The sequence below is a fragment of the Nelumbo lutea genome, chromosome 4 (assembly GCF_056320005.1).
Source record: "Nelumbo lutea isolate HS-2025 chromosome 4, American lotus-T2T, whole genome shotgun sequence".
Taxonomy (NCBI): Eukaryota; Viridiplantae; Streptophyta; class Magnoliopsida; order Proteales; family Nelumbonaceae; genus Nelumbo; species Nelumbo lutea.
Window position 1 is genome coordinate 42584958 of NC_142687.1, and position 57484 is coordinate 42642441.

The 57484-nt window shown below is 37.8% G+C and overlaps 1 protein-coding gene and 3 long non-coding RNA genes across 6 annotated transcripts; 3 read left to right on the forward strand and 1 right to left on the reverse strand.

The window, feature by feature from the left end:
• Positions 1-6532: 6532 nt before the first annotated feature.
• Positions 6533-22074, reverse strand: LOC148855442 (uncharacterized). 3 transcript variants are annotated; one of them, XR_016112337.1, is made up of 3 exons: positions 21936-22064; positions 10992-11167; positions 6533-6988 (listed from the first exon to the last, which is right to left on the reverse strand). It is a non-coding gene; the product is annotated as an uncharacterized LOC148855442 (long non-coding RNA). The 3 variants fall into 3 exon arrangements; XR_016112339.1 differs by having other exon boundaries at positions 10992-11134; positions 21936-22063; XR_016112338.1 differs by lacking the exon at positions 10992-11167 and having other exon boundaries at positions 21936-22074.
• Positions 22075-22085: 11 nt separating this feature from the next.
• LOC148855443 (uncharacterized) lies at positions 22086-23354 on the forward strand. Its single transcript, XR_016112340.1, has 2 exons — positions 22086-22220; positions 22361-23354. It is a non-coding gene; the product is annotated as an uncharacterized LOC148855443 (long non-coding RNA).
• A 17171-nt stretch (positions 23355-40525) lies between these two features.
• HSP101 (heat shock protein 101) lies at positions 40526-44505 on the forward strand. Its single transcript, XM_088985960.1, has 7 exons — positions 40526-40742; positions 41040-42227; positions 42357-42538; positions 42642-43264; positions 43359-43638; positions 43741-43938; positions 44028-44505. Exons 2-7 carry the CDS (start codon positions 41075-41077, stop codon positions 44322-44324), a joined length of 2733 nt encoding a protein of 910 aa, XP_088842086.1. The 5' UTR covers positions 40526-40742; positions 41040-41074; the 3' UTR covers positions 44325-44505.
• Positions 44506-51395: 6890 nt separating this feature from the next.
• On the forward strand, positions 51396-52184 carry LOC148855445 (uncharacterized). Its single transcript, XR_016112226.1, has 2 exons — positions 51396-51727; positions 51862-52184. It is a non-coding gene; the product is annotated as an uncharacterized LOC148855445 (long non-coding RNA).
• The last annotated feature ends 5300 nt before the right edge of the window (positions 52185-57484 follow it).

A 57484-nucleotide genomic window follows, 5' to 3' on the forward strand; every position in this document is an offset into this window, starting at 1 on the left:
ATATATTTCATTTACATTATATAAAAAAAATTTACTTATGAGACTTAATTTTTGTTTGTCTAATATCATTTGACCCAAACCACTAACCCACCACTCAAAAAGAAAAATAGTTTGATTTCTAGGTTGACATTAAATTTTGTATTACATTTCCATCATTGAAAGAATTTTTTCTTATGTACAATACTTATTTTTGTTCAATATAATGAATGCACAATATTAGATGTACCCAATATTTTATTTTTTATAAATATAACATTAGATATGTGCCCAAAAATTTCTTTATCTTTTTTTATTTTTATGATTCTTTATATTTTCTATTTTTAAAAAAATTATCATTTGGCTATGACATCATTTCATTTCTAAGTAGATTTTAAATTTGGCATTCCATTTTCATCATTAATAAAAATACTTCTTACATTTCATACTTATTTATTTCAAAATTTTTATTATTTAATTATGGAATTATTTATTAATCCATTCGACCCCAAGGCTCTGTTTGGTTTGTGGGAAGATTTGGGTGGGATGGAAAAAGATGGGATGGGATGGGATGAGAAAGTGTAAAAATTTAACTTTCTAGTGTTTGGTTTTATATATGGAAAAATAAAAGGAAAAGCACTGTCATGACCTGGTTCTTCGTCGGAAGAAGAAGAACAAGAAGGTAAGGGAGGAAGACGAGAAGAATAGGAAGAAAAAGGTGAGGGAGAAGAGAGAAGAGGAAGATGAAGGGAGAGACAGAGAACAGGGAATGTAGTAGATCGATGGTAACAGATTGTCGCTACCTGGTTCTCTTGCCACCACCTCTTCTGTTCGATGGTAGCAAATCGCTGCTGCCTGGTTCTCTTGCCACTACCACCTCCTTTGCTCAAACGGAAGGCAATGAACAGTGGTTCCTTGCCCCATCCCCGCCCCATTTGGGACGAATCCCCATGGGGATCGGAGAAATGGGGAAAATTGCCATCCCTAAATTAAGTGGAAAAATTATAGTAAAAATAGAAACATTGTCAATACTTCACATAGTGTTACAATAGCGCACCCTTATTTGGCTATCCCATTTACAATCCTTCTAGTTCAAGTGAAAGAAATTAACATTGAGTTCTCTTGTTGGGCTTTTAATCTCCCTAGGGAGTATCTATAAATCCAAGGAGCATTACTCCTAGTGTTTGTATAAATGAAAAGATGACATTTCAAAATGATAAAAATAGGTATGGAAAAGCATATTATCCTTTTTTTTCAATTTTGGTTGAAAAATATTAAAAAAAAACTGTAAGGCCCTGTTCGCTTTTCGGTAAGTTACTTACCCGGGTAAATGCAGTTATTTGGCTATGTTTTTCCTGGGAAACACTTACCCAAGTAAGTGCATTTACCCATGTTCTTTTATTTCTCATGTAAATAAGGCAATGACCATTTTAGCCATAAAAATCCATTATTAAAAAGGGCATTTTTGTCTCATTCAAGTGTTGGCAACTTTCCCTATAGGTGGGAAAGTTATTTACCCACCTAGGAGACGGGTATCACTTACCCGAGTAAGTGATACATAGGAAAATGAACTTTCCCTGGTCTCCACATAAATCTGAAAAAAAAAAAAAAAAACATGGGATTCTTGGTTAATGGGAACCAAAATCCCATTGACCAACTTTCCCCCCTCTCAAAATCCAAAAAAAGAACGCCCCCTAAGAATGAAAGTGACAAAATGGTTCCATATATTAAGAAAGGATGGCTTGGGTATAACAATCACAAACAATTAAATGACAATGTTTTTAGTAAGGTTTTAAAAATCAGATCTGACACAGAACCGTTTTGGGACCAATTCCCAAGTTGATTGGTCCAACCGTTTGGTTTGAATGGATGACCCATTTTGACTTAAAAAATAAAAAATAAATAACAGACAAAACCCGTTATTCGAATCAATAGGTCAACAGTTCAACTACCTGTGTCAATGGATCATTGACCAAATCAACAGTTTTTGACTAAAAAGAGGTTTTAGGCTGAAACGAACTTGGCTACCTAACCAGTTCCTGGGTCAACCGGTCCGGTCTAGTTTTCAAAACCATGATTTTTTGAAATTAACTAACGGAATAGGGCATAGCGGAATCTGAAAGTTCAGGCCATAGGGGTCATGTCGCAATGAAATTTCAGGAGGCGGCTATGTCATCACCCTGAAAGTAGTACAGGGTAATTACCAAGAATTTACCAGAAAAAAAAAAAGGACAAGTGAACAATTTGGGCGGATTGGGTTGGGCTTAGGGCCCACTCAAATAGTTGGGGGGTCCAAGTTGTGAGGGTAACCGCCCACAGAGCACAAAGTCTCTAAAGCAAGGGTTTAGGAATTAGGGCAAACTGTGATGAAGACTCGAGTCAGGCGACCGATTTGCATGCATCAACGTACTGATGTACAACTCAACGGCTAGCTCTGGACCATGGCCCATTGTTTCTAAATGTAAGTGGGTTTCTGATACAACCACTAACACGAAATGTGAGAAATATAGGTGGATTCATTATGATTTATGACTGAAACTTTGAATTTTCATTCAAAAAATTTTGGTCTGAAATTTTGGATACGATAGGTAGGGGAGGAGGTAGGTGAGACTTGGGATTAAATCCCACTATCACCAGGGTTGGGGAAAAAAACTTTAGCTGTTGGGCCTAACGACTTATGCTGTTGAGAGAATTTTTGAAAATGCCACGTTATCATGAGAATGGGTAAATTAGTAATTATTTCTTAATTTATTTTTACTAAATATCAAAGCATGGGCGTGAATTGGTGAACTGCCCAGAACGTATCCAACCCAGAAACTGTCTCAACAGCCTATTCTATTGGCCCCCAAGAGCCAAAGTTAACCCGGGTTGGGGGCTATGGATTTGAGCACTGGACTACCCCCAATATGTAACCCCATAAAAAAAACGATTCATGGGAGATAATTTGATTGGTCAAAACTCATCTGAGATGCAAGGTGTCAACCAGCTGATTGGTAAGGTCCCCTGCTAATTGTAACGGGGACTTAGGATCGAAACCCACCTGCACCTGGGTTGGGAGATGGGCTACCCCTGTTGTATAGCCCTTTAGAAGATATCAAAAAAAAAATCTCATCTGGTATCATACCTTTCATAAAGTTAGAAGTTGATAACTTGCAGGTCTAGATGCCATTCACAAAATAATTGAATCAAATATTGGTAGATACAAATTGGTTTGTTTAGATTCTATGAATCAGGTTTATATTGGATATGAATCAAATTCAGATTGCAACCAGATACAGAATATTACTAATAAAATGAATTAAAAATTATTTTGATATTATATTTGATGAACAAAATGAATTGAAAATAACTACATATGAAACTTTGACCTATGACAATGTAATAAAAGCACAACATTTCAAGTTTGTACAGTATAAATTTCAACTTCTAGTATATATGAACATACATATTTAAACCGAATAGAATCAGTTTTTTTAGAAAGGATAGAGGTGAATCCATATTTGTTCCCGTCATAAATGAATTTCCATCACCCTTAGGTTGTATTTGGTTTGAAGGAAAAAGTAGGGAAAGGAAGAGAAATGAGGAAAACCTTTACAAACCTTGTATAAGATACCCTATTTCCTTTCATTTACCCTACCTTTTCCTTCCCAAACATAGCCTTAATGGGATTGAATTCAAATTTGGACAAATAGATTCTGTTTGCAGTCCTCAAGCCCTTTGGACAACACAGACCATTGAGCATAAACAACCAATTAAACTTTTTTCTTTGAATTGAGTAGAAAATTGTTGAAATAAATATCTATAAAAGAAAAGGAATACTTCTTGAAGAAGAAGGGAAGAGAGGAGAAAGAGAAGAGAAGGGATTTGATCATTTGAGATAGGAAAGAGTGCAATCATCTAGCCACCCTCTTCAATATTATTTATAGTTTAAAATAATAAAGAGTATAAAGACCAATATTCCCTTATAGGATGACTAATAAATAAAACAACATAAAACACTTAAAATAATTGCTCAAAAAGGACCCAACAAGAGTGTTATGATCCCCACTTCCTATCTAAACAATAAATAATAAAAACTACTACTACAAACTACACAAAATTGTCTAGAACTTCAACACACCCTGTTAAACAATGTATGCCCTTAGCTCCAGTCAAATTGATGTATTAATATCTTTATTGTAAATGATTAAAAGTACATAATTGTTTTATGTTATGATTGGTGTATTTCTGTATAATTACCCTTTAAATTGGACACTTATGAGACTCGTGTTAGTTTAGAATGTTCTCAATCATTTGATACACTTGGGGAGTTTATCCTGCCAAGTCTGATACTAATGTGCTACCAAGAAGGTTGGGGCAGCTTGTCTCAGCTTTCAGGGTTGGACCCGAAGTACATGTAGTGTGCGTTTGTTTAAACATTGAACCCGGACCAATTTCCAATCATGCCCTAGACCTTGGAGGCTAATGGGCAAACCTGAAAAATTACACCTAACCTCTAGACTCGATTATGGTACTGCACTGAATGTTGGATCGACCTATCTTTGATATGCTAATCAATGAGATCCTTTAGGGGTCAAAACCTGGGTATGTTGGACTAGTTTGAGAATTCACTTGAGTGAGTGATCATAGTGAAAGGATCAACATCTTTATCAGACAAAGTGAATGATCGAGACTATACTCTCTCTGATGAAAACCAAAATTTTCGACAGTCGATTTCAACCATGTTTAAGATTTGTTTTTGAGCAAACATTTTAAGAAAAAAGGTTTGCAAAATGTTTTAATTCCCGAGACCCATCTAAGCAAAGAGTGCAACAATACACCTTGTAGCCAAAAGAGAAGTCTTTCCCTATCGGGCAGTGTTTGATCATTAAGGGCTGAGAGGTTAAGTGTAAGAGACCATTAAGGGCTATTTACCTAATGGGCTATATCTTACTTAAGTCCATTATCCTTGGGCCTTCATAGGATGGCTAGACTCAATGATCATTTAATGTAAATGTTGGACCCATTAAGACCCCATACTAATGGACTTAGGGATTCATTGTACTTGACAATGAATTCGGCTATACCTTTTCATAAAGGTTGGGCCGAACCCATGTGGGCTTATATAAGGTCATTTTTTAGGTCCCACACCATACAAAGTGAATCTAAATGGGCCACCAACTACTTAGGGACATGAACCACTTGCCTAATGGCCTGAAGCCCATGATTAATTGGATTAACCAAGTGGTCACATGACAGCTTAAGCAATCATGTGACTTGGGCAAATATGAGTTTAGATAAGGGTATGGAGCACCCATTAGGATAAGAGGATAAGAGGATAAGTCTTATCCACTTAGAGAGTCCAAATCCAAATAAAGATTTGGATTAAGAACCTCCTAATTCAAGTAGGAGTGGTGCTACTTAAGCCTTATAAAAGGAGAAATCAAATTGCTCCAATTACACACGTTGCTATCATCTCTTTCTCTCTACTCTTGCCACCCCCAAAACCCTAATTCATTCTCCATCTTTATGACTAATCTTGATCAATTTCAGCTTCTAATTTTTGTAAGAAAATATTAGAATTATTTCATGCTCACCTCCCTTTTACGATCCAATCTGTTAGATTACAGTTTCGCTGAAAACTGCGTTGTTGAACCGATTTCATCTCAAGTTACGCCATTTTCAGTAGATGCTAGTTTTGGATTCACTTTGGGCGTGAACTACCACTTTGGGAGCCACACTTGTGGAATCCGTATCATATATACTTCTCCCTTTCTTTAGGTTTCAAAATTGGTCTGATTTCGATGCAAGAACGATCATTGAAAAATGCAATTTTTCTAAAATTAGGAATACAATTCCCAGAAAGTTGCAAGAAAATTTTTAAAATTTTGCCCAACCATCTAACATGATTCGACCGTCCATATGATGGATCTAACATTCTTTCACTCTCCCTCAAGATGGGAGTAAATGTCACACATTCCCAACTTGTGTATATTATATTCAAGTATGTTCTTTGCAAATCCTTTGGTGAAGATATTAGCCAATTGTAATTCAAATGAGACATAAGGCAATCAAACCACCATGAGCCATCTATATCTATACTACCTATAAAAGTGTGAATGACCCTTTTTTCTAGAACTTTCATTAGACAGTCCAAGCATACACCAAATATAAAAAGGACATATATATCATTTACTCCCACTTCAAAAATTGCCCACTTATAACCGATTAGAAACTATCCACTTATAATAGTTGAAAATTTGTCCATGAATTATAAATAATTTTGTCTTAAAGATACTACCACGTGTATATCTATCTATCTATCTATCTATCTATATATATATATATATATATATTACATAAAAGTTTATAAAAAATTGTAGATACATTACTACTATAATTATCATCATCTAGAATTGCCACATGTACACAATTACTAATGTACATAAAAAATAAGCAATTAGTTCATGTGTGACTATATCCAAATGGCCACAGTTTGTCCAACACACCAAGGCTAGACCATCGAGGGCCATAGGCCACTCGGTCCAACAACACCTCCCTCCTAAGAGCTCGAGAACCGGGGAGGGGGGGGGGAGGGATTATACCACCACTCAACATATCCATGAAGCTTCAAGCCATATTATTTCTACTAACAAAACAGAACTAAACCTGGTATTAAAGCATTTGATTTCACCGATGATATCCCAAACAACTCCACAGAAGAATTATTATCCTCAGATTAAGCTCTAATAGAAATCAAGGGATCTGAAAGAATAACAGCATGCTCCCATCCTTGCTGAGAAGCAAAATGGGGAGTAAATAGTCATTCGAATCTTTGACCACGGAAACTTATACTTCCATCTGTTGCGGAACCTCCAAACCCCTTTGCTCATTATATGTTCTATACCACTAAACCACACCAAACCAAACTGAAATTGGCAGTTTGATCTAATTTGGCCTTAAAACGGTTTGGTTTGGTCTGAAAATCCCTCAAACTGTTTGCAGGTATCTATCATAGCCATCATGTAAACACCTACAAAACAGAAACAGGGAAATTGTGGAACAGTCAACTAATGAAGCTGTTGCTTATCAAAATAAAAATAAAAATAAAAAAGGACAGAAGATTAGAAGAATGAAGAATTCATGGAAATGAAAGAGAAAATCAATGTCTTAAAGTCCCTTATACCGTTTCCAATCAAAAAGAAAGTCCCTTACCATTAGAACAATACATTTTGAGATATTAACTGTTCCAAATCTGTAAGTCATGATTCAACAATTAAACAAGTAGGACAGACAAACAAATTAAGAAGGGGACCTAGAAATGAGCAAGAACATCAAATAAATTTCTTTGTTTCGTTTATTATGAAAGCTTAAAAGAATACAAGCAACATAATTCAGTACTTGTGATCAATCTATATAGGTATTCATCTAGGGACATACATCCCAAGGAAACGACAACTGTGAGATTGAACAGCCATTGCAAGTTGCAACTTTAGGAATTATAAGGCTAGATTGGCGTTTCTTTATATCCTATTATTGTATTCTACTTCAGTACTACTGGTCAGGACTATCATCGGGTAACGGCCCTACTTACTATGGTGTTCTCCTTTGCAGTTTGGAGGAAAATATAGACTGTCCTTTCAAAGCTAAAACTGAGAGGGACTGCTACAATTAGGATGCACGTTTACGGTTTTAGGACCAACGTACAAATGCCTTTGGAAATCTTCTATTTCTTTTCACAGAGGATATGACTGCTGAAGTGAGCCTCAAACATCTTATTGATGTCAAAAATTAAAAGTTCCAATTCAACACTTTTAACTTAAAGGAAGACGGTTTTTGTTGGCCTCCTTATAAGGATTCTATTTCCAACTTGTAACAAGAATATTCATTTATGAATTCATATTTTTAATAACAAACATCGAGGTGTTCTTTATATTTTCTAGTTAGAGAAGGAGAAAGTACTATATTGTATTCAGAATTATATTGTCAGGTACGCATAAGCAAGGGAAGTAGGAGAGAGTCAAGGGTAAGAAAGGAGAGAAAAAGTAATTAGAAATATAGTGCAGCATAAGGAGAGACAGAGAAAGATGAGTTTGAAACGGATTTAACATAGACAAAACTCTTAAACATATTTACTTGAAGTAACAGGGCAAATTCAAATATGAACTTTTCATAACAACATGGATATTCACCAGACATTCAGTCTTCAGACCATGCAATAAAATGAACCTCATTACATTGACATGATTTCAGAAATAGATCAATATGGGTTTCTTAAAAGTTACTGCATAGGTGAGCTTGTAAGGTAGCAGCAGAAATGTTTTTTCTTTTTTTTTTTTTCTGATTGTTAATAACTGGGGGTGATCATTCTCAGCTCAGCGTGGAAATTCTGGGCTTGGGCCTAGGTTTTATGTTTCAGGCCAGGGACAGGGCCCATGCAGCCATGCCCATGCCCATAAATTTCTGGGCCCAATACTTCAGGCCTTGCCTGGCCTGCACACACATGTTATTAATACATACTATATATAATATAAAATATTATATATGTATATATATATATATACATACACATATATATATATATATATATATTTAATATTTTAAAATTAAAAAGTTATAAGCCTGAAACTATGCTCAGGTTTATGTATCAGGCGTGAAACCCATGCTGGGCCAGGCCCCAGCCCAGGTTATAGCCACCCCTAACACAGATGCTAAGCCCAGACCAGCCTGGCCCATCATCGCCCCTGTTAATAACAGCATAAATGTTTTAGCAGATTGAATAATAAACTTGTGTGGACTTTTCAGATGTCATGCATAGATGGTATGATCACTGAAAAATGAGACTTGCTCCATGGTGATGGGAAGAGCGAATGAAATACTAGACAGGAGATCTTGCCTTGTAAGGTATTCTTGAACATGAACTATGAGATTGCTCAAAACCACTCCAGTCATTCAAATTCATATGTTGTTGAACAAGATAGCCATACATTTAAGTTCACAAGATGTGGTAGCTATTACCAATCCAACAAATGAACCAAAAGTCAAATACCAGGGGGGTGGGAATTTTTCATTCTTTTATAGAATAGACATAAAAGGGTCATATTGGGGATCAGGCAGACCAGGTCTACTAGGTAAAGTTGATGTGGAGAAGCTCTATGACCAAATTCCAGTTGTGTAGTTTGGGGGGTTTAAGTTTACAAAGCTACAATTTAAATATCTTTTTTTATCAGCAGCTATCATTTAAATATCTTGGATTGCAAGTTGGTGCTAAGTGCAAATTTAGTCTAATTTGGGACCTTGTAATTGAACTCTTTGAGGAAGTTGTCCTCATGGAAATCCAATTACTTATCAAAAGGAGGGAAAGTGATTAGGATAAAGAACACATTGTCAAATCTTCCTTTTTATTACCTTTCACATTTAGCTAAAAACCTAGACAAAATTCAGAGGTGATTTTTATGGAAGGATTGGAGGGTTAAACAGTTTCATTTGGTGGACTGGATAGAATATATTTCACAAAATCAGGCAGTAGTTTGGGATTTTGCAAATTTAATGAGATGAATGCGGCTCTCGGCAAAATGGCATTAGCAATAAAACAGAGAAGCAAAAAGTAGCTAGAAGCAGCCTATTGAGGTTAGAAATGGTGAATAGGACACAGGACAAAGGATTACATCCTTGATGCTCAGTGTGGAAGAAATAGAGAGCCTATAATTCATTCTCTATTGATGTGACTTATGAGATGGGAGATTAATCTTTGATGCTTGGTATGCCAACATGACCCTCATGGACATTTTCCCAAACCTCTATGCAACTACAGATGAAGAGGGGATGGAAGAACATAACTACAATTAGGTAATTAGGTGGGGACAAAATCTTTTGGACTCCAAAGTTCCAAGGAAACCTGCATGACAGAAATTCCAGAAGTTGATAACCTTTTACTTAAACTTCAAAGTTTCCACTGAAAGGCAGGTATTGTTAACCAGTATCTATGGAGGTGAAGTGGAACGGTTTAGATTCAGTTTTAGTGAAATCCTTCCATAAACACCTTGCTCCTCCAATAATAATTCATACTCCTACAAGACAATTTGGAAACTTGCGGTGTCATCTAAGACAGCATTCTTAACTTGGACTGCTGTATCGGGGAAGTGACTCACAAGAGACAAACTTTATGAAACACCCTAGTTCCAGCTGCACATTTTGTGATTGTAGGCTCAAATTGGCAGATCATCCCTTGCTTCCTTCACCAATCAGTTCACAGCCTTGTACTCATTTCCTTCACCTCAGCATCAACTGGTGTTTTCCTTAAATGTTCTCTGAAGCCTTCTGAGTTGGCAAATTAAAGGTCTATAATAAAAGGAGTATGCTAGCCACAAATTCCATTCCTTCAGCAATATTTTCGATGGTTCTTGATGGGACTCATTCCCAGGTCTCCAAAGTTGCCAAGGTATTGCCTAGGAAATCCTGATCTCCTACCCATGTGACATAACAATGTATTGGGGATTACCTCTCTTTTCATTAATAGGGAGACGTTCCCAATACACGGTGGCGGTGTTCCGTGGGTAGCAGATCCAGGGTGTGAATGGTAACATGTAAATATGGAAGATGTTCTCAATATACAGTTGTTGTGTCCTGTTGGTAGGAGTTCCGAGCTCTTGCCTAGGTGCTAGGAAAATAGGCGCCCTTGGCACCTTCTCTAAAACTTAACCCATGTTCTCATGCTTGTTAATATAAGATTTTACCATCATACAAGCAATGATCCCTTGTTTAAGATTATACAACATATGATCAGGGAATCAATTGAATTCAAGTAAAAGTAATTCCTATGAAACTATCAATTGGATTATCAAGGATGAAAGGGATGGTAGGATCCATCGTATGGATGCCAAAACTATTGCGGAGTGGGTGGGCGAATTTCAAAAAATTCCTACCTACCTTCCAACTGGGAATCACATTCCCCGATTTTAGAATCAAGATTCAAGGATCCTGCTTGAACCAGAACTGAACCTAATCTGAACCAAAAGAGAAGGGAGTGATTATACCTGATCCAGAGAAATAATATTTCCCAAAGTTGGTGTTCACGCCCAAAGAAGACACCAAGATATGCTCCTGCTGAAAATGACATAGCAACTATGGAACAGAACCAGCAGAGTGCGTCCCACATACTAAATCCTTCACAAGAATCCTTTGGAGACAATGAGCACCAAACTGAATCAGCCTATCAGCAAAGACTGATATCAAGAACTCTTTATTGATCTTTCTGTTAGACAGTCTTGTATGCCCTTAGCTTCAATCGGATTTGATGTAATTTTGTTATTTAGTGGAAATAAATTAAAGTGCATGTTTGATTCATGTTGTTTGGTATAATTCTGTGTAACACCCTAAAACTGGACTCTTATAGAAACTTGTGTTAATTTTCAATGTTCACATCCATTGGATAAGTCTGGGGAGATTTATCCTGCCAAGGCTGATACTGATGTGCCACCAAGTGTTGGGATGGCTTGTTTCGACCATCAGGGTAAGACCCAAGGCACATGAAGTATGGGATTGCTTGAACCCTTCAAACGGACCAGATTTTCAGTATTGCCCTAGACCTTGGAGACAAATGGGCAAAACTGGAAAGTTACACCAGACCCCTAGACTCGACTATGACACATCACTAGGTGTCGGATCAGGCTGTCTTTGATGTGTCAATCAGTGAGATCCTTAGTGGGGGTCAAAACCTGGACATGTTGGGGCAATCTGAGAATTCATCTGAGTGAGTGATCATAGTGACAGGATCGGCCCCTTTGTCGGACAATGGTAATGATCAAGAATGCACTCTCTCTGATGGAAACCAAACTGCCGGCAGTTGATTTCAAACATTGGAATTTTGTTTTGCAAAAATAAGATATATATATATATATATATATATATATGTATATGTACGGTTTCAAAAGATTTGCAAAAGGTTTTAATTCCCGGGATCCATGTGAGTAGAGAGTGCGGCACTGTTCCTTGCAGCCGAGAGAGAGTTCTTCTCTTGTCGAGCAGTGCTTGATCATTAAGGGCTGGGAGGTTAAGTGTAAGACCATTTAGGATAATACCTGATGGGCTAATCTTGCACCTGCCCACAGTCCCTGGGTTTTTATAAGATGGTTTGGCCCAGGGACCACTTAATGTAAGTGTTGGGCCCATAGGGTCCATGTGATGGGCTCAAGGGGGTCACTGAGTCTTTTAGTAAATTCGGCTGGGCCTTGTAATAAAGGTTGGGCCGAACCCATGTGGTTGGTGTGTATATCAATGCTTGGGTCCCACGCCATACAAAGAAGCCCAACTGGGCAGCAGGTTGGAAACTAGTTAAACACTGAACACTTAATGGGCCAAAAGCTCATTTCGAACTGGGCTGATATGATCACCAGTTCATAGAGCGAATCTGAGATTAGTGTTAGTAAAAGGATTGGGTCTTTGACCTTATCCACTCTAAGAGACCAAATTCAAATTAGATTTGAATCTGGTAACCTCCTGATAAGATCAGGAGTTAATTAACTTAATCTGCAGATAGGATTAAGATTAACCTCTATCCAAATACTGATTTGGATTGGGATAACTCCCAAAATATTGGGAGGTTTCTTAATCAAGAAGAAAGAGGAGAAAACCCTAGTAGAAACATCAGATTTCGAACTAGGGGTTTTGAGTAAGCAAGAAACACATCCTGCAATCTGAGATTTGATCTCTCACAGACTCCAGAGAGAAGAGACAGTTCTGCCCTCTTCGTCCCTGGACTTCTCCTCCTTCAGCCGCCGCCACTACCTGTTGGAAGATTGGATCTTTGCAGCAATAGGAAGTCAAGAAATCAGTTCTTGACAATAGTCTTGCAAGATAGACAAAAGGATTAGGTGTTCAAGGTTTCCAGAGGGTTCTTGTGAAGATTTGGAATTGTTCTTTATTTAATTTTGTTAAATCCAAAAATTTATTTAGAATTGTTCTTTATTTATTTTTATTTAATGGACTGTTCGAACCTGGAGATCGCAGTGCAGATTTGGCACAGATAGTCTGCGCACCCTTTTTCTTCCTTTTATTATTATTCGGTCTGTAAATAATTTTTTTTATTTTTCTAGGCTGAATGTATAGGATTTGATCAAGAATGTAATTAATTAATAGAAATAGGATTTCTGTTTTTTATTTATTTTCTTGATTAAAGAAGAAGGAAGAAGATGGCGGCACTGGAGATTTGCAGATGGAGAAATCGCATACTGCGATTTACAGTTTATGAAACTGTAACTTTTGTGATTAACCTCTGTTTTGCAGGTGGTACGAACAGTCCATATTTTTTATTTGTGATTGTCTAAAATAAAAAATTATTAATTTTAGATTTCTCATGGATTAATTTTTGAATTGAAAATCAGTTTTGGACAATTTCGGACTAGATTGGACCAAAATTGTTTGGACCAAATCTGAGATTCGAAGGGGGCTGTTTTTCAGTCCATATTTCTCACACTGATTATTCCAAATCTAATGTTCAATTACAGGGATTAATTCGGCCCACCTGTAAAGCCCAGTTTTTAAGGGTTAAAACTGCAAAAGCCCATTATTGTGAGAAAAGCTGTATGGGCCGAACTGCTAACTGCAATTCAGCCCATACACCTAGTAAACATTAATTGTTAATGCTTTAAGTTTTAAATGGGCCATTCGATGGGCTTTACAGCAATTAATTGATTGGATCAATTCTTCCTTTACATGTGATGTTTGGATGTATGATGTGCTACGACCATGGGCCATAAGCACTTGGCCCATGTTAATTTGTTAGTGGCTCTTGCGCACACCATGTTTGAATGCACATCATTGCCATGGTGTCCCTTAAGGTCATTGGATGACCCCTCTCTACTTGATGGGCCCCACAACCTTGAAAAGGGATGCGTACGGAACCCCTAGCCGATTGAGGCCCACCAGAAATCTGGCTTTATGAAAGTCAGTGGGAGCTACTTTGGTTTGACCTAAATTAGAACTAGGGCATAATTATGGTCCCTCCAAGCAAATATGAGTGCGTGTGATAGGGAGATTCATTTGATGGACTCTCTAAAGGCCTTCCGTCATTAGCGCAATGATGGGTCCATCAGTAATGAGGAAACGCACCATAAAATTGGGCTATCCATTTGCTGTTGGATCTGTTAGAGTGTTTCATTAGATGATAGGGGCATCATAGGCCGATGTGGGAGGGGCTTCACCAGAAAATGGGAACTCTCTCACGGTACCTTGGCGTAACCTGAATATGATGGGTGTGCACTCACTGGACAGAAAAGTTTACCTGAAAATGGCTCTGAACCTTGTCTGACAGAGGCCAAAGGGAAACTCATCTTATGAGTGGATATGATCCGTCACAGAAAGGTGGTGGGGTTATGCAGCTGAAACAGTTGGCTTCACGCACCCTATGTGATTTCCCACATTTCTAGAGACATTATGTCGTCTCCGTCACTGAGAAGGGAGGGAAAATCTCAAAGATGAATAAATGGGAATGGAACATAGATTAAAAGCCATATCTATGTAGGTAACATGAATCAAACTAAGGTTGTGGACTAACGTTTTTGTTGTTTTATCAGAAAATGGCAAACGATCAATTTGCAAAGCTTCTAGACGATAACAAGCTTAAGGGCCCAAACTATGCCGACTGGTACAGAAATCTTATGCTGGTCCTAACTTCTGAAAAGTTAGATAAGGTTGTGAAAAATCCTGCCTCGGAACGTCTGGGTGATAGGGCTTCTGAGGCCCGAAGGAGGGACTACCAAGATTGGGAGGATAAGAACTCCCTAGACCACTGCTTTGTCATTGGCTCGTTAGACAACTCAATACAGAGGCAGTTCGATCAGATCGAACTAGCCAATGACATATTGGACATTCTAAGAACAATGTATGAAGAGTAGAACCGTTCTACTCGACAGAAGGTCCTGAAATTGTTCATGACCGCGCAGATGTCCAAGGGACAGAAAGTTCATGACCATTGTCTTCGGATGATGGGATACATTGACGAACTCGAAGCCCTTGGATCCGGGCTAGATCTTGGCACGCAAGTGGATGCCATCCTGAATTCTTTACCCTCTTCCTTCAATGCGTTCACTATGAACTACAATATGAATAAGCTGAATGTCAACGTCCAGGAACTCAGCAATATGCTGTAGAGGGCCGAGGATCTTTTAAAGAAAGATGATCCTGTGGTTATGCTTGCTGAAGCTAATAAATCGGGCAAGAAAAAGAGAAAGGCAAAGAAGCCCTAGAAGAAAGCTACCAAACCCAAGAAGCAGAAGAAAAACAAGGCATCTGATGTCTGTCACTTCTGCAAACAGACCAGCCACTGGAAGAGGAACTATCCTGCCTACCTGGAATCTAAGAAAAGTAACATCGAAACTTGTGTCATAGAAACTAATATGTTAGTTACTTCTGTGTCCTGGTGTATTGACTCCGGGGCTTCAACTCATGCGTGTAACTCACTGTAGGGGTTCAAAGTTAGCAGAAGATTGAGTAATGGCGATGTGACACTATTCTTGGGAACAACTGCAAGTGTTGCAGCTGCGGCGATAGGAACCGTAGAATTAGTTTTTAGAAAAGGAGTCCTTGTACTTAAAGATTGTCTTTATGTACAGAACTTGAGAATAAATTTAATTTCTGTTTCTAAACTGTGTGCTGATGGATATACTGTTTATTTTAGTAACATGATTACTGTTAAACGGAATAACAAATTCATCGCATGCGGGGAACTAGAGAATGGTCTCTATGTTCTACATCCTTCTCTAAAAACTAACCTAACCGAAACTACGTCGGTCGAAAATCCCAAGAAAAGGAATCGTGATACAATTAATCCCACGTGCCTCTAGCATTACCGACTTGGCCATATCAGTATTGACCGAATCACAAGACTAGTAAAGGATGGTCCTTTGGATTTTCTAACCGTAGAAAATCTTTCCACTTGTGAACCTTGCCTTCAAGGTAAGATGACTAAGCGGCCATTTGACGGTAAGCTTGAAAGATCTAGAGACACACTTGACCTAATACATACTGATGTATGTGGTCCCCTGAGTGTTAGGACACGGAATCAACATGTGTACTTCATCACCTTTACAGATGATTTTTCACGATATGGTTACGTGTACCTAATGAGACACAAGTCTGAATCCTTTGAAATGTTCAAAGAGTTCAGACAGGAAGTCGAGAAACAGTTAGGGAGAGAAGTTAAGGCCCTTCGATCGGATCGAGGTGGCGAGTATCTCTCTAACGAATTCAGGGACTACTTAAAGGACAATGGGATAGTGTCACAACTAGCTCCTCCTGCTACACCACAACTCAACGGTGTTTCAAAGAGGAGGAATAGGACCTTGTTGGACATGGTCCAGTCACTTCTCGTACGCTTAGAATTACCCACGTCCTTTTGGGGATATGCATTAGAGACTGCTATCTACGTGCTGAATCGGGTTCCTACCAAATCAATTCCGAAAACTCCATATGAACTATGGACCGGAAGGAAGCCAAGTGTAAGACATTTGAAGATTTGGGATTGTCCTACACACGTTAAAAGAACAAGTGTGGACAAGTTGGAATCCAAAACCAGTTGTTGCCTATTTATAGGCTACCCAAAGGATTCAGTGGGTTATTTATTCTATGACCCAAGTGAGCGGAAAGTGTTCTGCAGTCAAAACGCCCAATTCTTAAAATCTGAATACATCATGGACACTCACCGTCAGGAAATAGTTCTTGATGAGGAGAGCTCACGAGCAGTGGGAGATGTCCCACAAGTTCCAAGTAGTGACCAACCTAGAAGGTCCACCCGGGTATCCAGACCACCAGTCCGATATGGTTATGACCAAGATACCTACCTGGTGGAAGCCTTGACTAGTGAAGAGGATCCCGTGACTTACGCGGAAGCTATGTTAGACATAAATTCCCAGAAGTGGGTGGAGGCCATGAGAGCTGAGATGGACTCAATGGAGACCAATGAAGTCTGGACTCTAGTAGATCCGCCCTCTGGGGTAAAAGCAATTGGTTGCAAATGGATCTACAAGAGGAAGAAGGGCCCCGATGGCAGGATTGAGACCTACAAAGCTCGCTTGGTGGCGAAAGGGCATACTCAGAAAGAAAGCATCGATTATGAGGAAACCTTTTCGCCCGTGGCCATGCTTAAATCCATTAGGATCCTGCTAGTTGTAGCAGCATACCATAACTACGAGATTTGGCAAATGGATGTCAAAATCGCGTTCCAGAATGGAGATCTTAGTGAAGATATCTAAATGCAGCAACCGCAAGGCTTTATTGCTGCTGGTCAGGAACACATGGTATGTAAACTCAACAGATCCATATATGGACTTAAGCAGGCTTCTAGGAATTGGAACATCCATTTTGATTCTGCCGTCAAAACGTTTGACTTTGAACAGAATCCGGATGAGCCCTGTGTTTACAGAAAGTCCAGTGGGGATAAGATTACTTTTTTAGTATTGTACGTGGACGATATCCTACTCATTGGGAATGATGTAGGAATGTTGACTTCGGTCAAGGTATGGCTGTCACAACAGTTCTCCATGAAAGATCTTGGAGAAGCTTCATATATACTGGGTCTTCGACTTTATAGAGATAGATCGAAGCGGATAATTGGATTATCCCAGGCTGCTTACATTGACAAAATTGTCAACATGTACAGCATGGAAAACTCCAAAAAAGGAAATGTTCCTTTCAGACATGGAGTAACTCTCTCTAAGAAGATGTCTCACAAGACTTCTGAGGAGATTGAGGGCATGAGAGACGTTCCCTATGCCTCAGCCGTAGGGAGCATCATGTATGCCATGTTGTGCACTCGCCCGGACATAGCTCAGGCGGTGAGTGTGGTAAGCAGATTCCAAGCTAACCTAGGGCAGGAGCATTGGACTGCTGTGAAGAACATACTTAAATACCCTCGAAGGACAAAAGAGTTTTGTCTGGTATTCGATGGTAGTTCACTACAAGTTCTGGGGTATACCGATGCCGATTTCCAGTCGGATCCAGATGATAGAAAGTCTACATCTGGGTATGTTTTCACGATAGGATTGTGTGTTGTTTGCTGGAAAAGCAGCAAACAGTGGTCCACTACAGACTCCACAACCGAGGCCGAGTACATTGCCGCAAGTGAAGCTGCCAAGGAAGCCGTGTGGATGAAGAAATTCATACACGAATTGAGAGTGATTCTGTCCAGCACATCACCCATCCCGTTGTTGTGTGACAACAATGGAGCGATCGCCCAGGCTAAAGAGCCTCGGGCCCACTCGAAGTCAAAGCACATCGAGAGGAAGTACCATGTACTGCGGGAGATCGTTAGTAGAGGGGATGTCCTAATTCAGAAAGTAGCATCAACGGATAATGTGGCAGACCCATTGACTAAGCCACTGACACAGAAGGTGTTTGAGAAACACGTGGAAAGTATGGGACTCCAGCTTATACCAGATTGGACCTAAGTGCAAATGGGAGCTGTTAGACAGTCTTGTATGCCCTTAGCTTCAATCGGATTTTATGTACTTTTGTTATTTAGTGAAAATAAATTAAAGTGCATGTTTGATTCATGTTGTTTGGTATAATTCTGTGTAACACCCTAAAACTGGACACTTATAGAAACTTGTGTTAGTTTAAATGTTCACAACCATTGGATAAGTCTGGGGAGATTTATCCTGCCAAGGCTGATACTGATGTGCCACCAAGTGTTGGGATGGCTTGTTTCGACCATCAAGGTAAGACCCAAGGCACATGAAGTATGGGATTGCTTGAACCCTTAATGAGATCCTTAGTGGGGGTCAAAACCTGGACATGTTGGGGCAGTCTGAGAATTCATCTGAGTGAGTGATCATAGTGACAGGATCAGCCCCTTTGTCGGACAATGATAATGATCAAGAATGCACTCTCTCTGATGGAAACCAAACTGCCGGCAGTTGATTTCAAACGTTGGAATTTTATTTTGCAAAAATAAGATATATATATATATATATATATATATATATATATATATATATATATATATATATATATATATATGTGTGTGTGTGTGTGTGTGTGTGTGTGTGTGTATGTATGTATATGTACGGTTTCAAAAGATTTGCAAAAGGTTTTAATTCCTGGGATCCATGTGAGTAGAGAGTGCGGCACTGTTCCTTGCAGCCGAGAGAGAGTTCTTCTCTTGTCGGGCAGTGCTTGATCATTAAGGGCTGGGAGGTTAAGTGTAAGACCATTTAGGATAATACCTGATGGGCTAATCTTGCACCTGCCCACAGTCCCTGGGTTTTTATAAAATGGCTTGGCCCAGGGACTACTTAATGTAAGTGTTGGACCCATAGGGTCCATGTGATGGGCTCAAGGGGGTCACTGAGTCTTTTAGTAAATTCGGCTGAGCCTTGTAATAAAAGCTGGGCCGAACCCATGTGGCTGGTGTGTATATCAATGCTTGGGTCCGACACCATACAAAGAAGCCCAACTGGGCAGCAGGTTGGAAACTAGTTAAACACTGAACACTTAATGGGCCAAAAGCCCATTTCGAACTGGGCTGATATGATCACCGGTTCATAGGGCGAATCTAAGATTAGTGTTAGTAAAAGGATTGGGTCTTTGACCTTATCCACATTAAGAGACCAAATTCAAATTAGATTTGAATCTGGTAACCTCCTGATAAGATCAGGAGTTAATTAACTTAATCTGCAGATAGGATTAAGATTAACCTCTATCCAAATACTGATTTGGATTGGGATAACTCCCAAAATATTGGGAGGTTTCTTAATCAAGAAGAAAGAGGAGAAAACCCTAGCAGAAATATCAGATTTCGAACTAGGGGTTTTGAGTAAGCAAGAAACACATCTTGCAATCTGAGATTTGATCTCTCACAGACTCCAGAGAGAAGAGACAGTTCTGCCCTCTTCGTCCCTGGACTTCTCCTCCTTCAGCCGCCGCCACTACCTGTTGGAAGATTGGATCTTTGCAGCAATAGGAAGTCAAGAAATCAGTTCTTGACAATAGTCTTGCAAGATAGACAAAAGGATTAGGTGTTCAAGGTTTCCAGAGGGTTCTTGTGAAGAATCCAATGTGTAGGACACACCCTGCTGGTTCCGTTCCATCCACAGCTGTGTCATCTTCAGCAGGAGCAAATCTTGGTTACTTCTTTGGGCGTGAACACCAACTTTGGGAGATATTATTTCTTCAGATCAGGTATAATCCTTCCTGTTTCCTTTTGGTTCAGATCTGGTTTGTTTATGGTTCAAGTAGGATCTTTGAATAATGTATTCTAAATTTAGGGAATATGATTCCCAACTGGAAAAAGGTAGGAGATTTTTTTTGAAATTCGCCCTCCATTCCGCACCTTTCTTGGCGTCCATTAGATGGATCCTACCATTCTTTCACTTTCTCTCCTAGAGAAATCGAACTGTAGTAGAGGGTGGCGGTTGCTGAAGGAGAAGGCTAGAGAAGAAGATGGCGAACTGTTTTTTCTTCTCTAGGGTTTCTGAGATCCTATCTCAAAACTACAGAGTGTTCTACGAAATCTCTAGGGTTCGAATTCTTGTAATTCGAATTAGGGTTTCCTCTAGTTGCTTAATGATTAAGAAAAACTCCTAATCATATCAGGAGTTGCCCTTATCCAAATCTGTATTTGGATTAGGACTCTTCTTAATCTTATCTGTAGATTAGATAAGCATTTTGGGTTCATCCTAATCTCAAATCTGCCCCTTATTAATGACTGGTCAAATTAGCCCAGTTCGAAATGAGCTTTAGGTCCAATAAGAATCAAGTGCTCAAAAGTCTTCCAAACTGCTGCCCAATTGGGCTTCTTTATATGGCGTGGAAGCCAAGCATTGATTTACACACCAGCCGCATGGGTTCGGCCCAACCTCTGTTACAATGCTTGGCCGAATTCACTGGAGAGCCCAGTGAACCCCTTGAGCCCATCACATGGACCCTATGGGCCCGACACTTACATTAAGTGGTCCCTGAGCCAAGCCATCTTATAAAAACCTAAGGACTGTGGACAGGTGCAAGATTAGCCCATCAGGTATTATCCCAAATGGCCTTACACTTAACCTCTCAGTCCATAATGATCAAGCACTGCCCGACAAGAGATGACCTCTCATTCGGCTGCAAGGAATAGTGTTGTACTCTCTACTCATATGGATCACGGGATTTAAAATCATTTGCAAACATTTTGAAACCGTATACATCTATATATCATATATATAAATTTTGCAAAACAAAATTCCAACGATTGAAATCAACCGTTGGTAGTTTGGTTTCCATCAGAGAGAGTGCATCCCCGATCATTACCTTTGTCCGACAAAGGGGCTGATCCCGTCACTATGATCACCCACTCAGATGAATTCTCAGACTGTTCCAACATACCCAGATTTTGACCCCCGTTAAGGATCTCACTAATTGGCATATCAAAGACATCCCAATCTGACACCTAGTGCAATACCATAATCGGGTCTAGGGGTCAGGTATAACTTTCCAGTTTTGTCCATCAATCTTCAAGGTCCAGGGCAATACTGAAAATCTGGTCCGGTTCAAGGGTTCAAGTAATCCTACTGCGTGTGCCTTGGGTCTCACCCTGACGGACGAGACAAGCCACCCCAACAGTTGGCAGCACACCAGTATCAGCCTTAGCAGGATAAATCTCCCGACTTATCCAACGACTGTGAACATTTAAAGCCAATACAAATCTCATTAAGTGTCTAGTTTTAGGGTGTAACACAGAAATATACTATACAACATGAATCAAACATGTACTTTATTTGTTTACATTAAATATAAAAGTACATCAAAACATATTGAAGCTAAGGGCATACAAAAACTGTCCAACAGCTACTACTGGTTACCTAATGACATATCATTAACTTAACTAAAAGATGTAATAGGTTAATCAAACTTAATGTTTGATGTTTAACAAAGTTATGCATTCTAATTAATTGAATCAATACTAGTATGGATAACAAGAAATTTAGAGAAAATGAAGTAGTACAAACCTGTAGAAGCCCATCTTCCAACTGGCGTGTCTCCTCCATCGAAGATTTCATTCATCGTAATTACAGTAATGCGGGATCTTCTAACTCCCTCCGTCCCCGGGGAAGGAGTGCTGCTAGCCTGAGAGTCGGGTGCTACGAGTTGAGGAAGCTTGGGGCCCAAAAAAGCAAGAATAACTGAATAAGAGTAGAGTACCGCAAGTTGACTCAGGGATGGACCCCGTGAGTGGTCATAAAGAAATCAGGCGGAACCGAACTACCGAAGCGAATTGGTTTCATTAAGCTCGGGTAGGGACCAGAGGTTTGTTTTAAAATTGCAACTCTAGCCGCTCCATGGCTGTGAGAAAAGTCTCGATATTGGGGGTGAAGTCCCCTGAAAATTCTGCCGTTCGATCTGAATGCGAGTAACTTTCCTTTTATCGTTGCAGAACGCATGGTTCCAGTAACGAGGATCTGGTCCTTCGGAGTGTTCAGAGTCTTCTTTATATCCTCTTTTCCGAAAGCATCACCTGGATTCGTTTGAGACCGCAAACTGGAAGAAGACTACAAGGAAAAGGATTATAACCCTAGTTTCTGAATGTTTTCTCTTCATCTTGAAAACCTCTCAAAGAAGAAAAGAGAGAAGAGATGAAAACGGCAGCAACATTACGGAAAATTATCTCTCTTTAACCGTTCAATTCGGCGTTGCTTGCAAGGTGTATGTGCTGTTGTCCCAGAACAAGAGAGACTCTCTTACCGGAGATGGATGCAAACAAAACTCAAACTTGGAGAATCACCGTCCGTGCCAGGGCCAAAAGCTTCGATTTCAAGTTCAGAGCCTCAAGACTTCTGCCTAGTTGTCGATTATTTGAAAGCCGATTCTCACTTCGGGTTAAGCTCCGGGGGTTTCTCTTCAAAGTCATGTCTGAAACCGCCGATTCCGAGCTGGGACATGCAGGATGGCCCTCGATGAAATCGAAATTCCTCCGCTTTGTTGGGAAATTTTGGGGCCGACGCGCCGAAAAGAAGGTAACTTCCGATCCAAAGATACCGAAATTCCGCAACCGAGAAAACAAATCTACAACGAAGCACCTAATCAATTCGTCAATCGTCGAAGACGTAGCATTCCTTTCTCGTCCAATCACTGAGAAAGACTTGAAGGAAATTCTGATTCATATCTTTACGCTCTTAATTAACCTTTCTATGCTGTTGAAGAAATTTCTAGCAGCAAGACCCAACTTCTCGGCAATCGTTGCTGCAGTGGTGGCAAGTTTAGTTGGGTTTTCTTTAAATCAACTGAACCTTGGAGGTCATATCACAAATGCAGCTTGGAAGGTGTGGAATCGTTTTGTTTATTTAAGCTATTGATTTGTCAAGATTATTTCCTGTTTATGTCTATGTTCTTTCGTGAAGATTCAAATTATGACGGGGGTTCTATTTCTAGCTCTTAGAAATTAGAAAAGTGAAAAACTCAGTTACTTTGAGCGGAGTAAAAAAAAATACAGTCCTGCAGACTATGCACGTTGAGCAACCAGGAGATAGTCTTGACTCCATGAAGGATTGAGTTGTTCATTGGAACTCAGAGCAGCTGAGTTGAGTGCTACTATTACTACTACCGGTAGTCTCTAGACATCGAAGGAGCATTCTCTCGTTTTTTCGAGATCACTTCTTCTCCCTACAACGGGGCCGCCCCACAGCACATCCTCGTATTTTCGATATCACATCTCCTCCCCACAATGGGGCCGCCCGACAACGCCAACAGCACATATCCGCCGTGTATTAAGAACATTTTCGATGATAATACTAGAATTGATGATATCATCATCAAGAGATGGTCTCAATACACGACAGAGATGTGCTGTGGAGCGGCGTCGGGGGGAGATGCAAACTCCGTTTTTTATCCCTTCCACGGATCATGAATTCATGATAATAATACATTAGGAGATGCGCTGTGGGGTGACCTCTTTGTGAAGGAGATGTGAACTCCGTTTTTTCTCCCTCCCACGCACAGCGTATGTAACATCCGCAGATTTTTAATGGAGAGCAACGCCAGCAAACAACTCTTCGGCTGCATTATAGGGCTGCAACTGCAAGCCTGCAAATCCAGTAAGGATGATCCGATTATAAGTGGATCGGATTCGTTTAATCCGTTTATCATCTTGGCATTTTTGTTCGGGTTACCTACATTGAATCTTATTTCGCCATACGGTTCTAATAATTTACGAGCCCTTAAATCATTTATTTTATTTCAACCTCTGCCCTTTTCGGTCTGCCCACAAATCAAATCACTTCTTATGATTATGATTAGGGCTGCAAATGAATTCGGATAGGGATATATTCAAATTCAATTTGATAAAAAATTCATTATACACGAATTATGTCGGCCTATTCGAATTCGATTTGATAAGGTTAATGGGTATTCCATTTGATTCAATTATGTATATATATTTTATATAAACAATGAGAAAAAGAAATACTTCATAGATCTTCCTCTAGGCTGTGTTTGGTTGCAGTGTAAATTTAATTGATGCAAAACTATGTGCAAACGATTTGGATGTAAATTCTGGTTTATTTTGTTTCAATGTTTACTTTATTTTGTTTGATTATAATACAGTATAAATGTAGTAAAATAAGACCTGAAATAAAATAAAGTAAAACTCAAAACAAAATTAAACCAAAATTTGCATTGTACTCACTTGCATTTTCATGTATTTGTACTAGTGCAAATAAAATTGCATTGCAATCAAACACAGAACAGTTAGAATAACAAATTGAGAATACTTGACTTGGACTATTGGATTAAACATGAAGAAGATTCAGTTGAATGGTTGCTTGCTCACTGGTTTTAGAGAGCAAGAGAGATCATTACTTCAGAAAAAACTTAAAGAGTAGCCATCATAGAAGATCAAGAAAAAAAAATCTCATCTAAGGTGGTGGATATACATGTACAATACATTTTCCTTTCGATATACAAAGTATCATATGAGATAGTACGAGCCAATTGTATTGGTTTTTCCATTAGATGTACGTAAATTTACAAACTTCAAATTGGTATAACCATCTACTTCATTTAACCTACTTTCCATGGCAGTTGCTTCAACAAAAACTTCTCTCCATTCCGCTTCGACTGGCTGTCATTCAATTCATGGTTCTCCTAATGCTACAATAAACAAATTGTTTTGGTCAAGAATAACAAAACCATAAGTAGCATCATACAAATTTCTATGCGATCCAACCTAGGTATGAAGTGTGGTATGTTAAACTCCAAACTCTTGTTGACACGGTACAAAACTCGTTGCAACCAGGTTTGCTTCTAATCAAAGACCACAATATTCCTTTCATCCCATAGATAGTATAGAGTTGTTATTAATTGTGTCAACAAATATTCCTTGGTTTCTTTATCTTCCTTGAACTCGTTTCCACTATGTTTGCAAAATATTCATGATTGAGTTTTCATGCATTTGGTCTGGGTGTATACACTAAATTGTTTTGGGCTTCAAAGCTCAAATTTGAACATGGGCCTTTCTTTCTATCTGGACCTTGCCTTTACAAATTCATTGACATGAGAGGAGAGTCCATGTGGAATCCACCTTGAAATGAAATTTAAATTCTAATGTCAAGTTCTAGTGGTTTGTGGAAATAAATCCAAGTCCAACCAAAGCACCTCTAACATCTAATCAATGATGAAAAAGAAAAGGGTAAAATATAAAAACCTCCCTTGAGTTTTTTGACAATCATAAAAACTTTCCCTAAGGTTTCACTTTCACAAAAACATCCCCCATATTATTGAAAAAACCTGTAGTTATCTCTCTTTTTTTATTTTCATGGATGGAAACAGTTGGCCTAATGCATTGATTTTTCAAAAGTATCCATTTTACCCTTATATCTATCAATTTAGATAGAAATTTATTAGAATACCCCCAAAATAGTTTTTCACTTTTAATTAAAAAATAATCTCTAAAATCAATTGAAAAGGATAGAGTAATTTTACTATATAAAAACATTACGTCTAGTGAAGTTTAGAAGGGCAAATTTGACATTTTGAATTATATTAAAAGATGCCCTAATAGATTGTAAAGGTAATTTGATAACTTTGAAGTCTTCATTATTAGAATAAAGACGAAAGGGGGTAATTATAGGTTTTTTGTGAACTATAAGAGAGGTTTTTATGATTATCAGAAACTTTAGGGGAGGTTTTTTATATTTTACCCAAAAGAAAATGATTAATAGAAGATCATTCTTCCCATAAATGGCAATTTTCCAATCTTGTTGTCTATAAGAGATAACTAGAACCAATCAAATCTCTAGTAAATCAAGGCATATCTTCTCATAAATGGGAATTAGTCGATGGTTAAGGAAAAAATAATTAATTAAAAATCATTCTCCCCATAAATGGAAATTTGCCAATTTCATTCTCCGAAAAAGGGTAACTAGGTTTAATCAAATCTTTACTCAATTAAAGCATATATGGGAATGGAATCTATAAAGAGAGGCTCCCATCAAGTGAGGAGGGACCTTTGGTAAAAAATTTAGTAAACAAAGAAGGTTCTTAGAGAAGAAGAAAGTGCATACATCATCTTCTCAAGGAATCCTACAACATTATTGGAGTTCTTACAAAGTCCTTTTAATCAATCTTTCAAAGCACAATTGGATGAAGCAATCTTCATCGTTCTCTAGAGTATGGAAATACATCATTCAACCATTGGCTACAACATTAATACAAATATTCAAACCATAAGAAGTGCACCATCAAAGGAGAATCATAGGTTTTTAACTCATTTGTAAAAGAGTTTGTATGCCATTTATTTCAGTATAGAAAATCAATTTATTTGAATTTTTCTCCACCTTTTCTTTTGTTTGGATTCATACACAAATTTGTATTGACAGTAGGTTTAACCCCATTTGAACCTACAGCTAATATTGCATTAGCAAACGTGCATTTAAATAGAAGATGATGTTTTTCTTATAATTCGCACACATTGGGCATTTAGAGTCTTAAACTACTTTCTTTTGAAGAGTTTGGATTTAGTTGGAATTGGTTCCCAAAGAAGTAACCAAACAAAGTATTGAATTCTATTAGGAGCTTTAATCTTCCAAAATTTGTTCTATATTTTGTCCATGCACAAGCTTAATGGAAGGCTCCTCGAAAGGTTATGTGGGTTGGCTTCACTATAAAGTCATCATTTCTTGTTCTCTTCCATACCACATTGTTCCTTGACATAGTTGGATCAACACTAATGTGGTAAATAAGATCCCTCTCTTCTTGTTAAGATAGAGAATGTAAGGAATCTTTAAGACATTGTTCGCTAGAATCAACAAGATCACTTTGCCCCATGCCACTACACTACTTTCTCTCCTCCTTTCATAACTATACCTGCTTAGGACAAGAATAAAGACTATCGGTCCTCCATTTTACTTTTTATTTTATCTACAACCTCTTAAACAATTTCTTATTTTTCCTCCCAATACATAAACAAGTATCCAAATCTTTCTCATCTAGGTCCATTAACTTCATCCCTAAAGCATGCCTTAAGCATATTTGTTGCCTTCTAAGAACATTTACTAAACATTGTACTAGACTTTTGAAAATAATCTATTGACCTGACCACTCTTCAAATGTGTGCATTAATTCTGATAGTCGTCTTAATTGATTCATCTATACTCTATAAAAAATAAAATAAAACAAACATATGCAAATAGAATGTAAGAAATTATTAAAGCCATTCTTACAACTTTGATTCCTGGAATGTGGCCTAATTCTTACTCTTTGACTATCAAATGTGAAAGAGAACTTGCATACCAATAATAAACAAGTAAGGAGAAAAATGATCTCCTTACCATAATCCTTTCTTAGTTGAAAAATTACCATATTGATCACTATTCAACAAAATTGAGTAAGAAGCTAAAGAAATACATTGATAAATCATGTCAAACCACAATTGAGGGAAATTTTCCCAATTAAAGTTGCCATAAATGACTAGTCATCTTATCGAAACCCTTGAACATATCCATTTTGATGACTTCCAATCCCTTTTTTGTCTTTTTCACTTTTTTTACATATAATGTATTACTTCTTTGGCAAGTACTATATTATCATTTATTTGTTGACTGTCTACAAAACTAGGTAGAATGGAGGATATTAGTTTTGCCATTAGAGGTCGTATTCTATTTCCTAAGACTTTTGTGATGCATAAACTAGTAAGCCTAAAATGATAGGATTTTTTTGGGTTGAAAAGTATTTAGTAGTGAAAATGAGATTTGGTACATTGATTTTTGCTAAGGACATATTAGAAGTAAAGGACTCTCTAACCACATGCCAATACTTCTAAAAGAAGAAACTAGTTACTCCATCCTCACTTGTGAAGATGATGCATTTGAAATCAATAAACCAAATCTCATTTTCATCATTCAGAATAGGTAGATCCACATCATCAAGATCACACCTTCTTGCTTTCCACTAGCTTTTAGAAATTCTTTTTTTCTAGTTCTTTACTAATAGCATCTTTAAATGTGGTTTCCTAATCTTTATCCATCACGGATCTAATAATAACTATTAAAAATACATGGCATTTTCCTTATGTTAAACAAGTATCCCTCGCCATTCCCACTTGTTTCACACCAAAATGGTATGATTCCACTCCCAATAATTGAAAATTGTAATCCCATCTTTTTCCTATTATATCTCATGGCATTCCACAAACCAAACAGAGGAAGGGAAAAATATTTGAGAATATTTATTTTTTCCCATCCTATCACAAACCAAATAAAGCCTTAATAGGGGTGGAGCCTTGTGATTTTATTCCCAAGAATCTTTTTCCTCATCCCATCCCTCCATCCTCTTTAGCTCTTATGAGCTTGGATCTTGGCTTCTACTACGTATTAGGATCAGAGAGGCCAATTGGGACTAGAGTCAATAGAGATAGTTCGACCTAGTCTATCTACAACAAAGTGGATTGGTACAGTTACCCATAGTACAAGACCGAGCTTGGTTTAGCTGCACTAAGAGAGACTCTATAGGTTGAGAGTTGGCATGTTGTTTCCAATTCCTTCCTTAATCTCCGCCAACTACCCCTTTTATCCTACCTTTAATGACTCTTAAGGGGGTATTTATAGTGGTTCCCTACTACCTCCTCTTCATTTGTCTATTTGTAAACATCGGAGGAGAGAGTTGGTGAATGATCTCATTACACCTAGCCCTCCCTAGGGTCCCTCATGTACGTAGCCCCTTCTTGAAATACTTGCTCTGGAGTGGTCTCAAAACTATGCTTACTAATGAGGGGACTTTGGTTATACTTATGCAGGAGTGGGTAAAGAACTACATTGTGCATGTTGCACTACCCTTGGATCCTCCTCCACCAAACGCATAATGATATTTTATTGCCTTCTTCATACTATTATTAGTTGTTGTCATTTTTTTAAACAAATGTACTAGAGAGGCTTTACTTGATCGACCATCGCTCTCAATCTCATCTCACCATGTGTACAATGGGATTTCATTCATGGAATTCCACACCTGTACGCTAGCATGTGTGTGTGTGTATATATATAAACCTATGCTTGTTCTCTATTGTTGTTTCATTTTAGGTTCTATTCACTTATTTTGATTTTTGTGTATTTTTTTGGCAAAACATTTGGAGAGTGTGTTGGAAACATGAATTTTGAAGAGATAGATGGAAACCCCTTTCTGAAGATGTTGCTCTCTATCTTTCTAGTCCAATCCTAGAAAAATGCCACCAATCGAAAGGCCTAGCAGAGGAGGACTTCTCTTCCCATCGTCTTTGAGTCGTACCTTATCATAGATACCCCTTGTCATCATTAATCTTCAGTTCAAAGGCCAAATTGAAACGCCATTGCCATTGTTTGAAACAAATCATCCGAGTTGATATCAGTTCAACATTCTAAGGTTCTAAGAGGTAAACCCTTAACCACATCCCTTCTATTTTGATTGAAGTTATGTTTATTGCTTGAATAGGTAGTTTGTTCATTGTGTTTTTTTTGTTTTAAATTTTAGTACAAATTTTTTTAAATGAAGAATCTTCCATGAATACCATGGGAGATCTCTGACAATTTTCAAAAGGATGCAGCACAAATGGAAATCTTTTCCCTAATGAAGAATCTTTAATGCCTAGTTTGAAAAGTCAAAATTAAGTAATGCCTAGTTTGCAACTCAAGTTTTGAAAGCAATAGAACAAAAATAACTTTAACTAAGTCCCCAATCATATGCTTATTGGCTTCTAGATTTAAGTACTCTGAATATAAAATCCATGTGTGATCAACATACCAGATGTTCTCGACAAAGCTCCACTACTAAAAAGGAGGGCAATTCAAACTTGAAATAGCAGAACAATCACTGTTTCCAGCATTTGCCACCATAAGTGGAGGAGCAACAACTCCATCCACATAGCCCCCACCACTGAATACTCCTACTGTTGTTTGCATTGTCCTACAATTGAAATAATAGTAACCTATAGTAGGTTGTTTAAAAACAACAGATACTTGAAATAGTACTTTAGTTGCCAAAAACACACAACAACAACAACACTACAATAAATGAACAATATACATCCATCGACTCCCAAGTAACAGATTTCAACGGGAATCCTCACAATTGAAAGATAAGATGACCAGGTACGGACAAGGATAAAAATACAAGTATTCAATCCCATATTATTATTAGAGTTTACGACAATTGACAAGCTAAAATTTATTGAAACTTCTAATATTCATAAAATAATTACTACCAAGTACTGACTATGCTGTAAGATTCATTGCATTATGCTACTATATATCTAGTTCACAAAACTAATACAGAAATTGTTGGTACCTGATCATACATAGACACAAGAAAACTTCACGACATATATATGTATAACAACAAACTCTACCCATACTGACCCCTTCATTGCTTCTCTTCCTATAGAAAAATTGCCAGCAAAAGGAAATTTTCCCATGGTGAAGGTGACTCCCTTCTCGATAAATCCTCAAACAAAGTTGCGGTGCTGCTTTCGGAGCCAAATGGGTTTTGATCTTCCTTTTTCTACATATGTGGCCTTTATGACCAACTCTCCTGCCTGTTTATATATTCAGAGGTTGATTCTACCTCATTGATTATCATCAAAGATTGTCCCTGCCTCCAACTTTTTGTCGGAACCATAAATCCCTCCATGGTTGAGTTCCACTCTTCTTTTGACCCTTCTCAATACTATGAGGACTAGGTGATTAGTATGTTGGATGGGGCCTCAAACGAGGTACATAGGGAAGCCCTTTCTTCAGCGGGCATGCTAGACGCCCTCCGCCCCCCTTTTGATTATGATCATGAAGGACAAGAAACAAGTCAAGGTTGGGCTAAATGACTTAGTTAGTTGGCAAACAACATCATTCTGGAGGGGCGAGGCGAGAAGAAGGTGTATAGACAAAACTTTGCTTGCTTCATCTATTGGTTGGATGTGGGGACGACACCCTCACCCTGATGAGGATAACCTTGTTGACTAAAACAGTCAGATTCTAGGGCTAGGCTGGAGCAGCCCTTATGCTTTTCTTGCTCTTATAGACCTTGAGTTTGATTCCTACAAGAGCTTTTAGTTCTTACATTTGAGACCCAAATGGGATAAGGCTACTTAAAGTCTTGGTGACAAAGGTGCTCCAAGAGGTGGATGCATGTGCTCTCCAACTTACTCCTCCGAATTTGGAACTCCTATCTAACACCTGTCTATGCCATGTCCAATATCTGTTGCCTTCAGACATGGTAGACTCTAGTGCTACCACTGGACTATATTCGCCAAACCGCATGACTTGTTAGCTCAGATATGATCAAGGCCATCCTGCTGACCCATCCTCTCTTCGAGAGCCCTTGACTTTTAAGGGCTTCCATGCCTTTGTGGTCAATGTCTCTTCCAATCTGGTTGTGCTCCCACAAGACTTCTATTTTGTCGATTCTAAACGTTTTGGAGGGGTTTCCTCTAACTAGCATTAGTTTTGGTGGCAAGTTCAGCCCTTGGTGGCATTCTTCCACACAGGTTACAACTTATCTTAGACTCACCACTCTAACTCTTTGGGCTGGTATCAAGATGATTCCTGTAGGAGTGAACTCCCACTCTCCAAGGGACGCTAGTGATGATAGAAGCTCATCCTAGGTAAAAGTCCTTTCTCCTTTGTCTTGGTTCCATGGGCTATTCCTTTTAACTCATCCACTGATTGGCGAATTCTGATGTGTTCTTTCTTGTTTTAGGAGAAACAATTGTGGGGGTTTAGGATGAAATTCCTCCTCTTATTGACCTTGTAAAACTTACCCACAATGAAACTCTTCCTCCTTACACCTCTGGCCCTACCACCATCAAGTCCTCCAACCATCTCCAAGAGTCTTTCAAGGATTTGATTGCTCAAATTGTCAGCTCATGTTACACTATGAGATGCTTGGGGCCTTAGGTTTTCTCTATTTTACACTCAAAGGCTTCTAAAGAAGAGAAAATGGTCAAAGTCATCAGGCGACTAGGCAACAAGGTCTCCAACAAGTTTTCTTTGTTGCTACTTTGCCCATGAATTTGAGCATATTAGCTTTGCATCTTCTTCTTCTTCATCTGAGAATCATTATTGGGATATCTCTACCTCTAATGTCTCATTTCGCTCTCGAGTCTCACAAGATCTACACCTTGTTTAGAAGCACAAGGCCCCTGATGTGGCGGTATGTTGTTTAGCCTGCCTTCGTCCTACAAATCTTTCTGTGATCATCACACCATCCTCAAGTTCATCTCTCCCTTCCTTATACTCTTAGTTTGGATTCATCGATGAATCTAAAGTCGACCCATTATTTCATGTAGCTTATTTACCCAATCCTCATCCTCAGATGTTCGAGGAGTTATGCTCCGCTAACTTATCTGCCACTTTGGCTATAGCCACTAGGTTAACCCTTTTTTACTTCGAATCCTTTTGCCAAATGATCATCCGGTGGTAACCACTCTTACTACTGTGCCTCTTGTAGGTCAACTCGAAGCTCCTTCCATTGATTTCCCTACCTAGACTCTAGTTGTCGGCATTGTTTCTATTCCCTCTACTAGCCTCGATCCACTAATCAAGGAGGGTACGCCTAATGCCAATTCTCCTACTCCATAATCTTTCGAGTCCCTAGCACCAACAAACCCTAAAGATAATTTAGTTCGTGCAACAAAGGAGCCTCATCATCTGCTTAGTCATCATAACGGGTCAGATGTTTAAGCCATCATGAGCACATTAGCCTTGGGGATCACCATTCATATTCAACCCTTAGTCATCGGGACCACCTCATAAAAACCAGAGATATCTTCTTAGTGTGATATCCCTTTGATACTGCTAGGCTAGGTAGTAATACCATTGGTGGTCTAGGATAGGGGGATCACTAGTGTGATATCCCTTTGGTACTGCTTCTCTTTCTTCTTGCTTCCAGCCCCAGTGGCCTTTTTTGTCGATGGTGCTTCACTCTTTCTTTTAGTTTGGTAATGGCAAGGTGGTGTGCCTAAAAAATGAGTTCGAATCAAAGAAATTATCAATTTTAAGTTCCCCAAGTGGACTTGATATTCAGTTGCAATGTCGTTGAGGCACAATTGAACTAGCATGCGCTCATCTTTCCCTAGCACATGCTTGAGGTCCAAGCTCTTAGTGTGGAATGTGGGGATAAACTCATTAACTCCCTCATCCTTACCTTGTTCCATTCCTCCTAGGTAAACAATATTGCACTCCTCTTTTAGCTCATAGAATCTTCCATAGAATAGGTTCACAATGTCGTCCCAGGTCTCAATAGTATCGGGTCGTAGCTTGCAATATTAGGTGTAAGTTTTGTGATCCAGAGATTTGCCAAATTCTTTCAAAAAAAATTTGGCGTCAAACCAATATTATCCTAACATATCCATGAAGCATCTTACATGCTCTTTGGGGTTGCCTCCTTCGCTAATGAAGCAAGGAAATTATAGCACCTTATACTTGTAAGAGTAAGGTTTGATGTACAATTCTTTTGAGTATAGTGAGGATGTAGAGCTGATACCATCCGTGAGCTGGTTCTTGAGCTACCCTATCATGGCATGAACCTCCTCAACTGTAACAAATTGCTTCTTTAGTGTTTGGTGGCAATCGGCCTCATCCAACAAGGCCCACTTTTCTGATGATGGTCCTTTTGCCAAGGTAGGGCTTCTCCCTTTTCTAGGTTGATGTCTAATCCGGTTCGGTCCATTTCCATTGTCTGTTTGGTTCAGACAGAAATGGGAATGGGAATTAAAATCAGTAGAAATGGGATTCCATTCCCAAGGGAGGGGCAGGGAATGGCCATTCCCTCATATGGGAGAATGGCATTCTAGCAAGAATGAGAATGGGATTCCAATTACTTCCAATCAAACAGTTGGAATCAGAATAGCCCATTCCGATTCAAGACCCCTATTCATGCAAACCAAAATCAACACAGGCAATGGATGGGTTGGTTTTGAGCCCACATGTAAGGTAACCCAATCCATCCATTTGCCACCCCATTTACTATTGACTCGTACTTGGAGTCTAATATGAATTCATCCTTGGATAGGGGTGCAATTGAATTAAGCTCTAATTGAATAGTTCAGTCTCATGTTTGACTAAACTCGATTCAAGTTTGATTCTAAACACGTTCAAATCTCAAGGTAAGCTCAATTAGTTATGAAAGTATATTTTTATATTATTCTATATATAATATAAGAATATATTATGTATTACAAAAATTTATCATATATATATATATATATATGTTTATAAAAATAAAAAATATATATTCATTTTCGAGATTTCAAGCTGAACTCAAGTTAATAAAATAATTAATCAAATCGAAAAATAGAGTTTGAATCAAACTTGAACTCGAAATCAAACCCAATAGTATTTTATTCGAACTGAGCCAAGACATGTTGAAGTTCAGCTAGACTTGACTAGATTACACCCCTATTCTTGGCAACCAACCAACACTAACCCACTTGGTCTAATAATAAATCTAGTACCCAATAGGTTGAAAAAATTTAACCTGGTTCATTGCTTCTCAGTTTTCAATGGGCAATGGGTCGAGTTTGGTTCAGGACATGGGGGACCAATCCTTAACCAATTATTATAAAACAAACCTAAAACTGAATTAATTATCAATTGGGATAATTGAGTCCCGGTTAGTCCAATTAAATTTGACATCTATATATGACTGACTACCTATGATAATAAAAAACTTTGAACTTCATTTTTGATAAAATAACCTTGTGACAGTGAATATTGGACCATTTATATGTTGATAAAACTAGTGTTTTTAATTAAAATTATCCCATAAACAATATGAAATACACCCTTTTAAACATAAAATATAACAAAAATTACAAACTAAAAACTAGATCTTCATGTATCATTAATTGGGCTTGGGTCTGCTACCTACAAGTTGTTCCTACATCTCTACCTATTGGACATTATAGTTGCACATTAGGAATATCTCATTTTTCTTATTCATAGGGAGATGTGGGATCATTATATATATAACAAGACATGTCATGCCAGCATGGCTCTCCTTTCACCAGTGGTATTTATCTATTTTCTCATTTTTTGTATTTTTCTTATTTTCTTTAGTTTTAAAAATATAAAATGCCAATCATTGTCATTAATAAAGTTGCACACTATTACCAAGATATTAAATAATTATAGAGAGAGAGGGGATGTAAGTAAGTTTGGTATTTTAGCCCCCCCCCCCTCCAAGGATTATTAAAGAACTCAATTTTATATATTTACTAATGCTTAAGTATTTAAAATATTTAACTACTATTTACAAAAAATTGTAACATAAGTGAAGAAAATGTAGCACTAACAGATAATATGGAAAAAATAAGTATTTTATTAAGTAATTAGTAGTACTTTATTAATTTGTTAAAATTATTAATATAATTAATCCAAAATTATATATTACTAAATTATTGTCATAACAAATTATTAAAATAAAGATTAGTTACTTAAAAAAAAACATTACGCTACTTTCTTAATTATAAGCTTTGATATAATAGGTTAAAATAATAAGCCAATGTTTGAGAGTGCTTATTTTTAAGCACTACTTAAATAACCACTTACTTCAGGCAAGGATCACACCAATAAAGACTTGTTGGAATAAGTGCTTCTTGAGTATTAAGTGTTTCTTGAGTAAATAACCACTTACTTCAAGCACTATTTAACTAATAAGTGTTTCTTGAGTAAAAACCCTAATAAGCGCTTATTCATGGAAATAATAAGCCGGTTTTGAATGGTGCTTATTTTTTTAAGCACTTATTGCTTTTTTATCCGTTTTGACTTGTCGTGTAATTTTTAGGGTTAATAGCAAATAAGGGCAACTTTTTGCCCTTAATATCAACAAAAGAATACTATTTTTATATAATAACCAAAACAGGGTATCTTTCTTTTTGGGAAAATATCAAATAAGGGCAATGTCACTATTAATAGTCTTCCTCAGCCTCTGTGTAAGTCCTTTGGCTATGGTCTACAATTCATAAAGAGAGGAGAGTCACTGAAGAAACAGATGGAAATTCTCATCGAGCTCAAAGCCACTCTCAAACAACAAGAAATAAAGAAAACTCTGTTGAGGACTCGAAAGAGGATCCCTCCATCTCAAGCACAATCTCATGTGGTATGTTATATATATTTCAAATTCAAACTCTGTACATCCATGGCTTTATTGGATTCATGTATTCAATAATCTCTTCTCTTTTCTATCTCTTGACTGAAGACGATGAGTCTGTTAAGGACATGACAGAGTAGGAACATCTTCAAGACAACTCCACGGCTGAGACGTTGAGTTTGAAAGAAATGAAGTGCAATTCTTAGAATCTCCAAGATCAAATGAGATTGGAAAATCAATTAGGATGAAAAGAGAGGAAGAAGATGAGAACCCTTTCAGGTCGTGTGATCAATTGCCAAGGAAAGAATGTGAAGATAAACATCTCACTAACGACGCCAAGTCGTACCCTCTCAGCGATCACTTACTTGGTTTGGGATGATTTGATTAACCGGTCTAAGAAAGGTGGACCAGAAGGAAATAATAAGTCAAAAATCAATAAAAAGAAGCTACATCATGCCAAGAAAATGATCAGAGGAGCTTTCATTGAGCTCTATAAAGGGTTAGGTTCATGATGACAAGTAAGACGAACTCATGGCTTATTTGAGGGCAAAGACAGTGATTTACGAATTCTCTGTAAACGTTAACAGAGAAGGGTTCGCCATTACGAGCAACACGAGCTCATGGCTTATTTGAGGGAAAAGACAGAGTGATTTGTGGATTCTCTATAAACATTAACAAAGAAGGGTTCGCCATGAGTTATTGACGGCAAACATCACTCGCTCAGCTCAAGTTTACTGAGGAGGAAGACGAATGCCCTTATTTGACATTTTTCAAAAAAGATATCTTATTTCGGTTATTATATAAAAAATATTATTTTTATTGATATTAAGGGCAAAAAGTTGCCCTTTATAGCTAGAAACCCTAATTTTTAAAAGGGTAAATTTCCTAAACTACCCTTATGGTTTAGCGAATTGGCTAAGTGTACCCTTACTATTTGAAAATTGTCTAACACTACCCTTACTGTTTCCGACAATTGACTAAGTCTTACAAGCATCGTTAAATATGGATGGAAAGGTTGAAATGTCCATTTTACCCTTTAATTCAAACTTAATACTAAAGCTAAATTTACCTTTTTATCCCTTGTTTTAACGCCCAAAAATAGAGATCAAGCACCACCATTGTCATAGGTGACGATGACAATTGCAACTTTCAAGCACCATCTTAGACTGGCCTTCATCAAATCCATCAAACCGATCTTCTCTCTTTGAATGTAGGGGATCCCATGTTCATCAATCTCCATCACGGCGTCACTGATGGCTGCCCACTTCGTTAGATCAAAATCAGAAATCCCACTTCATTAGAGATGAGATTTAGCGAGATTCCGGTAGCAATCCCACTTTAGACCGGCGCCTATTTGACTCCAATACATATGTAAAAGTTAACTGTAACAATCACTTAGTCGTCATTAACCACCAATAGCCGTGAAGATCTACGATCTACAATCATTGTGCTTTCATATGTGCTTCTCAAAGACAAACGGTCGTTCGAACTATCATAACAAAATGGCATTTGAAAAATAAAATCAAAGAAAACCCTCACCCATTTGAATCCATGTCCTAAACAACACTTCTAACTCAAAAAATCCAACTCTGTAAAGATCCAAAAGCTCTTGTTCTCCCTCTACAACACTGCAGTGGTTATCGACATCTCTTCAGGGATTCCAGCGGCTCTCTCTCTCTCCCTCTCGCCCTAGTCATGCAGAGGCTCGTAGTACGAAAACAACAGGAACAACTCCCATACCTACTTTGAAGCTATATGGGCACAACTCTCGTTCTCTCTCTCCCTCTCCCTCTCCCCCCATTCCTTCGTACCTACTCTGAAGCTTCTAGTCTCTGAAAATTGCATAACATAGTTGCAGACAACTACCAATCCTCCACCTCCTCTGGAACTTGAGGCCAGAAAAATCCGATGGACAATCTTTGAAGAAAAGTAAAGCTTCACTTTATTGATGCCGATCGATTGGAGCAGTGGAAGAACATTTTCCAGAGATAGGAAATTGTTCACAATCTAGCCATAGTTTATGCCCATTGAAGCTACTAGTGCGGGAAACGAAAAACCTACAAGGAGATAGGATTTGGGGACAAAGGGTCAATTACTTTACTTTCTGGTGAATGTGAAGGGTGTCTAAGGGCAGGGAGAAAGCAGAAGAAACTCCTTACCTGATATCAAGGTTCAAAGTATCGAAAACGCAAGGTGTATCAGAAAGACAAATTTAAGAGACGTATTGAGATACTCTTTGGATACGAATGAAAAATCAAGATACGCATAAATATGGTAAAAAATTCAAATAAATCTTTAAAATATATCGCTAACTATATTTACATATTTTATATGATTGTAAATAAGTCATTTAAATGTAAAATACCATAATTTAATGGTTTATATGAAGTGTAACATATCGAGAAAAATGATGGAATAACTAAAATGTACAAAAATTAAAATGTCAATGTCAATTTTCAAAAACCAATATAATTAATCTTAATATTTATTAGTATATAAATTTTAATAATTAATTCTAGCATTTATTAATAAAAACTTGTCACTCATTAAGAAAAGTGAAAATTTACTTACTATTAAAAATACATATAACCATAGCAAACAAATATGCGTGGCTCATTGGTGGACTTGTGGTTGTTAAAATCAAGTGACTAAGGTTCAAAGCTAAAATTTGAAGTTTTTACACTAACAAAACGAAATTAATGATAGGGGATCATTAATTATAGGAATTAATGAGAGAATTTGAATGAGGCGCTAAAATTCAAATTCAAATTTAAATTTGCCTTAGAGTAATTGGTTAATTAATGAAAGAGAAATTAGACTTAAATAAACAACACTAATGAGAAATTGAACAAATGATTTATACACATTCCGCATATTAGATTCTTGTCAAAACAATATGTATCAACCGATACATTACAATATTTTGAACATTGCCTGAGACCAAAACAATGATTGAACAACCACCTACAACCATTGGGGAGTGGTTCAAAGTAGTTGACGCCGATGATAGGGACAATGAAGAAGAAGAGAGAGGGACGAAGACAAAATTGGGTTTTAAAGAAAATTTATACGTCACGTGGTCTCACATGTGTATAGATTTCGATGGAACATTAACGGATATTAAGACAAGGGTAGAGCTAGTCAATTAGCTAAACAGTAGGGGTAGTTTAAAAAATTTGCCCTTTTTAAAATATGTATACTACCCCGATTGAAAGAAACACTTTTTTATCAAAGGCACTTATTTGATAAACACTTAGGGTCTGTTTGGTTCATAGTCAGAATCGGAATCCTTCGGAATTGGAATCAGAATGGTTCATTCCCATAGTCTATTTGATTCAGACAAGAATGGTAATGAGAATTAAAATCAACATGAATGAAATTTCATTCCCAAGGGAGGGACAGGGAATGGTCATTCCTTCAAATGGGGGAATGCCATTCCATCATAAATGAGAATGAGATTCTAATTCTGCCCAACCGAACAGTTGGAATCGAAATAACCCATTCAGATTCCGATTCCAGACCCTATTCCTGTGAACCAAACGGGACCTTATTTTTAACAAAAACCGATCTAATAAATTGGATGGGACCCAAAGCAGAGAACCGGAAGGTTCGGAACCGCCAAAATTAGTTCAATCGGTTCGGTTCCATCCGATAAACCCGCCCATGAACGCTCTGCCAATTCAATAACTCTCTTTCTTAGAGGGGCAAAAAAGTAAATAAAGTTTAATCGTTATGGAGATGTTTCATTGAAAGTACACACGCGTCAACTGCAGCATACCTGAAAATGTCTCTGGATTCTTCGAGCATGCGATCACCGGAAATCTCTAGTAGGTTCCAGGCTCCACTGATTCCGAATCCTCTACGGGAACCGGAGGAGACTGGGCAAATCATAATAGGCCACGTTGTCCTCTTTATAACTATTTCGAATAAGAAGCCGACGTGGTCCATTGTGATTGGATCATTATTACGAGTACAACTGTAGACGATTTGAATCGCCATCTTCCCTTCCAGAGGTCTCTCTTCCCTCAACAAAAAGGACTCCCCTTACTCTTCACAGAATCAGAACAGAACGAAGAAACGAAAGCCAAAACAAGAGAAGAGCATCAAGTTCGCATATACATTACTTCATTTTCGCCAGTTGAATTTTGAAGTCTCATTTTCCTGATCGAGAACCGGGAACAAGGGTTCGGAAATATCAGTTTGGTTTGAGGGTATGATTCTTCTATCAGTTTGTTCTCTTGATACTTCATCTTTTCTTGAATGAATTTTCAACACCGGGCAAATGAATTGTAATGTTGCCTTCAATTCTTGGTTGTTTCTTTTTTTTTTTTTTTTTTTTTTAAAGCTCATAGTTCAATTTGTTCCACTACTCTCTGTTCTTTTTCCAACAATCTATATATTCTTATTCTTTTTCTCCATCTCTGCGTGTTTCTGTTGCTTATTTCGATTTGAACAATCCAAAATATTCGATTTTTCGTTTTTGTCTAAATCCATTTCTGATTTTGCAGGTTTTTAATTTCATCTGTGACAAGAAGAAGCAACAATGAATCCTGACAAGTTCACTCACAAAACAAACGAGGCCATTGCCGGGGCTCATGAACTGGCAATGAACTCTGGCCATGCACAGTTTACTCCAATTCACATGGCCATCACATTGATAACTGACCCAAATGGCATCCTCCGGCAAGCAGTCGCCAATGCTGGTTGTGGAGATGAGGCCGCCAACTCATTTGAACGAGTCCTCAATCAAGCCATGAGGAAAATTCCATCTCAGCATCCTGCCCCGGATGAAATCCCTGCAAGCACTTCTTTGATTAAGGTAATCAGGCGAGCCCAATCGTCGCAGAAATCTCGCGGCGATACTCATCTTGCCGTTGATCAGTTGATTCTTGGTCTTCTTGAGGATTCCCAAATCGGAGATCTCCTCAAGGAGGCTGGGGTTAGTGCGGCAAGAGTGAAATCAGAGGTTGAGAAGCTTCGAGGGAAGGAAGGAAGGAAGGTTGAAAGTGCTTCCGGCGACACCAATTTTCAGGCATTGAAGACTTATGGTCGTGACCTTGTTGAACAGGCTGGGAAGCTAGACCCAGTCATTGGTAGAGACGAAGAGATTCGAAGAGTGATAAGAATTCTCTCTAGAAGAACAAAGAACAATCCAGTTTTGATTGGAGAACCTGGTGTGGGTAAGACCGCTGTGGTGGAAGGACTGGCTCAGAGAATCGTCAGAGGAGATGTCCCAAGCAACCTTTTAGATGTGAGACTTATTGCTTTGGATATGGGTGCCCTTGTGGCTGGAGCCAAATACAGAGGAGAATTTGAGGAGAGGTTGAAATCTGTATTGAAAGAGGTCGAAGAGGCTGAAGGGAAAGTAATTCTCTTCATTGATGAGATCCATCTGGTTCTTGGAGCTGGTCGAACTGAGGGTTCCATGGATGCAGCTAATTTGTTCAAGCCAATGCTTGCCAGAGGCCAGCTGAGATGCATAGGTGCAACTACCCTTGAAGAGTACAGGAAATATGTTGAGAAGGATGCTGCTTTTGAGAGACGATTCCAGCAAGTTTATGTTGCAGAGCCCAGTGTTGCAGACACAATCAGCATCCTTCGAGGATTGAAAGAGAGGTATGAAGGCCACCATGGTGTTCGAATTCAAGACAGAGCTCTTGTGGTTGCTGCTCAGCTCTCTAGTCGCTACATTACTGGTATGTAACAAGCTCTTGTGGTTGATGAGTGGTTTTGGGGATTAAATTCAAATTTGTTTTTTGAGATTTTGGTTTATAAATTTGGTTTCAAATTGGGGTTTTAATTAATGTATCTTTTGCTCTGTTTAGGCCGTCATCTACCCGATAAGGCAATTGATCTGGTTGATGAAGCTTGTGCAAATGTGAGAGTCCAGCTTGATAGCCAACCTGAAGAGATTGATAACCTTGAAAGAAAGAGAATTCAGTTGGAAGTTGAGATGCACGCTCTTGAGAAAGAGAAGGACAAAGCAAGCAAAGCCCGTCTTGTTGAGGTGAGTAAAACATAAATTATGATAATATCTGGTCTGGTATTTGTTATTTGAATGTTCACTTCTTTCAATACTTCGACTGCTGACTCATTTGTTACTGCATCAGGTCCGGAAAGAGTTGGATGATTTGAGGGATAAATTACAACCACTGGTAATGAAATATCGAAAGGAAAAGGAGAGGGTAGATGAGATGCGTAGATTGAAGCAAAGGCGTGAGGAGCTTATGATCAGTTTACAAGAGGCTGAGAGAAGAATGGACCTGGCTAGAGTGGCAGACCTGAGATATGGTGCCATTCAAGAAATAGAGTCTGCAATTGCCAAGCTTGAGGGGAGCACTGATGAGAATCTAATGCTTACTGAAACAGTTGGACCTGACCAGATTGCAGAAGTGGTGAGCCGATGGACAGGCATACCTGTCACCAGGCTTGGACAAAATGAGAAGGAGAGGCTGGTAGGGCTGCCTGAGAGGCTGCACAAGAGAGTTGTGGGACAGGACCAAGCTGTGAGTGCTGTTGCAGAGGCTGTTTTAAGGTCCAGAGCTGGTTTGGGTCGACCACAGCAACCAACTGGTTCATTTCTCTTCTTGGGTCCAACTGGTGTTGGTAAGACTGAGCTTGCCAAGGCACTTGCCGAGCAACTCTTTGATGATGAGAACCTGATTGTGAGGATTGACATGTCAGAGTACATGGAGCAACATTCTGTTGCCAGATTGATTGGCGCTCCTCCTGGGTAAGTTTTTTTTTTTTTTCTAAATTATATTGATATTACGCCTGTTCTCCAGCAAATGAGTCTTTGTTCCTCACATTTAAGTTGGGATTTTCAGGTATGTTGGACATGAGGAAGGCGGGCAGCTCACTGAGGCTGTGAGGCGGAGACCTTACAGTGTCATATTATTTGATGAAGTCGAGAAAGCGCACATCTCTGTCTTCAACACCCTCCTTCAGGTTCTTGACGATGGTAGACTGACTGATGGCCAAGGGCGCACTGTGGACTTCACCAACACAGTGATCATTATGACTTCAAATCTTGGAGCAGAGCATCTCCTTGCAGGACTCATGGGCAAATGTACAATGCAGGGTGCTAGGGAGAGAGTCATGCAGGAGGTAAGAATTGAGAACCACGTTGCTTGCTTTTTTGTAATGCATGAACTTTTGACGGGAGTTGGGACATATTGTGACCAATTTTCCTATTTTGATGAGTTGCAGGTTAGAAGACATTTCAGGCCAGAGCTGCTCAATCGACTAGATGAGATTGTGGTCTTTGATCCTCTTTCTCATGAGCAACTAAGGAAAGTTGCTAGGCTCCAAATGAGGGATGTAGCAAGCCGCCTTGCCGAGAGGGGTGTTGCTCTGGCCGTGTCTGATTCTGCTTTGGATATTGTTCTAGCTGCTAGCTACGATCCAGTAAGTAAACTAGTCTTCAAGGATAGTGCATTTGTTTGCGTTTGTCTTTGTTGGAAGAAGTCTCACGCTAATGTCTTTGCTGTGTTCAGGTGTATGGAGCAAGGCCGATAAGAAGGTGGCTAGAGAAGAAAGTTGTGACAGAGCTATCTAAAATGCTCATAAGGGAAGAGATAGATGAGAACTCCACTGTCTATATTGATGCTGGGCCTGGAGGAAAGGAGCTCATTTATCGTGTGGAGAGGAATGGAGGATTGGTGAATGCAAGAACTGGACAGAAGTCAGATATATTGATTCAGATCCCCAATGAGATTAGGAATGATGCTGCTCAAGCGGTGAAGAAGATGAAGATAGAAGAGATTGATGAGGATGAAGAGATGGAGGACTAAAGTTGGACAGTGAAACCTACTAGACCCACTCTCTGGATTTACAGGAGAGGGTTTTCTGTCATGTTTTGGTTGTCTTTGTTTTGACTGCTTTGATCATGAAACTTCCGACTTGGGATGTTTTTGAATTTCTGATGCTGTCTGAATAGAATTGTATAAAAAAAAGTGTTAATTGGTTTTGGAATTTTTGGTAACAAAATGATCTTACTAAAAAAAAAAGACAAACGAGATCCCAGACTACAGGGGAACAACGCACTACTATAACCACACATGCAATTACCAAAACTACTAGCACTTAAGCAGAGACTACACGAAGCAGCAGACTCTTAGCAAGCCAACAAGGCAGAGCATCACGGGAAGTAAAACCAGAACTTAAGCCAGCCACATCAACTTCATGAGCAGCTCTATTAACTTCAGCGAAACCCACTGAAGCTTGAACAACCTGTTAAAACTTAAGGATTTAATATCTCTACAAATGAAGTCCATCAAGACTTTTCACCAGCACCAAGGAATCAAATTCAAAAACCATTCTAAGTTTTGAGAAACAGCATTCAAAAGGGCTTTTGCCTCAGCAATCAAAGAGGGGTAGCAGCAGAACAAGGACCACTCACAGCTCCCCAACATAAGTTTAAACTGTTTCTGATAATAAAACCAAAAGCTGTTCTGAGTTTCTAGTAAAACTACCATCTAAGTTAAACTTTGAAATACCTTCCTCAGGTGGAGCCCAGCAATAAAAGTAAAAGACAACCATGTTAACCTTTACATTCTGTATATGTGAACCACATTTTTCATTTTTCTCTTGTTCTCTTTTTATTATCAAATCAAGAGAAGGCTCTATCAACCTCAACAGTCCAACTCCTCTTGTCCTCAACAAGACCCATTTGAATGTTTGGGAGGTTTGAGTATAGTCTCTGCAACACTGTCCCAGCTCCAGTTTTGTACTCAAATCTACATAAAAATTGAATGAATTATTATGTTTGTATAACACCCAAAACTTGGGAAGTTGTAATGGAGTATTTATGTTTGAAATGAACAAGAAAAAGGGAAGTGAAAATGTAAAATAAGTTATACCAATTAATTGCATTATTCTGAATTTGGCATTAAAACAGAAAGAAATATGGAGAATCCATGGTTCAACATGCTCAAAGAGTCCTGACAGCTACACTTTCTCTAGTAGGAATTCTCAATTGAAGGGTCATACTCGGAGGAATAAAGTCAAAGCAAGGCCAGCTTGGAACAAGTACCTACATGATTTCTATAACTAACCTGAAGTGTTAACCTTTTCATGAAGAAATTTCAGCTTTAGATTAGACAAAGCCACCATATCAAGATCTCATTGCTGCAATTATGAATGACTACAGGTTCGTCATATAATTTATTCACATTACAACTACTAGGAGTGCTCACGGTTCGGTGGCTTATTTTTTAAACCGAACTAGTATTATCGGTATCTGAAAAACTGGTAACCGAAACCAACCCTAAGCTTACCAGTTCAGGTAACTATCGGTTTAGTTCACCGGTTTTTTTACTTTTTTTTTTATACTTACCATATATATTATAAAAAATACATAAATATATAATAAAAACTATAAATATATATAATATTATATTTTAAATAAATAAAATAATATATTATATATTATAAATAGATATATATATATATTATATGCAATTAGGTGTGCTCATGGTTCGATTAATTAAACCCTGGGGCGTTTTGTTGAACTGAACTGGTAGTACTGATTTTTGGAAAACCAATAACCGGAACCGAACCAAAACCAATCGATTAACCAGTTGATCGGTTCGGTTAACCGTCAATTCGATTCGTCATTTTTTATGGTTTTTAGTTTTTACAATATATATTAGAAAAATATATAAACATATAATAAATATTATAAATATATATAATATTATATTTTAAATAATACATAATATATAATATATTATAAATATCTATTTATATATAATACATATTTATTAATTTATAATATATAAAATATATATAATACATATAATATACATAAATATATACAAAATATATAGAAATATATGTATACCAGTCAGTTCAGTTAACCGCCAATTTTTTATATTGGTTAACCAAAACCGAACTAGTACATTCGGTTTTTTAAAAACACCAAACCAACCGGTTAGGTTAATCGATTTTTTTCGGTCGATTCGATTTTTTGATTTTTTGCTCACCCCCATATGCAATGCATATTTATTAATTTATTATATATGAAATATATAATATACAAAAATATATATCAAATATATAGAAATATATGTATACAAGTTGGAGTTAACCACCAGTTTTTTATATTGGTTAACCGAAACCAAACCAATACCTTTGGTTTTTTTTAAATATTGAACCAAAACCGAACCAAATAGTTCAGTTAATTGGATTTTTCGTTTGATTTGGTTTGGTTTTTCAGTTTTTCTTGCTCACCCCTAACAACTATAGGGGTATGGGTAAATGAGGAACATTCAAAATCAGCATTTCACATTGAAAAGGCACATTACCACTTACCAGATGTGCAGTTGCAAGCTGTGAAACAAGTAAAATCATAAATAGCAACTGTTGTTGAGGGAAATCCCTCAGCAGCACAAATTCAGGTCCATCTTTCTCCACTTGCTCCTCCAACAAAATTTTCTGCCATAATAAAGTAATGCAATATAATTTTTAAAATATTGCAGTACATGATATTTCCTCATAAATGGAAGTTAGAAAAAGAATGAACATACTAAAGTTATATCAGTTTGCAAGATACTACATTTTTTTTTGAGAGAGAGAGAGAGGGTCATATACCTGAATCATACAAATTTATTTTGAATGAATACCTTAAACAAACTTCCATTTGTAGGGTACCAGGTTAGAAACAGAGTGCATCCACATGCGTTCTTTAGAATGAAGAGTTCAGTTACCATTTGAAGTTGAATAAGAAATTTAAGCTAATAATAATAATTTGCTCAATAACCCCAGATGTTGAGACCTAGAATGATTTATTAAGAATAATCCAAACAAGGTGTACTAATGCATCATTTTTATTTATTAGCAGAACCGTAACATTATGTCACTTCCTCTTATCAAATCAGCTACTTACTTGCATGTAGAATGTATTGAAGACATTGTATCCATCCCTATAGAAAATAGTAACCATCAATGACATGTTCAATAGAAGCTTTTCATAGGATTAGAATTTTAGATGAAAAACCTAACGACCTATGACCTACAGAGAAATTTAGTTGTAGGAAAATAAGGTCTGACTACAAATGGGTGGGATACAGCAAAACCATAGAGGACCTATGGCTGCAATGTATGGAAGGAAAATATGGTCCGAATGATCCAATCAGTTTCATCTTAAGCCATTTGGGGTTATAATAGCCCCAATAAATTTTTTTTTTTTTTTGTGTGTGTGGATGGTGGTATAAGAGAAGTATCTGACTAAAGAGATGCTTGTAAAAAAAGGTGGCAGCTTACCTGACCTGATCTGTCCTCTCGTAGTCAGGAGACTGAATCAGTGACTCACTACAATCTAATCATCAAGTGGTTACTTCAATTAGTAAAGCACCAACAAGTATTTTTTTTTTAACATCTATTAGCTAGAGAAAGATAATTTAAGAATAAGAATCGAAGTAATAATACATACATGCATACATACATACATGTATGAGAGAGAGAGAAAGAGCAAAGGTTCTCAAAACGTAAGCAATTTACCTTGGAAACCACTATAACAAATGTTGAAGGCAACTCAAATCCAAGATGTGCAATTTGATGATCAATTCCAATCACATCTGTATTATCAATGAATTTTATCTACACCAAGCACAAAAAAGAAATAAATAGCAACTACGCCCATTACCCCCACCAATCAAAAGAGCAAAGCAGTATGAAAAGCTTGACCTAAAGAACTCCAACAAAGAAGGTTCTTAATCCAAAACAAATCAAGGGGAATTGTGCTTAATGCATGGAACTACCTCTTTAGTTCTCAAGGTAAATCTAGAAAGTCAATTGACAAAATTAGTAGTGCTTCCAAGGCCTCAGTTAAACAAATTGTTAAACCACTATTACCTAAAGAACTTAAATTCATGTTACAGAACATACTATTGTAAAATTTATTGTGCCCATAGACCATTTATGGATGATGTATAGGAGGAGGAGGAAATTGGGTGATTACTTGACCAGCAATATACAGTAGTTGATCAATTATGCATCAAGATTGATTATCACAATATATAAAATGAATACAAGCAACCATTAAGCAAAGTAATGCACTTACTAGTATCATTAGGATGATTCGTCTTTCGATGCAAAAATCAATCATGACCAAAGAGAGAAGACAACTAATGTTTAATAATTTTCATTTAATCCTTCAGAAACAAAAATCTTCCTTAAAAGTAAGATTCAAGAACACTAATTCTCTAATCATGTCTTCTGAATTCAGAGAAGGAGATTCATATAATATTCAATATATTTCCTGGAATCAACAACTAGGATTTAGTAACTAAAACTCTAGTCCTTTTGGTTAATACCTTCCTTTAGCACAAGACTTGATTGCTTTGCTTCTCTCAAAATTCTATTCATTTTTGGGCATTTGCATTGAGTTACCATGTTAGTTTTCTTCCTCAAATGAGGGATACCCAGGGATGACAGGTTATAAGAAACTAACCACTCTTCAGGTTTAAAAAATTGACAATTTGAACAAGGGTTTAACATAGTGGATAGAAGTGTTTTTTTAGAATCTAGATATATCTGAGCTACAAAGCCCATAAATCCTTATAATGCATTGTCTGAACAATCCAGGCACATGAGCCCAATATATTTGCATCAACTAGTTCCAAAGCCTTGTTTGCATTGCATTCTAGCCATGCCTAAAAGAAACAATCTAAATTTATATATGGTCTAGTTTCACCACTATTGGCAACCGTAAACAATTTTCCACTAGCATAGAATTTCTGCACCATATCTAGATTGACTACAGTTTGAAGATTCAATTTGTTGTAAGCCTATTGCAGTATATATGATGATAAAATGAATGTGCTAAAACTACTATAAAATGACTAGTATTACACCAGCCAGGAATATTGCAACCACCATATATAATTCTTGCCAATGTACCAAAAATAGAAAATGTGAGGACGAATTAGATCATCTTTATTAGCTCAAAACAAGATCATGCATAATAGCTTTGCAGTAATAAAACTAGTATATGATTCAGAAAATTACTTACCAGGAAAAATGCCCTTAATGACATTTGAATCAATTTCCAACTAGACAATTCATAATTTTAATCATTTATTACTATTATTGGTTACACTCCCAAGAAGAATAAACTTAACAAATAGCCACAAATTGTATTAACAGGGAACCAATAAGCAACCCAACAATTTTCTACTATGCAAATCAATTCCATGTATAAGTTGTATTAGTAAAACTCAGCACCAAAACCTAGAAAAAAAAAAGATAAAATAATGCATATCCATATCCCTTAGAAGATCAAAGGCCCTAATTTTAGAAAAAAAAAATTGGATCAATAATTTTAGAAAAAACATTGTCAACTAGAAAGATGACTTCTAAACATAAAAGAAGCATCATAGGAGCACTCCATGTTCTAGAAATGAACTGAAATGAAGAACCACTGACCTTGAGCTATTGATTTAAAGCTAGTGTTCATGGCTCTATTCTAGTGTTAGAGACCTTTAGAAACACCTCTTTGGCTTTGTCATCTTTCTCCTCTACTCTTCTCTACAAGAAACCAAACCAGAGAACAGTGTTATCCTTGTTGAACTACAATACCGGAAACAGAGCACAAGGGAGACTCTTCTCTCTAGTCATGGTTTCTCTCAACCGATGGATGGCTAGTGCGTGTGTATGGGGTTCTATTTATAGAGTCCAAACCACCTAGTTAGGGGCCTTCCTTCATGGTTTAGGAAACCAGAGGCTCCATCAACCTCTGTTTTACAAACCTTAAATCTGAAACCATGCACTCCCTCTCTCATGTGGGCTTCTAAAAACAACTTGCTATTTCAGCAGCTAGCTCTAGACATTACTCCACTATGAACTCTTGGTTGAATGAGTTCTAACAAAAATATGCACCAACTACTAAGCAGAGAACAAGGGGCAGGAGACAAGCATATGTACCATTGAGGTTAGGTGCAACATAGGCATCAACAACAGATTTCAACGGATTAAAAGGAGGGATCCATAGTACATAAGAAAAGAAAACACCAATAGTAAGAATTAAAAAGAAAATGCATTTGAAACTAATCGTTCTCCTAATTCTGGCTAGACTCATCGAACAACTTTTGTAGAAGAATGATGAAGAGCCATTGCATTCCCCTTCCTACATGTGCTACTACTACGGTTATTGAGCATCGATTTTTACCACTTGCCAAGCATCTATAATCCCCCTCTCTCTACTACAATATGTTCTCTATAACTATGAAACGTAAAAAAGAGATGAAGAAGAAACTGGGATTTTAATTTTTATAGGCAAACAAAGAAGAAAGCACTTTATATCCTTGGATACGAAGAGGACTGTCTTGACTTCTTTTGTGGGGAGAAGCAAAGAGAGAGAGAGAGGTAGAGAGGGCGCAGGAAGGGAGTGAGAAAGAATATAGAGAGGATGGGAGGAGGAAATGGAGGAGAAAAAGAGAACCTCATTCATTTCCGAGTTTTCACTATAGTAGTTGTCACTAGTTTATAGTGGTAATTTTAATCGATTACCACTATAAATTAATATTTTTAGCAGCATTCATCTTTCATCTCTTATGAAACTGTTACCAGTTGTTATTTTTTCTGGAAAATTTTACTTTAGTATCCTAAACTTTGGGGTAATGTGAAGTTAGTATTCGAACTTTAAAATGTGTTACTACAGTATCCAAACTTTTAAAAACTGTCAATTCCATCCTTGTTGTTTGTACTCCGTTAGGTTTGTCAGTCACGTGATGACATGTGATGACTTAAAATTTTCAATATATCTGAAATATCCTTTAAGCATAACTTAGCACCATTTTACCCTTTTCATATTGGTTTAATATTTTCCCAAAATATATTGGTTGAAGCTGAACGGTGAAGACTGGGTGTCACCGCCATCGCTGTAGCAGAAGTTTGCGGACTTCCATGGCCCCAACGGAGAGTATCACCTCGCCTCCATTACGTATCATGGCATGGTGGTGCTGCCCAATTTTATCTCGATAAATGATGCCAATCGCTGCTTGTTTCAGACCCTGTTGCACCTGTAAGAACCCAATAAATGACACCAGCGGGAAAATCAGAGGGAGTGCACTTGCAAGAAAACCAAAGAGAGATTGAGAGATTACTAGTAACAAAGCCACCATTAGCATGGAGAGCGACCCTAATGTTGGACAAAGTGGAGTAAGTGAGATACGGGAGGTGGAAGTGTTCTTAGGTAAAGCTTATTGTTATTGTTAATTTAAAGCCCACACTTCCTCTTGTTTCTTTAATTCTTTCCACTATGCTTTTTCACTTATTATTTATTTGTCTATGGATCTTCATCTTCAACTCTGCCTTTTCACTTCCCAGGTTATATGCTCAATGCTTTGAAGAAAAGCTCCTTTTCTTTCATGCAAGGCCCTTGCTCTATTTTTCTTGTTTTAGCTGTTCAACCGCAACTCTGAACAATTTGGATTAGTTTTCTGTCTGGTGGGTAGATTTGTGGATTTTGTTGGCTTTTGGCTCTGCTTAGAGAACACATATGGTTGTGAAAATTTGAGACTGGTTTGAGAGATTATTCTTCCTTTTTTCCCCTTCTCTTATCTTTTTCTCTACTCTTGTGCCGCAGGGCTTGGGTTTTCAAGCGTTTATTTGGAAACTCATATCGTTAAATCATATCTGGTAGTCACAAACTTCACCACCATGTTCTAACTATAAATGTCGTGATAGAGTTTTAAGGCTTCTATTTGTTCTCTGATTGGCATATCCTGTTTAGCAACAAATCTAACCAAGAACTGATGCTATGGAGGACTGTTGTTTTTGTAAGATGTTTATAATAGAATAATTTTTACGGATGTGAATATGTTTGTAGATCGTTAGAGATTTGAGGTGTTAGAAATAGAGTGAGAAATAAGATTTGGGCTATATCATTTGATTCAGCTCCACCTTGAATGGTTCACCCATAACATAATGGATGGATTTCTTTTTGAGTTTCCTTGGTAGTTACACTTTGAGGACTGCTTGTTAGATGATATGAACGAGTATCTTATGTTTACTCTAACAATTCAGACCAATTAGACCTCTGCCAAGCACTCTATTGAAAGACAATGAGACCTATAAAAGGTAAGAGCAACAACAAAATACATCGGGATTTTATGTATGCTAGACAATGTATGCTTTTAGCACCAATCAAATTGATGTACATATACATTTATTGTAAATGAATAAAAGAACATTATTGTTTCATGCTGATATTAATATGTTTTTGTGAAATTATCCCTTAAACTGGACACTTATGAGATTTGTGTTAGTTTAGAATGTTCTCAGCCATTTGATAGACTTTGGGAGTTTATCCTGCCAAGGCTGACAATGATGTGCTGCCAAAAAAGCTGGGGTATCTTGTTTCAGCTGCTAGGGTTAGACCCAAAGCACATGCAGTGTGTGTTTGGTTGAAACATTGAACCCAGACCATTTTATAGTTATGCCCTGGACCTTGGAGACTGATAGACAAAACTGGAAATTTACACATAACCCCTAGACTTGATTATGGTACTGCACTAGGTGTCAGATTGGAATGTCTTTGATATGCCAATAAAGTGAGATGTATTGAGGGTCAAAACCTGTGTATGTTAGGGCAGTCTGAGAATCTGAGTGAATGATCATAATAAAAGGATCGACCCCTTTGTCGGACAAAGTGAATGATAGGGTTTACACTCTCTCTGATGGAAAACCTAAACTGCCAGCAGTGGATTTCAATTGTGTTTGAGATTTGGTTTTGCAAAATATATTTAGATGATATATATATATATATATGTTTTATGAAAAAAAGTTTGCAAAAGGTTTTAATTCTCATGATACATCCGAGCAAAGAGTGTGACAATGCACCTTGTAGCCAGGGGAGAGGTCTTTCCTAGTTGGGCAGTGTTTAATCATTATGGGCCGAGAGGTTAAGTGTAAGAGATCATTACAATGCTAATTACCTTATGACTTTATCTTACTTAAATCTATTATCCTTAAGTCTTCATAGGATGGTTGAATTCAATGATCATTTAAGTGTAAATGTTGGGCCTATTTTGAGCCCATAGTGATGTGCTCAAGGGTTCACTGTGTTTAGCAATGAATTCGGCTATGCCTTTTTACAGAGGTTGGGCCGAACCCATGTGAACTTATGTGAAGTCATTGTGGGGTCCCATACCATACAAATCAGGCCTAAGTTGGCCATGCAACACTCTTGGGTCGTGAGCCTTATAGCTAATGGGCCTAAAGCCCATAATTAATATGATTAATTAAGTTGTCACATGAAACCTTAAGTTGTCATGTGACATGGGGCGAAACTGGGTTTGGAAATGGGTATGGAGCACCTATCTTCTTAAGAGGATAAGGCTTATCTCTTAATAGAGTCCAAATCCAAATTAGATTTAGATAATCTCCTAATTTGATTAGGAAAAGTGCTCCATAAAGAGATAAAAGAAGAAGATGGTGAACTGATCAAGAAACCTCTCAATTCTACTCTCTCTCTCTCTCTCTCTCTCTCTCTCTCTTCTTTTGTCTTCCAAGAAACCCTAGTTCGACTACAGCTTATTTGGGACTAATAGAGATTAGTTTTCCTCTGATGTTTGCAAGAAAAATCCAGAGGAATTTTGTGCTCACCTCCCTAGTTCGATCCAAGCGGTTGGGTTGCAGTTTTGTTGAAAATTGTGTTGTTGAACCGGCTTCAAGAATACACTGCGCCATCTTCAATAGAGGTTGGTTTTAGGACTGATTTGAGTGTGAACTTCCACCTTGGGATCCGCATTTGTGGCATCTGTATCAGGTATACATCTCCCTCTTTGGTTGGTTTCAAATCTGGTCTGATTCAGTGCAAGATCAATCCTGAAAAATGCAATTTTTTGAAACATAGGGAATTTGATTCCTGGAAGGATTAAGAAATTTTTAAAATTTTTCCCAGCCATCTGGTATGGTTCGGCCATCAATATGATGGATCCTAACCCTTCCTCGAAAGTGAAGGGTAAGAGCAACCCTTCTCCAGAGAGGTTTCTCTCCAACAATAACTAAACACATCGTGATTTCTCTCTATAAAGATTTCCAATATGAACTCGTTGGTGATGAACGTTGCAACTTCGAACAAGACCTCTGGTCTTTGTTGCTAACAAAGGCTCTCAATCTAAATCAACAAGGGTTTAAAAAGGGGTAATTTTTCCATTTAAGAAAAATCATTTTCTCTCTTCTATGGACCAATAAGGGTATTTTTGTCATTCCACTTGTCTATTAATGTGAGTTAACAATTTGGGACCAAATTGGCAGTTTTTGAAAGTTTAGGTACTGCAATGACACATTTTAAAGTTCGGGTACTAACAAGACACTACCCCCAAAGTTCAGGGTACTGAAGTGAAATTTTTCGTAATTTTTTTAGTGAAATCATGATACAAATAATAGCTAGAGGTCCTAGAAGATTTCTAAGATTAAGATCAACAAAGCCTAGAAAAGATGAGAAAGCCACATTTGCTAACCTGTCAGCTACTTGATTGGCTTCTCTAAACACTTGCTTGTAATGAGCCTATTCATTCAAATGAGCTTTCAATACTAAACAATCTCAAACAATATTCCTTAGTCTCTAAGGAGGGCCGGTGATGAACTTCAAGAACATGATCACAAGCTTTGAGTCGCCTTTGATGATGATGGGGTTGTTATTGAAATTTGCTGCAAAATTATTGGCCTTCCAAGAAGCCCAAGATTTGGCCAAATTGATAGGTGTAGATTCCAAGTTATAAGCCTTGTATTCTACAACCTCTCTAAAGTGATTTCTAGTTATAGTTACAACAAAGCACATCCCATTATTTGAGTGGGATGCATAAAAAATTATCTTAACAGTGTTGAATTTAGAAGGATGACATTCTACTTATTTCCACACCTTTGTCAGGTTTACCAATTTATTTTTTAAACTAAAGTCAACATTTCCCATGTAAGATTTTAGAGCTCTCTCCATAATTATTTGATGATGAGTAGATTCATTATTGAAGGTTTTCCAATTTCTACTCTTCCATATATTCCATGATAGCTATGATTATAACCCTAGCAAATGCACTAGTTATCAAGTAGTATAAAAATATCGTTTCCACGAGGATTTAACAAAATAAGTATTAGAACTACAACCTTCCTTAATTATTTGGGCAATCGAAATTCAGATCCAACAGTAAGACTACTGAAAAAAACAAAAATCAAAGCAAGGACAATCAATAACTGAATATGCAACGATTAAGTGAAATCGCTAGGACCATTGGTCCACCTAACCATTCCAATGAATTTTAATGGATGCGATTAACCAAGATAATTTGTCATTCCCATAAGATGAAGTTTTCCCAATTTTATTTAATATTCTTTCCCAATATATATTAAACCTACTTCTATTAAGTAACCCCTAGATCTCTCGACTAGAATTCTCAAGATAGAAATGTATTAAGTGCAAAAAAAACTTATACATTCAGATGAATCATGTGTATATATCCCTATATACCATTCAACTCACACCATGAATTATGTGGTCTAATATATGAATTCTTCTCCCGATTCATTCATATAAACCTAATCAATTAAGAGATGGCCACTGCTAATCGCATTAAACAAATAACTCATAGACTATATAGAAATCACGATCTTGGAAGAGTCATATTAATAAAAATATATTCATTATCATGGTTAGGCTTTCCACAGCCCTAGCTATAAATAAATCAGTTCATAATAAAGGAAATAAAGCAAACAAGAGGAACATCTTCTTGGAGAGATTGACTCTATGCTTGAAATGAATATTTCCTTTCTTGGAGTTTTCCATGCTGTATCTCTTGACTATTTTGTCAATATAAGCAGATTGGGATAATCCTATTATCCGCTTCGATCTATCTCTATAGAGTCAAAAACCCAGTATATAGGAGGTTTCTCCAAAGTCTTTCATGGAGATTGTTGTGATAGCCATACTTTTATCGTAGTTAACATTCCTACATCATTCCCAATGAGTAGAATGTCATCTACATACAGAACCAAAAACGTAACATTGTCACCACTGGTCTTCCTGTAAACACAAGGTTCATCCGGATTCTGCTCAAAATCAAACTTTTTGACCGTAGAGTCAAATCGGATGTTCCAACTTCTAGAAGCTTGCTTGAGTTCATATATGGATCTATTCAACTTACAGACCATGTGTTCCTGACCCATAGCTACAAAACCTTGCAGTTGCTGCATATACATATCTTCAGTAAGATCTCCATTCAGGAACACAGTTTTGGCATCCATCTACCAAATCTCATAGTCATAGTAAGCTGGTACAGCTAACAGGATCCTAATGGATTTAAGCATGGCCACGGGCGAAAAGGTTTCCTCATAATCGATGTCTTTTTTCTGAGTGTATCCTTTCGCCACTAGACGAGCTTTGTAGGTCTCAACCCTACCATCGGGGCCCTTCTTCCTCTTGTAGATCCATTTGCAACCAATTGCTTTTACCCCAGAGGGCGGATCTACCAGAGTCCAGACTCCATTGGTCTCCATTGAGTCCATTTCTACTCTCATGGCCTCCACCCACTTCTGGGAATCTATGACCAACATAGCTTCCACGTAAGTCACGGGATCTTTCTCACTAGTCAAGGTTTCCACCAGGTAACTATCTTGGTCATAACCATAACAGACTGGTGGCCTGGATACCCGAGTGGATCTTCTAGGTTGGTCACTACTTGGAACTTGTGGGACATCTCCCACTGCTCCTGAGCTCTCCTCCTCAAAAACAACTTCCTGACGATGGGTGTCCAGGATATAGTCGCTTTCCAAAAATTGCGCATTTTGACTGCAGAACACTTTCTGCTCACTTGGGTCATAAAATAGGTAACCTACAGAGCCTTTTGGGTAGCCTACAAATAGGCAACGGCTGATCTTGGATTCCAACTTGTCCGCATTCGTTCTTTTAACGTGTGTTGGACAACCCCAAATCTTCAAGTGTCTGACACTT

Coding starts and splice junctions, on each gene's coding strand:
- HSP101 (XM_088985960.1), top strand. CDS start 41,075: ATGAATCCTGACAAGTTCACTCACAAAACAAACGAGGCCATTGCCGGG. Junction 42,539..42,641: donor GCAAAGCCCGTCTTGTTGAG/GTGAGTAAAACA, acceptor TTACTGCATCAG/GTCCGGAAAGAGTTGGATGA. Junction 43,265..43,358: donor TTGATTGGCGCTCCTCCTGG/GTAAGTTTTTTT, acceptor TGGGATTTTCAG/GTATGTTGGACATGAGGAAG.